The sequence below is a fragment of the Dendropsophus ebraccatus genome, chromosome 3, assembly GCF_027789765.1.
Source record: "Dendropsophus ebraccatus isolate aDenEbr1 chromosome 3, aDenEbr1.pat, whole genome shotgun sequence".
Lineage (NCBI taxonomy): Eukaryota > Metazoa > Chordata > Amphibia > Anura > Hylidae > Dendropsophus > Dendropsophus ebraccatus.
In genome coordinates, this window is record NC_091456.1 from 196,007,041 (window position 1) to 196,079,129 (window position 72,089).

The 72,089-nt window shown below is 44.1% G+C and overlaps 1 protein-coding gene and 1 long non-coding RNA gene across 2 annotated transcripts; both read right to left on the bottom strand.

Annotated features, from left to right (window-relative positions):
• Positions 1-545: 545 nt before the first annotated feature.
• On the bottom strand, positions 546-44,026 carry LOC138786661 (zinc finger protein 850-like). Its single transcript, XM_069963638.1, has 12 exons — positions 43,946-44,026; positions 37,741-37,861; positions 35,963-36,657; positions 23,114-23,234; positions 22,160-22,836; positions 14,715-15,108; positions 14,451-14,509; positions 13,637-14,318; positions 13,231-13,495; positions 10,724-10,841; positions 3,437-3,533; positions 546-1,312 (listed from the first exon to the last, which is right to left on the bottom strand). Exons 1-12 carry the CDS (start codon positions 44,024-44,026, stop codon positions 546-548), a joined length of 4,077 nt encoding a protein of 1,358 aa, XP_069819739.1.
• LOC138786886 (uncharacterized) lies at positions 16,251-17,853 on the bottom strand. Its single transcript, XR_011362240.1, has 3 exons — positions 17,807-17,853; positions 17,541-17,580; positions 16,251-16,524 (listed from the first exon to the last, which is right to left on the bottom strand). It is a non-coding gene; the product is annotated as an uncharacterized lncRNA (long non-coding RNA).
• Positions 44,027-72,089: the final 28,063 nt, after the last annotated feature.

The window sequence follows — 72,089 nt, forward strand, 5'->3', positions numbered from 1 at the left end:
AGCCTGTGTCCAATTTAGAATTGAACTCTTCTTATTGCTAATAGACCCATGGCAGTGCTCTGCATCGATTAAACATTTACACGAGCCACTTGGTGCTTTAGGACCATACGTTTTTAACAAATTGAGAATGTTTATTTCTTTAAATTCCTAATTCCAAGCAAGAAATAAAGTAACTTCTTAGGCCCTTAGAATTCAACCTGTGTCCTGATGAAAATTAAACACTTCTTTCAGAAAGCATTGAGCACTGACTGATCTAATTTAGTGTCATGCGAAAACATCCATTGCTGTATATTGTATTGTATATATAGTAATTTTTGTCTTTATACAGCACCACCATACTCTGCAGTGCTCTACACAGGTTGTCTGTGTCCCATGTGGAAAGAAACCATAACCAATAATTTATGAGACTAATTATCAAACCCAAGTTTTATTAACAACTGGTAACATGATCAGAGACTTTCTAGCCATCTTGTAATACATGGGTGCGTTACTTGGGTTTCATTTGCTCTTTGGATAACACACAGCTATTTTTTTTCAAACATCATTTAAAGTTCTAAGTCAGCGTCTCCTCCTGTGTGAACTTTTTGATGTGCGATAAGACTTGATTTCCGAGTAAAACCTTTCCCACATTTTTGGCATGAAAAAGACTTCTCCCCTGTATGAGTTCTTTGATGTAAGACGAGATTTGATTTTTGAATAAAACATTTCCCGCATTCTGAACATGAAAATGGTTTCTCGCCTGTGTGAATTCTCAGGTGTTTAACAAGACTCGATTTCTGGGTAAAAGAATTTCCACACTCTGGACATGAATGTGGCTTCTCCCCTGTGTGAGTTCTTTGATGTAAGACAAGGTGAGATTTGTGGGTGAAACACCTTCCACATTCTGAGCATTGTAATAGCTTTTCCCCTGTATGAATTCTCTGATGTTCAACAAGAATCGATTTGGTGGTAAAACATTTCCCACATTCTGAACATGGAAATGACTTCCCTCCTGTGTGAGTTCTTTGATGCTGAACAAGATAGGATTTCAGAGTAAAACATTTTCCACATTCTGAACATAAAAAAGGCTTCTCCCCTGTGTGAATCCTTTGATGTCCTCCATCCCTCGTGTGATTTTTACTTTGCTTTACAGCCTGTGAGGGATCATAAGATAGGACTTGTATAAAGGGATCAGATGGTAGATCTTTACTAAGAAGGGCTGAGGTTATATGTGAGATAATGGACCGTTCTTCATATGTATCTTGTGGGATCTGACCATCTGCTGTAATATCTGGAGATATCTGATGTCCCTCTGATCTCCGGGGACACTCATCTGCCAAGAAGAAAACAGATACAGATCTTAAATATATTTATACAGAGTCACTCACGAATATTTACTTGAATAATATACAGAGGAATCTCGTTAATACGGGCAAAATATTGTAGTTACAATAGTGGGACTATTACACAATAGCGATTTTTTTCAACAGCTGTTGCTGCGACAGTGTCAAAAATTGGAAAATGTCAATCATTCCGCCATGGACAGTAATGGACGTTGGTGGATCAGCAGCGTAACATCAGTTTTCTCACAGGACAGCAGTGGACATTGGTAAATGAGCAGCCAGTGAGGTATTAAGATGGACGCTGTGTTCACTGAGACTTCCTATACTGCACACCCAGCACCCAGTGACTTCCTATACTGCACACCCAGCACCCAGTGACTTCCTATACTGTACACCCAGCACCCAGTGACTTCCTATAATGCACACCCAGCACCCAACGACTTTCTATACTGCACACCCAGCACCCAGTGACTTCCTATACTGCACATCCAGCACCCAGTGACTTCCTATACTGCACACCCAGCGACTTTCTATACTGCACACACAGCAACCAGTGACTTCCTATACTGCACACCCAGTGACTTTCTATACTGCACACCCAGCACCCAGTGACTTCCTATACTGCACACCCAGTGACTTTCTATACTGCACACCCGGCACCCAGTGACTTCCTATACTGCACACACAGCACCCAGTGACTTCCTATACTGCACACCCGACACCCAGCGACTTTCTATACTGCACACCTGGCACCCAGTGACTTTCTATACTGCACACCCAGCGACTTTCTATACTGCACACCCGACACCCAGTGACTTCATATACTGCACACCCAGCGACTTTCTATACTGCACACCTGGCACCCAGTGACTTTCTATACTGCACACCCAGCGACTTTCTATACTGCACACCTGGCACCCAGTGACTTTCTATACTGCACACCCAGCGACTTTCTATACTGCACACCTGGCACCCAGTGACTTTCTATACTGCACACCCGACACCCAGTGACTTCATATATTGTACACCCAGCACCCAGTAACTTGGTATAATGTACACCCAGCACCCGGTGACTTCCCACACCGCACACACAGCACCCAATGACTTGGTATAATGAACAACAGTCTCTCAGTTACTTGGTATACTGGAAAATGTCTTCCCTCCTCCCACAGAAAACCACCCATAATCCACCCTCCTCTCCATCTCTTATGGATAATCCCTTGCTACTTGCAAAAAAAAAATACTATAAGCTAACATGTGCGGCCACCATGTTTAGCGAATTTGTTGAACGAATCGCTGTGAATTTGCTTCACTCATCTGTATCTTTAACCATCTCACCCTATTGTGCAAAACAAAAGTTGGCCCAAAAGTCACCAAACTGCCTCCTGTCACTCTATATTCTCCTCCTTTGCACTGCTGGGGATCAAGATTTCCTCCATCAATCTGCCCTCAATCCCCTATAATGATGTGAGAAATGAATGTCCCAGACCTTCGCTAACTTATCGAAGAGTAAAAACTATCATCTCCATGACCATCGGTATTCAGAGCGATGCCCCTTTGGCAGTAAGTCGGCCTCCAGTCTTCTTGGTTATAAGGCCACGAGGTTTAAAGTTGGATTTAGGGATGTTCTTCTCCCGCTCTGTCAGGATGGATGGGGGCCGTCCGTGGACCCCATTGTCAGGTTTCTCCAGAGATGTCCCAATGGGTCCAGGACATTCACAGAGTTGTCCCTAAGCCGCTCCTATGTGGTCCTGGCTGTGTGCATAGGGTCACTGTTTTGTTAGAAGGTGAAGCTTCATCCCAGTCTGAGGTCCAGAGCATTCTGGATCAGTTGATCAGTAAGAACATTCTGTGTACTAGCACAAACGTTTAAACAGTATCGGAGCTCCCGACATCATAATTAATCATGATGCAGGGAGGTCCGGGATCCAGTCTACGGACAGATTGCCAAGATCCTGTAAATGCCCCCTACGGGTCCTTTTACACGTACAGATAAATCGCTTGTTTAGCGAACGACAAGTGACGTCCAGGAATGATGGGAATTGTAGTTTTTAAACAGCTGGAGGGCCTGAGTTTGACACGTCTGGAGTAGAATCTGCCCAGTCACTACTCACCTGTAGTAATGTCCTTCTTACACTGCTCATCATCGCTGTCATCTGTCTCTTGTTTTACTATTATGTTTATAGAGTTAATATCGTTCCCATCTTCCCCCTGATTCATAAGATGTGAGAGAAATATTGTAAAAGTCATCAGACAGGAGGAGAAGTCAGGTGGGATGTACAGATCATAGGGAACATCTCCATCTACCTGATCCTGTGGGAGAAGAGGACGGGGACATCTCTCTGGTGCTGTTCTCTTACTGGATCTGACTGGAGGGAACACATACAGAGACTGAATTCATTCTTTCCATCCAGATAATACAGAGAGGAGGTGTGTATATAGTCCTGTCTATTACCTGCTGATGGGAGGGGCTGCTGATCCTCCAGCATCACATCCTTGTACTGATCCTTGTGTCCTTCTACATACTCCCACTCCTCCATGGAGAAATAGACCGCCACGTCCTGACACCTTATAGGAACCTGACACACACAATGATCACACAGTCATCCCCCCCACCCCTCCAGTGGTGTTACTGTATAATGTCCCAGCATTCCCAGCAGCCACAGTCTCACCTCTCCACTCAGCAGCTCCACCATCTTGTTGGTGACTTCTAGGATCTTCTCTTCCTCCATTTCCTCATGTATCAGGGGCCCCGGGATTGGGCTCAGGGTTCTTCCCCATCCTTCACACCCAGGGGCCCCACAGCGCCCACTAGAGGACTTCTTCACTACTGTGTAATCCTGTGTATGGAGAGACACATTACTATCACTCCATCCATTCCCAGAATCCCTCACCTCTCCAGTCCTATCCATCTGTTATTCCATAGATAAGAATGATGTCATGATGACATCACTCCCAGAATCCCTCACCTCTCCAGTCCTATCCATCTGTTATTCCATAGATAAGAATGATGTCATGATGACATCACTCCCAGAATCCCTCACCTCTCCGGTCCTATCCATCTGTTATTCCATAGATAAGAATGATGTCATGATGACATCACTCCCAGAATCCCTCACCTCTCCAGTCCTATCCATCTGTTATTCCATAGATAAGAATGATGTCATGATGACATCACTCCCAGAATCCCTCACCTCTCCAGTCCTATCCATCTGTTATTCCATAGATAAAATGATGTCATGATGACATCACTCCCAGAAACCCTCACCTCTCCAGTCCTATCCATCTGTTATTCCATAGATAAGAATGATGTCATGATGACATCACTCCCAGAATCCCTCACCTCTCCAGTCCTATCCATCTGTTATTCCATAGATAAAATGATGTCATGATGACATCACTCCCAGAATCCCTCACCTCCCCAGTAAGCAGGAAGAGTATGTGTAGGGTGAGGGTTATTATCCTGTCGGCCATCTTGTCTCTGTCTCTCTCCATGGTTGATGGGTCGGTCTCTTATATAGAAGATATCAGCAGAGGATCCTGGATAGTTGGGAGATGAATGGAGAGAAAATGGGACAATGTAATATTTCTGGTATCACTCGAAACCATAGGGAAAAAAAAACACTAAGACTTAATACCGTCCAGTCCTGAAAAGGTTAACGTTCCTGCTGTCCCCCAGCTCCTTCACTGCCGTGTGCTTCCCCTGTGCTTCCAGGACCTGCCATGATGTCACAGTCATGTGATAAGTCACATGATCAGGGGCTGCTGCTCAGTGTATGCAGGACTCTGCTGTGCTGGATGAGCTGAAGTGATGTGTATGCAGCAGAGCTGTGTGTGTGATGTGTGTGGAGCAGAGCTGTGTATGTCTGTTATGTATGCCTGCAGCAGAGCCCTGTGTGTAATGTACATGTAGCTGAGCTGTATATGTGTAATGTACATGTAGCTGAGCTGTATATGTGTGTAATGTACATGTAGCTGAGCTGTATATGTGTAATGTACATGTAGCTGAGCTGTATATGTGTGTAATGTACATGTAGCTGAGCTGTATATGTGTAATGTACATGTAGCTGAGCTGTATATGTGTAATGTACATGTAGCTGAGCTGTATGTGTGTAATGTACATGTAGCTGAGCTGTATATGTGTAATGTACATGTAGCTGAGCTGTATATGTGTGTAATGTACATGTAGCTGAGCTGTATGTGTGTAATGTACATGTAGCTGAGCTGTATGTGTGTAATGTACATGTAGCTGAGCTGTATGTGTGTAATGTACATGTAGCTGAGCTGTATATGTGTAATGTACATGTAGCTGAGCTGTATGTGTGTAATGTACATGTAGCTGAGCTGTATGTGTGTAATGTACATGTAGCTGAGCTGTATGTGTGTAATGTACATGTAGCTGAGCTGTATGTGTGTAATGTACATGTAGCTGAGCTGTATATGTGTGTAATGTACATGTAGCTGAGCTGTATGTGTGTAATGTACATGTAGCTGAGCTGTATATGTGTGTAATGTACATGTAGCTGAGCTGTATATGTGTGTAATGTACATGTAGCTGAGCTGTATGTGTGTAATGTACATGTAGCTGAGCTGTATATGTGTGTAATGTACATGTAGCTGAGCTGTATGTGTGTAATACACAGTCTATGTTTCTTGACCTTCACAATAATTTGCCTTGGACCCTATTCAGCTTAAATGGAAACTGTAATAGGATATAAGTAGTGATGAGTTGACCCGTAGAAATTTCTATTTGCCAGGTTCCGCTGAAATTGAAAAAACCCAGACCTGGATGTGAACACGAACCCCATTAAAGTCAATGTGTAACCCAAATTTTTGGGCCTAAAATAGGCTTTAAAATGTGTGTAGGAAGGGGTAGAGGGCTGAAATGGAAAGGAAAATTGAGGGAAAACTTTGCAATTGCCCTGTAATACATGAGGTAGGAAAAGTAACAGGAAAAAAATTAAGTCAAATAATAATTTGGAAAGAGGACGCGGAGGTCCAAGAAGAGGAGGAGGAGGTAGCAACACTGTAGATTCCAGCATACAAAGTAAAGGATTATTCAGTTCACCCGCCCGCTACACAGCAGTGCAAGCTTCACCAACAAACGATAGGATAAAAGCCGGCAATCCTGGGATACGTCCAAAATTTGGTCTTTATTAAAGATTTATACAAAAATATCAAACTTAGTAACAGAAGCAGAGTTTGTTATTTTTGCATGTAAAGATTTAATAAAGACCGAATTTTGGACGTATCCCATGATTGCCGGCTTTTATCCTAATGTAGATTCCAGGTTTGCATGTCATTATAATCATTATTTATTTATAAAGCACCTTTAATTCCAGAGCGCTTTACGCGGTAACAAGCAGGAACAATACAAGATCAAATTACATTACATGAAGGCAAATGGCAGACGGGTACATGGGGGAAAAGGTGCCTGCCCGCGAGGGCTTACACTCTATAGGGTAATGGGAGAGAGACAGGAGGTAAAGTGCAGCCGGTCAGTGTGATGCCGAATTACTATAGGTTGTAGCCTAGTTTGAAGAGATGGGTTTTCAGGTTACTTTTGAAGGATTTGATGGTGGATGAGAGCCGGATGTGTCGGGGTAGTGAGAGCCGGATGTGTCGGGGTAGTGAGAGACGGATGTGTCGGGGTAGTGAGTTCCACAGTATGGGGGGAAATAGGGTGAAGTCTTGGAGGCGGTTGTGCGAGGTACGAACAAGGGGGAGCGCAGACAGAGGTCACTGGAGGATGGAAGGTTGCGTGAGGGACAGTAGTGGGATATCAGGTCAGAGATGGACAGGTTGTCGACGGCCTTGTACGTCATGGTCAACAATTTAAAGTGAATACGTTTGTTGGAACCAACATGGACCACAGCCTAAATAAATCTGATACAGTTTTATGGCCTCAGGTGACAGAGGGAAAAAAGAAGATGAATGAATGGACTGAGGCTATTGTAAATGAAGGTCCTTCCAAAGACAATGAAATGGAGACTCAGAAATGCTGGACAATGCTAACTGGCCATCTGAGTGATAAGAGTGAAGGCAAACAGCAGGACAGCATTCCTGCAGTCTAAAGCCATAAACCAGACCCGTGGCCGTACTTTAAAGCCTATTTATAGGAGTCACCTGTGGATGGGCATAACACGCCCAATAAAGTCATCAACAGGACAAGGACCTTACCGTACCCAAAGGACGCCACCTACAGGAATGTGTTTACCTCTGCATTATTGTCTTTAACCCCTTCCCTCATGTCATGCTTTCCCTGCCTCCCCCCACTGTCCCTATCTGAGATCGGGAAGCAGGAGAAGGCTGTTTCACACAGCCTCCTCCCGCTGCCACTGCCCGGAGGGGAGCCGAGCTCCCCCCCCCCCCCCCCCCCCCCCGGGCATTTAACCCTATAAACGTCTATGGGAAGATTTGATGTGCCCTGGTGATCGGGCGGCAGGAGGAGGCTGCAGCACGTTGCCTCCTCCTGCCGCCACTACTGTAATGCTCCCCTCAGGCCCCCCTTAACATATATAACAAGTTAGTTTTCCCATAGGACAAACGGTGTAAGAACAAAGCCCTCCCAAAGAAAAAGAATTCCGTTTTTTTTTTAATTCACTGCACATATAATTTTTTTCTGGTTTCGCAGCAGATTTTATGCAAAAATTCAGCATATCTTTGCATAGTACAATTAGTGACGCAAACAATAAGGGCTTATGTGGGTCCGTAGGTGTAAAAACGCAACCTTTATGGCCTTATATACACAAGGAGGAAAAAAAGAAAATTAGCCCGGTCCTTAAGGGATTAAGGCCAAAACAGGCTGTGGAGGCAAGGGGTTAAAAACATAAAGGAACTGTAATGATTGGCTGAGACAGTATTTGGAGGTGTTCCAGGGATGGGCAATGTGTGGGCTATGTGTGTGTGTGACTGATACATATAGGATTGCACACAGATGAACAGTTAGGCACTTCCGATCTCTCACCATCCCTTCCTACCACCCTCTTCCTTCCCTTATATTCCTATCCCTTAGTTAGTCTCCCCTTTGTGTAGATATTTATGTTTCCTCTTTGTAATAAACCCCTGAAGATCCAGTTGTCCTTGATCAGTTAATACGGCACCCCAAAAACCTAAGCAGATTCTATACGTTGGGCAATGGGGAGCCAGTGGAGGGATTGGCAGATGCAAAGTGAGAGGAAAGGTGGATTAGTCGGGCAGCAGAGGATAAGGATAGACTGGAGGGGATCAAGGGAGTTAGATGGAGGCCAGAGAGGAGGATGTTACAGTAGTCCAAGCGGGATGTGATGAGGGCATGTGCCAGCAATTTTGTAAAGTCAGGGGTGAGAAAAGAGCGGATTCTGGAAATGTTTTTGAGGTGAAGACGGCAGGAGGTTGTCAGGGTCTGAATATGGGGTTTAAAAGATAGGGCAGAATTAAAGGTGACCCCAAGGCAGCAGAGTTGGGGGACAGGGACAGAGTGCAGCCATTGATTGACAGATTAGAAGGCGGGGTGGAGCGAGATGGGGAAAAGATGATTAGTTCTGTTTTGTCCATGTTGAGTTTTAGAAAGCGGGAGGAAAAGAAGGAACATTTGGCCGATAGACACTCTGGGATCCTGGATAGCAAAGAGGTGACATCCGGACCGGAGAGGTAGATCTGAGTGTCATATGTTGTCTCCTTAGGTACCGAAAAGTCGTGTGGGGCCAGCCTGGTTTATTTCTACCGTGTTTCCCTGAAAATAAGAGTGCCTTATATTAAGTTTTGTTCCCAAAGAGGCACTCTGTCTTTTTTTAGGGGGTGTATTATTTCGCACCACACAAGAATGTTGAGGGAGAGCAGCATGGGAGGGAGGAGGGGTGAGCGGCACAGGAGGGAGGAGGAGGGGTAAGCGGCACGGGAGGGAGAAGGACGGGAGAGCGGCACAGGAGGGAGAAGGAGGGGTAAGCGGCATGTGAGTGAGAAGGAGGGGAGAGCAGCACGTGAGTGAGAAGGAGGGGAGAGCGGCACGGGAGGGAGAAGGAGGGGTGAGCGGCACAGGGGGAAGGAGGGGTGAGCGGCACGTGAGTGAGAAGGAGGGGTGAGCGGCACAGGAGGAAGGAGGGGTGAGCGGCACAGGAGGAAGGAGGGGTGAGCGGCACAGGAGGAAGGAGGGGTGAGCGGCACAGGAGGAAGGAGGGGTGAGCGGCACAGGGGGAAGGAAGGGTGAGCGGCACAGGGGGAAGGAGGGGTGAGCGGCACAGGAGGAAGGAGGGGTGAGTGGCACAGGAGGGAGAAGGAGGGGTGAGCGGCACAGGGGGAAGGAGGGGTGGGCGGTACAGGAGGAAGGAGGGGTGAGCGGCACAGGAGGGGGGGAGGGGTGAGCTGCACAGGAGGGAGAAGGAGGTGTGAGCAGCACAGGAGAAAGGAGGGGTGGGCGGTACGGGAAGGAGACGGAGGGGAGAGCAGCACAGGAGGGAGAAGGAGGGGTGAGCAGCACGGGAGAGAAGGGTGAGCGGCACACGAGGGAGGAGGGGTGGGCGGTACGGGAGGGAGACGGAGGGGAGAGCGGCATGGGGCGGGAGGGGGTAGACAGCATTATTTTTGGGGGGTGCCTTATTTTCGGGATGGGGTGCCTTAGTTTGGGCTAGTTGGTAGATTAGTCGGAGGGTATTATTTTTGGGGGAACACGGTATAAACGTCAGCTTCTCTATGTTGGCTGCGGATAGGCACATCCTCTTGTCTGTGACAACACCCAACACAGTCTTAAAAATCATTCTGACAGCACACATGCAGCAGCCCAGCAACTCCAAAGCATAAAAGGCAAGCTCTGCCCATGTGTCCAATTTGGAAACCCAGAAACTTGGCACCAAGTAAATCATCCACCATGTACTTAGAATTCTGCTAATACAAGGTGTACTGATGATGGTGGATGTAGTGAGGTGCTGAGGAAGGTGTTCCATGTTGCAGCTCACCGCCCCTTCCAAGGTGGTTCTGGTCTCCCGGCTGCATTGGTCACTTCCTCCTCTTCAGCCTTCGGCTCCCACTGAGCCCTCTGTGTCAGATGGCAACAACTCTGACATTAGTGGCTCTTGTAGCTTCTGCTTGAATTCTTGCAACTTTCTCATACTCTCCTGACAGTATTAAGTGTTGTCCTTATAGCGGGGATCCAGCAGTAGTCCAGCACTAGTCAGCACAGGTGAGAATCCTGGCAACTCGATGGGTATTGTGCAGTTACTGCAGCTTGTGATTGCTTATGTGAGCCAGACTGCCCGGAGGCAGGAGAAGCTGTCCTCAGTGGAAGCTGTCTCCTCTGCATCCTCCCAGCCAAGCTCTGGTGAACTGCTCTGGGTGCCAACCTGCTGTAAGCACAGATCATCCTCCTCCAAAACTGCCCCCTAGCTGGACTGAAATGTAGACAAGTGGACCGACAACAGGGAGACTAGGCCTGTTTCCTCCTCCTCCGCTTCCTTCTGTGCCACCTTCACATCCTCCATTACATCCTGAAGGGCTTTTTCAAGCGGGCATAGGATGGTGGCACTGAACATGGCATCTCCAGCACTGACCACAGCACCACAACATAACACACGCATCCTGCATGGTTGCGCATCTGTTGGTGGTGAAATGCTGTTGGTCTGCGCTACGATTCACCTGTGCATTCATGGTCTGCATAGCGGGGTCTACAGCCCTGTACTCTGACCCAGGAAGTCTCCCTAACCTTCCAAAACATAGCAGATCTACTTCAGGCTGGGGCTTACATCAGGGGACAGGACTGTGGAGGTAATCTCTCCATAGCTGTAACCCCTCTCTCCCCGGACAGAAAGTGCTGCTATACTATGCCCACATCTGCCCAGCTCATTCCTTCATGCTCCCTGCAGTCTCTGTCCACCCTTGTGTTTCCCATCCTCTTTATTTCTGCTATAATGTGCCTGCACTTACACTCAGCTATACACACTGCTGCTATAATGTGCCTGCACTCAAACTCAGCTATACACACTGCTGCTATAATGTGCCTGCACTTACACTCAGCTATACACACTGCTGCTATAATGTGCTTGCACTTACACTCAGCTATACACACTTCTGCTATAATGTGCCTGCACTTAAACTAAGCTATACACACTGCTGCTATAATGTGCCTGCACTTAGACTCAGCTATACACACTGCTGCTTTAATGTGCCTGCACTCACACTCAGCTATACACACTGCTGCTATAATGTGCCTGCACTTAGACTCAGCTATACACACTGCTGCTTTAATGTGCCTGCACTCACACTCAGCCATTCAAACTGCTGTATATAAAGTTTGTTAAAGGGCAGTTTGTTAAATTTTCCGGCCTATCAGCGGCAGGATATGTGGCCACCACCATTATACAGCTGGGTCACATGTCCCGACTGTCCAATCACATACTCGAGGAGTGCCAAGGAAATGTATAGGGGTGCCAAGGGTGGCAATGGCCGCCTGCAGTGACACAGAAATGCTCCTGCAGAATGGGTGACGCTCCAACATCCGAATGATACAGGAAAGATGGAACCTAATATTTTTTCACATAATATGGTCGTGTCCTAGAATTGGACTTAATAACTTCTTTCTGAGAAGGTTTCCTATCCAGTAGCGGCGGCAACCTATGGAGATGCCTGTGGGGTCTTATTGATGACCTCACCTTATATCGCCACGGGACTCTTTTCAAAACACAAAGTTATAGCAATGGGATCGGAGACAAAGCTTTAATAGTAAATGTTTATTAACAATTGATTTCCTATACACATGGTTACTACACTGGTGTCTCAACTGGCGTCTTTATACACTCACCGGCCACTTTATTAGGTACACCTGTCCAACTGCACGTTATCACTTAATTTCTAATCAGCCAATCACATGGCGGCAACTCAGTGCATTTAGGCATGTAGACATGGTCAAGACAATTTCCTGCAGTTCAAACCGAGCCTGAGTATGGGGAAGAAAGGTGATTTGAGGGCCTTTGAACGTGGCATGGTTGTTGGTGCCAGAAGGGCTGGTCTGAGTATTTCAGAAACTGCTGATCTACTGGGATTTTCACGCACAACCATCTCTAGGGTTTACAGAGAATGGTCCGAAAAAGAAAAAACATCCAGTGAGCGGCAGTTCTGTGGGCGGAAATGCCTTGTTGATGCCAGAGGTCAGAGGAGAATGGGCAGACTGGTTCGAGCTGATAGAAAGGCAACAGTGACTCAAATAGCCAACCGTTACAACCAAGGTAGGCAGAATAGCATCTCTGAACGCACAGTACGGCCAACTTTGAGGCAGATGGGCTACAGCAGCAGAAGACCACACCGGGTGCCACTCCGCTCAGCTAAGAACAGGAAACTGAGGCTACAATTTGCACAAGCTCATCGAAATTGGACAGTAGAAGATTGGAAAAACGTTGCCTGGTCTGATGAGTCTCGATTTCTGCTTGAACATGACAATGAGTTCACTGTACTCCAATGGCCTCCACAGTCACCAGATCTCAATCCAATAGAGCATCTTTGGGATGTGGTGGAATGGGAGATTGGCATCATGGCTGTGCAGCCGACAAATCTGCGGTAACTGTGTGATGCCATCATGTCAATATGGACCAAAATCTCTGAGGAAGCTTCCAGCACCTTGTTGTATCTATGCCACGAAGAATTGAGGTAGTTCTGAAGACAAAAGGGGGTCCAACCCGTTACTAGCATGGTGTACCTAATAAAGTGGCCGGTGAGTGTACAGTATATTGGTCATTGCAGACATTTTGCAAACATAATTTATTGGTCTATTATGGCTTCTTTTTGTGAACTTTTTGATGTTGTGCAATGGCCGTGTGAACTTTTTAAAGTTGTGATTCCTTAATAAAACATTTCCCACATTCTGAACAGAAAAAGGCTTTTCCCGTGTAAATTCTTAGATGTCTACCAAGACAGGATTTCTATAATGTAAAACATTTTTTACATTCTGGAATCCCCTGTGTGAGTTGTTTGATGTTTAACAAAATGTGCTTTTTTAGCAAAACATTTCCCACATTCTATACATGAAAATGGCTTCTTCCCTGTATGTGTTATCTCATGCTGAACAAGATTTGATTTCTGAGTAAAACATTTCCCACATTCTGTACATGAAAATGGCTTCTCTCCTGTGTGAATTCTCAGATGGTTAGCAATACTATTTTTCTCAGTAAAACATTTCCCACACTCTGAACATGAAAATGGCTTTTCACCTGTGTGAATTTTTTGATGTTTAACAAGGTTTGATTTATAAGTAAAACATTTCCCACATTCTAGACATGAAAATGGCTTCTCTCCTGTGTGAATTCTCAGATGTTTAGCAATACTTGATTTCTAAGTAAAACATTTCCCACACTCTGAACATGAAAATGGCTTTTCCCCTGTGTGAATTTTTTGATGTTTAACGAGATTTGATTTATAAGTAAAACATTTCCCACATTCTGTACATGAAAACGTCTTCTCTCCTTTGTGAGTCTTTTGATGTTGAATAAGATTTGATTTATAAGTAAAACATTTCTCACATTCTGTACATGAAAATGTCTTCTCTCCTTTGTGAATCTTTTGATGTTCAATAAGATTTGATTTATAAGTAAAACATTTCCCACATTCTGTACATGAAAACGGCTTCTCTCTTTTGTGAGTCTTTTGATGTTTAATAAGATTTGATTTAGAACTAAAACATTTCCCACATTCTGTACATAAAAATGACCTCTCTCCTGTGTGAGTTCTCTGATGTTGAGTAAGATCCAACTTCCGAGTAAAACATTTAGAACATTCTTGGCATGAAAATGGCTTCTCCCCTGTGTGAGTTTTCTGGTGTAGATTAAGATCCTTTTTTTGAGTAAAACATGGCAGTTTGCAGTGAATGAGAGGATCGGGCTGCTTCATGCTGATCAGATGCCAGATCTTTGCTGTGAGGGGCTGGGGGTAGATCTGGGGGAATAGAATGTTCTTCATATGTATCTTGTGTGATCTGACCATCTGCTGTAATATCTGGAGATATCTGATGTCCCTCTGATCTCCGGGTACACTCAGCTGCCAAGAAGAATCACATCTTAGTGTTATTAATAATAATAACCTTATAAAGGTGTTGTATATTATAATTAGTCGTCTTTGGGTAAGATCCTGAAGTGAATAAGATGATATGGAACATTCCCACCTTCCTACCTCAGTGTCCCACTGTGTATATCTGCAGTACAGCATATCGGTTGTTGGACATTGCTTCCCTGTGATCTCAAGACTAAGATGATTTACTGTTTTATATCTTTATTGTAGCATGTGAGTAAGGAGCCCATACACCTGCATGTGACATATTCTAGAAGGTGGAAGACTGACAGGACACAGAGCTGATAATATTCCACACAGAATAGTTACAGCCGGTGACTGAGGAGAATGTGTGAGTGTTCTCTGCATTTACTGGTCACTACTCACCTGGGCGGTTACCTGTAGTGATGTCCTCCTTATACTGCTCATCACTGCTCACATCTGGCTCTTCTTCTGTTGTTGTGTCTGTATCATTATAAGAGTTAAGATTCTTCCCTGTTGTAATGTTTTCCATATACTGCTCATCACTGCTGTCATCTGTCTCTTCTTCATCCTCCTCTTCTTCTATTTTGTCTGTAGAATTATTTAAGTCACAATATTTTTCCGTAGTGATGTTCTCCTTATACTGCTCATCACCGCTCACATCTGTCTTTTCTTCTTTTACCCTCATGTCTGTTTCATTAATATACTTCAGATCCTTCCCTGTAGTGACATCCTGCTTATACTGCTCATCACTGCTGTCATCTGTCTCTGGAGCATTAATACTGTTCCCATCTTTTCCCTGATTCATAAGATGTGAGAGAAATATTGTAAGTGTCATCAGACAGGAGGAGAAGTCAGGTGGGATGTACAGATCATAGGGAACATCTCCATCTACCTGATCCTGATCCTGTGGGAGAAGAGGACGGGGACATCTCTCTGGTGCTGTTCTCTTACTGGATCTGACTGGAGGGAACACATACAGAGACTGAATTCATTCTTTCCATCCAGATAATACAGAGAGGAGGTGTGTATATAGTCCTGTCTATTACCTGCTGATGGGAGGGGCTGCTGAGCCTCCAGCATCACATCCTTGTACTGATCCTTGTGTCCTTCTACATACTCCCACTCCTCCATGGAGAAATAGACCGCCACGTCCTGACACCTTATAGGAACCTGACACACACAATGATCACACAGTCATCCCCCCCACCCCTCCAGTGGTGTTACTGTATAATGTCCCAGCATTCCCAGCAGCCAGTCTCACCTCTCCACTCAGCAGCTCCACCATCTTGTTGGTGACTTCTAGGATCTTCTCTTCCTCCATTTCCTCATGTATCAGGGGCCCCGGGATTGGGCTCAGGGTTCTTCCCCATCCTTCACACCCAGGGGCCCCACAGCGCCCACTAGAGGACTTCTTCACTACTGTGTAATCCTGTGTATGGAGAGACACATTACTATCACTCCATCCATTCCCAGAATCCCTCACCTCTCCAGTCCTATCCATCTGTTATTCCATAGATAAGAATGAGGTCATGATGACATCACTCCCAGAATCCCTCACCTCTCCAGTCCTATCCATCTGTTATTCCATAGATAAGAATGATGTCATGATGACATTACTCCCAGAATCCCTCACCTCTCCAGTCCTATCCATCTGTTATTCCATAGATAAGAATGATGTCATGATGACATCACTCCCAGAATCCCTCACCTCTCCAGTCCTATCCATCTGTTATTCCATAGATAAGAATGATGTCATGATGACATCACTCCCAGAATCCCTCACCTCTCCAGTCCTATCCATCTGTTATTCCATAGATAAGAATGATGTCATGATGACATCACTCCCAGAATCCCTCACCTCTCCAGTCCTATCCATCTGTTATTCCATAGATAAGAATGATGTCATGATGACATCACTCCCAGAATCCCTCACCTCCCCAGTCCTATCCATCTGTTATTCCATAGATAAGAATGATGTCATGATGACATCACTCCCAGAATCCCTCACCTCTCCAGTCCTATCCATCTGTTATTCCATAGATAAGAATGATGTCATGATGACATCACTCCCAGAATCCCTCACCTCCCCAGTAAGCAGGAAGAGTATGTGTAGGGTGAGGGTTATTATCCTGTCGGCCATCTTGTCTCTGTCTCTCTCCATGGTTGATCGGTCGGTCAGGAAAGTTAAACCATGGACCAATATTGTTGGACGCTGAATGGAAGGAAGAAGAAACAATGTAAAAATCCCACAGAATCCCATGAAAAACACAGCCTATAATTACAGGAAGTTATATAGCAGACATTCCAGGTAAAAAACCTGAAAATGGGAAAATCTATTATGCTCATGTCACTGCTTGAGATTTTGGCAATTGTGGGTAAAGGTCCACATACACCTTAGACCAGTGCTTCTCAAACTGTGAGGCGCCCCCTAGCTGTTGGTGAGGCCCAGCTGGGGAACCAGTTTTCACAAAGTAACTATGATCTGCAAAGTTCTTTAGCTGTTTGCAAAAATCTTCATTTTACCAACATTATTAATTTATTTCATACTTGCTTTATTAGTATATAGAGCTTGGGAGATGGATGTAAGCTAGCCCTAGCATTATTTCCAGCTTTTAAATGGACTTTCACCACAGACAGTGAGGCCCAGCATCCTCTTGGTCAGTCTGGTTAGGCCCAAGCATTGCCTTGATCTGTTGAGTGAGGCTCCGGTAGAAAAAGTTTGAGAAGCACTGCCTTAGACTGTAGTCGTCCGTAGCCACCAATTGCGATGGACCGGTGGTGTGCATGGGAATGGGGCCGTGGCATCAGCATCCCTGCTCTGACCTGATCTATTCATGTAAGAAACGTAAAGCGATCTACCTGATGTTACAATCCCTTTAAGAAGCTCATTTAAAAAAAAAAAAAAAAAAATCTTCCGATCAGGTTTCTATCGTGTGTACGGGAGGTCCTGCACTCACCTGTTTTTTTTGCCTACGGAGCATGAAGTTGCACAGTGGACAGGGCATCTCCCGGCATCATACTGACACATAATACACAGAGATACCGACGCCACTGCCCAGGTTCATGCTCCATAGGGTCTGTGGATTGCACAGCATAAGAATGACCCTGAAGAGTCTATAAAATATGGTGTAGATGATGTTTCTTTTCTTTTTCGCATGTATGGCAACGTGTGCTGATCCTCCATGATCCCTACTACTCCCCACCATCCGCTCCCTGAGCTGTACTCACCTGTATAATGTATATACTATATGGGCCTAGCTGTCAGCGGCTGAGAATAAAAAAACAAAACAATGTAGGATCAGCTGATCTTTCTTCCATTTATCCTGCAAAAAGTTATTTAACATTATTCATTGAGTTCAATAATCCCCAAAAATACATCACATCCCGCAATAACCTTATAGAGAGACATCAACTGAGATATACAGAAACCAAAGACTCTATATATATATATATATATATATATATATATATATATATATATATATATACTGTACCTCCAGCTGCAGGTGTGCTTACTCTGCTTCCAGGACCTGCCATGATGTCACAGTCATGTGATCAGTCACATGGAGGAGGAGGAGTCGTCGTCGTCACATGATCAGGAGCTGCTGCTCAGTGTATGCAGGACTCTGCTGTGCTGGATGAGCTGAAGTGATGTGTATGCAGCAGAGCTGTGTGTGTGTGTGTGTGTGTGTGTGTGTGTGATGTGTGTGGAGCAGAGCTGTGTATGTGTGTGTTATATATGCCTCCAGCGGAATGGTCAGGATTTCCTAAGTACACCCTCGCTGCGATATGGAGTTCATCGACCTTTTAGTAACTTTGCTTCACCCGGATCAGTTCCTAGCTCTTTGGCTTAATGGAAACTGTCCTGCACTGTGGGTTGAGGTTATCTGTAGGCTAGTCTTCTCCTGAAGGACTTAGCAGCGCATCATACGGCTTCTTTGGTGCTTCAAGAAAGAGGGTTGTGAGAGCTGACTGTTCTGCGTCCTACCCATGCGGGGCACTGACTAAGAACTGATTTGTAGAGGGGACCTGGCAGAACCACGGTGGAGAGTTATCTGAGCTGCGTCCTTTCTCCACCAAGGCTCAGCTAAGACTCCTCCTTCACCCAAGGGACTAACTTCCTAACCAGCGTGTAAGAGGCGCTGTGGTTGGGTGGAAAGCGTGCAATAAAGAAGGGAGAAAGAGAAGATAGGATAGAAGAAAGGAGTGATCCTACTGGACAACAGAATCTGGTACATACACAGAAATAACCCTTGAGATACTTCAGCTGTGCAGCTTCTAGACTTGTTACATACTATAGCGACATCTAGTGGTCACCTATAGTAATACTACAGTAACAGCTATAGTAAGACAACAGACAAGTACAGAATTTTACGAGGGGTGTAAAGAATAGCAACACCCACAGTTGGACACCACATATGTGTACACAGTAGAGCTGTATATGTGTAACGTAAATAAGGCTGAGCTGTATATGTGTAATGTACATGTAGCTGAGCTGTATGTGTGTAATGTACATGTAGCTGAGCTGTATATGTGTAATGTACATATAGCTGAGCTGTGTATGTGTAATGTACATGTAGCTGAGCTGTATATGTGTGTAATGTACATGTAGCTGAGCTGTATATGTGTGTAATGTACATGTAGCTGAGCTGTATATGTGTAATGTACATGTAGCTGAGCTGTATGTGTGTAATGTACATGTAGCTGAGCTGTATATATGTGTAATGTACATGTAGCTGAGCTGTATATGTGTAATGTACATGTAGCTGAGCTGTATATATGTGTGTAATGTACATGTAGCTGAGCTGTATATGTGTAATGTACATGTAGCTGAGCTGTATATGTGTAATGTACATGTAGCTGAGCTGTATATGTGTAATGTACATGTAGCTGAGCTGTATGTGTGTAATGTACATGTAGCTGAGCTGTATGTGTGTAATGTACATGTAGCTGAGCTGTATGTGTGTAATGTACATGTAGCTGAGCTGTATGTGTGTGTAATGTACATGTAGCTGAGCTGTATGTGTGTAATGTACATGTAGCTGAGCTGTATATGTGTGGAATGTACATGTAGCTGAGCTGTATGTGTAATGTACATGTAGCTGAGCTGTATATGTGTGTAATGTACATGTAGCTGAGCTGTATATATATGTGTAATGTACATGTAGCTTAGCTGTATATGTAATGTACATGTAGCTGAGCTGTATGTGTGTAATGTACATGTAGCTGAGCTGTATGTGTGTAATGTACATGTAGCTGAGCTGTATGTGTAATGTACATGTAGCTGAGCTGTATATATGTGTAATGTACATGTAGCTGAGCTGTATGTGTGTAATGTACATGTAGCTGAGCTGTATGTGTGTAATGTACATGTAGCTGAGCTGTATATGTGTGTAATGTACATGTAGCTGAGCTGTATATGTGTAATGTACATGTAGCTGAGCTGTATATGTGTGTAATGTACATGTAGCTGAGCTGTATATGTGTGTAATGTACATGTAGCTGAGCTGTATGTGTGTAATGTACATGTAGCTGAGCTGTATGTGTGTAATGTACATGTAGCTGTGCTGTATATATGTGTAATGTACATGTAGCTGTGCTGTATATGTGTGTAATGTACATGTAGCTGAGCTGTATGTGTGTAATGTACATGTAGCTGAGCTGTATATATGTGTGTAATGTACATGTAGCTGAGCTGTATATATGTGTAATGTACATGTAGCTGAGCTGTATATGTGTAATGTACATGTAGCTGAGCTGTATGTGTGTAATGTACATGTAGCTGAGCTGTATATGTGTAATGTACATGTAGCTGGGCTGTATATGTGTAATGTACATGTAGCTGAGCTGTATGTGTAGACAGTAGAGCTGTATATATGCCTGCAGCAGAGCGCTGTAAACCTCGTAAGTACCTAACAGCCAAACTCTTAGGAAATGGAGTCACAGAGAGCAGCGTGTGTATATATATATATATATATATATATATATATATATATATATATATCCTGTATACAATCTTGTGTTGAGTTTTTTTTAAACAAGTTTTTATTGGTACATAAGAAAAGTTAAGACTTCTTAGTTTATCTGATCTGTGCAGCATTACAGCGACAGGTGACAGGAGTTAGAGAAGACAATAGATAAAGCTCACAGCTCATCCTCCCTCTATCTGCAGAATGACCTCTTCAAAGATCACAGAGCATGCCCAGTAAGGTTTCTCATTTATGTCAAGGGGACAGCTCTTCTCCATGGTTGTCTAGGTGCATGGGGTTTGCTGTAAAGAATATCACTAAGTGCTGTTAAAAAAGCTCAGATATGCAAATAAAGGGGTCCGTGGATACGTGTGGGGTCTTCTTGATGAGGAGCAGTGACATCATAAACGTATATCACTGGGGTAGAAGTAGGGGTAGGAACTATAACAGGTTTTTGTCCATTTTCCATCAGGTTGGTGTTACGACAAATTTACTGAAGGTGTGCGACACACTTTTTCCAAAAAATTGCTAAGTGGGCGTGTCTTGGATGCATCCTTTAACCCCTAGACACACCAGGACGTTATTGTACGTCCTGGCGTTGCTAGAATTCAGAGGGGGGCCTCGTGGCGACCCCGCTCTGATCCGCTGCAATCCTGGTGCTATATGCAGCCTGGCACCACGCCTATTAGCGGGCACGGTCCAATTGCCGTGTCCACTAATTAGGCATTTAGCTGCAGCTGTCAAAGTTGATAGCTGCATCTAAATGCTTGCTGTCTCTCATCATTGGTGGTATAGTGGGGTAACACTGATCTCATGGATCTATGCAGTATATCTATACTAAATGAGAGATCAGAGTAGTGATACTAGAAGTTCCCCAGGGGGAAATAACCCTAACTCCAGGGGGACTTTTCTAGTATGTGTGTAAAAAAAAAAAGAAAAGTTTTTATTAATGTTATAAATGTCTTTATCAATACAAAACCCCCTCCCCTAATAAAAGTTTAAATCACCCCCCTTTTCCCATGTTATAAATAAAAATAAACAAATATATTTGTTATTGCTGCGCGTGTAATTGCCCGAACTATTAAATTATCACATTCCTGATCTCGCACGGTAAACAGCATGAGCAAAAAAAATTCCAAAGTGCAAAATTGCGCATTTTTTGGTCAAATCTAGAAAAATTGTGATAAGCGATCAAAAAGTCACCGATAGAAAGTACAGATCATGGCGCAAAAAATGACACCTGAAACCAAATAGACAGAAGGATAAAAGCGCTATAAGCATGGGAATAGGGCCATTTTAAGGAACATATATTTTTTTAAGGTTTTAATTTTTTAAAAGCCATCAAATAATATAAAAGTTATACAAGTTACATATCATCGTAATCGTGCTGTAGGGTCAGTTTTACCCTACAGTGTAAAAACCACATTTACAATTTTTTCTTGTTTCACAGCATATTTTAGGCAAAAACTATGTCTGCCATTGCAATGTACAATTAGTGGCGCAAAAAATAAGGGCTCATCTGGGTCTCTAGGTGGAAAAATGTAAGCGCTATGGCCTTAGGAGGAAAAAACCAAAGCGCAAAAATGAAAACTTGCTGTGTCCCCTAAGGGTTAAAACCCGACAGATTTACTTAGCAAACCGCCATTTTCGGACAGGTTTTTTAACCGTATATCACTACATGAGACTCTCTTCTTGACAGACAACCAGCAATGGGATAAGAGACTAAGTTTCAAGAAAAAACATTTATTAACAATAAATCACCAATGCACATGGTTACTACACAGGCGCCGTATACAGAACTTATTGGCTTTTCGGATACATTTGTTGGTCATCGCAAACATTTTTTGCTCTATATGGTTCTCTCTCCTTTAGGTGAACCTTTTGATGTCTGACAAGTTTTGATTTCCGAGTAAAACACTTCCCACATTCTGGACATGAAAATAGTTTCTCTCCTGTGTGAATTCTTAGATGTTCAACAAGATAGGACTTCCGAGAAAAACATTTCCCGCATTCTCGACATGGAAATGGCTTCTCCCCTGTGTGACTTCTTTGATGTTTATCGAGACTTGATTTTTCAGTAAAATATTTCCCACATTCTAGACATGAAAATGGCTTCTCCCCTGTGTGAGTTCTCAGATGTTTAACAAGATTTGATTTCTGAGTGAAACATTTCCCACATTCTGGACATAAATATGGCTTCTCCCCTGTGTGAGTTCTTTTATGTTCAATAAGATGTGATCTTTGAGTAAAACATTTTCCACATTCTGGACATGAATATGGCCTCTCGCCTGTGTGTGTTTTTTGATGGATAACTAAATATGATTTTTGGCCAAAACATTTTCCACATTCTGAACATGAATATGGCTTCTTATGACTTTGATTAATAGACTGTAGTAAATCAGAAGATAGAACTAGTATAATAGGATCAGATGAGAGCTCTTTGCTGTGAGTGGCTGGGGTAATAGAATGTTCTTCATATGTATCTTGTGTGATCTGACCATCTGCTGTAATATCTGGAGATATCTGATGTCCCTCTGATCTCCAGGTATAGTCATCTGCAAGGAATAAAACAGAGTTTGGTATTAAAAATAACCTTATAAAGGTGTCACATGGTATAATTAGTCTATTGAGTAAGATCCTGAAGTGAGTTAGATATCATGGAACATTCCCACCTTCCTACCGCAGTGTCCCACTGTGTATATCTGCAGTACAGCACATTGGTTGTTGCTTCCCTGTGATCTCAGGACACAGAACTTATAATATTCCACACAGAATAGTTACAGCCGGTGACTGAGGAGAATGTGTTCTCTGCATTTACTGGTCACTACTCACCTGGGCGGTTACCTGTAGTGATGTCCTCCTTATACTGCTCATCACTGCTGTCATCTGGCTCTTCTTTTACTATGACATTTATAGTATTGATATCGTTGACATTGTCACCCCAAGTAATAAGCTGTAAAAGAAATGATGAGAGTCATCAGAGAATATAATAATGTATGAGGGCCAAAAATTGCAGATGGAGTTATCTGAGCCCCATAGCGGCAGGTCTCTTATACAGTAATACCTCGGTTACTGAACACCTCAGTGTTCAAACAATTTGGTATTCAAACTAAATGTCCACCTGAAATTTTGCTTGAACATATTGAGGGGAGATAGATGTCAGCTGAATAATATTTCAAGGTGCTCAGGAACAGAAGCGGGGTTTACCGTCATAATGACAGGAATCCCTGTTTCACATTCCCAGCAACAGAAAGAGAGGCTGGAGCGCGCAGCTGTTTATACTTGCCGCCCTACTCCTTCTGTCAGCGCGGGAAACACCCTGTAAAGAAACAGAGATTACCCTCATTATGAGCGGAGAGAAGCAAGAACAAGGCGGCAAATTTACATAGCCACCCGCTCCTGCCTTTCTCTTTGTTGCGGGGAACATGGAGCGGGAATTCCCATTTTTTACATTAAGTGGTGGTGCAAGGTGCACGGCTTCTTACTGCTAGTTTTTACGTTCTGTGGGCCAGGTGCTCTGCTCCTGACCCATGGAGTGCAAAAACCAATTAATGAGATTTACATTGTTCCCTATAGGAACTTACAGCTCAGTTCTCGAACTGCTCGGATCTGGAACACCCTTCCAGAACCGAGGTTACACTATATACTGAATATAAATATTTAGTGACAGATATATGCAGTATCCCGGTACCCGGTGTAGTCACTACTATATAGGTTGTTGTGTGACTGCAGATTAGTCACAGTCTGTATAATCCAGTATTGGTGGCTGAGAGACATTTCTATCCTGTATCACATTGCTCTATATTACTATATCTATATTATCTCTGCAGCCTCATTACACAAGTATCATCCATATAATAGTGTAGGAGAAACCGGGACCGAGAGCCAGAGCCTCACATCTACACATCATAGGGAACATCTCCATCTACCTGATCCTGATCCTGTGGGAGAAGAGGACGGGGACATCTCTCTGGTGCTGTTCTCTTACTGGATCTGACTGGAGGGAACACATACAGAGACTGAATTCATTCTTTCCATCCAGATAATACAGAGAGGAGGTGTGTATATAGTCCTGTCTATTACCTGCTGATGGGAGGGGCTGCTGATCCTCCAGCATCACATCCTTGTACTGATCCTTGTGTCCTTCTACATACTCCCACTCCTCCATGGAGAAATAGACCGCCACGTCCTGACACCTTATAGGAACCTGACACACACAATGGTCACACAGTCATCCCCCCCACCCCTCCAGTGGTGTTACTGTATAATGTCCCAGCATTCCCAGCAGCCACAGTCTCACCTCTCCACTCAGCAGCTCCACCATCTTGTTGGTGACTTCTAGGATCTTCTCTTCCTCCATTTCCTCATGTATCAGGGGCCCCGGGATTGGGCTCAGGGTTCTTCCCCATCCTTCACACCCAGGGGCCCCACAGCGCCCACTAGAGGACTTCTTCACTACTGTGTAATCCTGTGTATGGAGAGACACATTACTATCACTCCATCCATTCCCAGAATCCCTCACCTCTCCAGTCCTATCCATCTGTTATTCCATAGATAAGAATGATGTCATGATGACATCACTCCCAGAATCCCTCACCTCTCCAGTCCTATCCATCTGTTATTCCATAGATAAGAATGATGTCATGATGACATCACTCCCAGAATCCCTCACCTCTCCAGTCCTATCCATCTGTTATTCCATAGATAAGAATGATGTCATGATGACATCACTCCCAGAATCCCTCACCTCTCCAGTCCTATCCATCTGTTATTCCATAGATAATGATGTCATGATGACATCACTCCCAGAATCCCTCACCTCCCCAGTCCTATCCATCTGTTATTCCATAGATAAGAATGATGTCATGATGACATCACTCCCAGAATCCCTCACCTCTCCAGTCCTATCCATCTGTTATTCCATAGATAAGAATGATGTCATGATGACATCACTCCCAGTATCCCTCACCTCCCCAGTAAGCAGGAAGAGTATGTGTAGGGTGAGGGTTATTATCCTGTCGGCCATCTTGTCTCTGTCTCTCTCCATGGTTGATGGGTCGGTCTCTTATATAGAAGATATCAGCAGAGGATCCTGGAGGGAAGAGGAGGAGACAATGTAATGCGGCTCTAGATTCCTGGAGATAGAAATATACATGGACAGGAGGGGATATGGGGGAACATGGGAGGAGACAGGAAAGTGCAGATGATGGAACTCTCCTCCATGAGGTGAAGCAGGAGACACTCAGGGACCACAATCATCCTGTAGCGTCCACTGCATCACTGCTGCCCCCAGTGGACGTCTCCACAATACAGTCCCATAGAGGACGGGATACACAGCATCACTGCTTACTGTACAGGAGGAAGGACGTCTATGGCCGCAGTCCCTGCTCCCTCACATAGTATCTATGGTGGACAGGAGCCGTGTGCTTCCAGGACCTGCCATGATGTCACAGTCATGTGATCAGTCACTTGGAGGAGGAGGAGGAGTAGGAGTCACATGATCAGGGGCTGCTGCTCAGTGTATGCAGGACTCTGCTGTGCTGGATGAGCTGAGGTGATGTGTATGCAGCAGAGCTGTGTGTGTGTGATGTGTGTGGAGCAGAGCTGTGTGTGTGTGTGTGTGTTATATATGCCTGCAGCAGAGCCCTATGTGTAATGTACATGTAGCTGAGCTGTATATATGTGTAATGTACATGTAGCTGAGCTGTATATGTGTGTAATGTACATGTAGCTGAGCTGTATGTGTGTAATGTACATGTAGCTGAGCTGTATATGTGTAATGTACATGTAGCTGAGCTGTATGTGTGTGTTATATATGCCTGCAGCAGAGCCCTGTGTGTAATGTACATGTAGCTGAGCTGTATGTGTGTAATGTACATGTAGCTGATTTGTATGTGTGTAATGTACATGTAGCTGAGCTGTATATATGTGTAATGTACATGTAGCTGAGCTGTATATGTGTGTAATGTACATGTAGCTGAGCTGTATGTGTGTAATGTACATGTAGCTGAGCTGTATATGTGTAATGTACATGTAGCTGAGCTGTATGTGTGTGTTATATATGCCTGCAGCAGAGCCCTGTGTGTAATGTACATGTAGCTGAGCTGTTTGTGTGTAATGTACATGTAGCTGAGCTGTATGTGTGTAATGTACATGTAGCTGAGCTGTATGTGTGTAATGTACATGTAGCTGAGCTGTATATGTGTGTAATGTACATGTAGCTGAGCTGTATATATGTGTAATGTACATGTAGCTGTGCTGTATATGTGTAATGTACATGTAGCTAAGCTTTATGTGTGTAATGTACATGTAGCTGAGCTGTATGTGTACACAGTAGAGCTGTATATGTGCAATGTACATGTAGCTGAGCTGTATGTTTGCAATTTACATGTAGCTGAGCTGTATGGGAGATGGAGTCACAGAGCAGTGTCTATATCCACTGTATACTATCCTGTGACAATTACTGATAGACCACAATTAGGGATAAGAGAATTAGTATGAGTAAAGCGTTTCGCTAAGCTCGGCCATCTGTTTGTGAGCCTGCTGCCTTTGAACTGTGTGCCGCACCTGGTGCCTGGAAAAGCTGGATACAGTCCTGGGAAACTTTTGAAGCTTCTTTATTTTTCCAGCGCCTGCAGTTAAAGGAGTTATCCAGTGCTACAAAAAACATGGCCACTTTCATTCAGAGACAACATGACACTTGTCATCAGTTCAGGTGTGGTTTGCGATTAAGCATCCGTTCACTTCAATGGAACTGAGCAGCAAAACCCCGCCCAAGCTGCAGACAAGAGTGGTGCTGTCCCTGGAAGAAAGTTTCTATGTTTTTGTAGCGCTGGATAACCCCTTTAACCACCTCTGCCCCCCACCTTCTCTGTACCCTATCTGCCCCTCCCCCTGCAGTTAACTCTATCTGCAACCCCCCCCTCCCTTTTCTACCTTCAATTAACCACCTTCTTATGTTGCATTTTCACAGAGAGATTTATCTGACAGATTTTTTAAGCCAAAGCCAGGAATGGATTTGAAAAGTGGAGAAATCTCAGTCTTTCCTTTATGACTTGTTTCCTGCTTATAGTTTGTTCCTGGCTTTGGCTTCAAAGATCTGCCAAGATCAGTTGCAGTTGTGCAAAGGTTTTACGTTTTTTTACTTACATATTTTTTGGGTAACCGGTGGACCACGGCACTCCTGGAAGGTTGGTGTGGCTCTCTAGTGTGCCATGTCACTTGGTTAGAAATCACTGATCTGTACAATGCATGTGTATATATGCACATAACTCCAAAACAACGGATGTGTATCAGGAGGGGTGTCGGATGTTGACAACCCAATGACCAGATAATGACATCAGTGCATCGATATCCCCTTCCCCGGTGACATGTAGGGTCATGTCACAGAGGGGAGATCAGTACACTGGGGGTGCTGGGCCCACCTCCACTCCACAGAACGTCCCGATTAGCATGTCAGAAACCAGCTCAGACGGCAAGAATCAGGCAGCAGTTAAAATAACGGAGTTCGCCACTGGAATGTACTCGCCAGAACCGACATAGTAAAATTAAAATTTGCTTTAAGAATCATACACTTCAATGGAATTGAGCTGCAAAACCCCACCCAAACTGAAGACAAGAGTTATGCTGTTTTTAGAAGATAGCAGCCATGTTTTTCTAACATTGCATAACAATCTGATCACTGGTGAGCAGTGGGGAAGGTCAGGCATAGTGGGGTCGCCCATATCGCCACCAGTGGGGTCCCCTTTGAGGGGCTGCACTCGTCTTATTGTAGTGTGAGGTCAGGTGACGCTATTCCACTTTAGATTCTGGTTTACGTGAAGTTATATCACTGTTTAGATTTACTCAATGACTTCAGTCACAACAGAGATCACATAGGGACTGATCATTGTGCCATGCTGCTGCGTCACAGCCAGTGAATGGGATTGTGTGTTGTCACCAGTAGCCCCCTATCTTGGATGGATTTCTGTAGACTGTTGGGTCCCATTTGTGGCCATATAACCCTATCCAATATAATTAGCTGCAATGAAGTTTGTTTCAGAAAAAATTGTATAGCGATAGGTGTTCGAACCCCCTTTATTGGCTTGAATTTGTCATTCTTGATGGGAATTATCTTTGGAATGCTCGTGATGAACGGTCTAGTTTAGTGGCTGCTCAGGCCATTCCCCCCACCTCCCCCCAACAATTCCACTTCTGACACAGTGTTTTACAATGTTTTCAAGGGTTCCACATATGAATAAGATTACACACAACTGTTATGTGCATATAATCAATTCAGTGAGCAAACTTACAAGATGACGTAGAAGACACCTGTTACCTGGATTTCTTATATTTACTCAATTAAAGGTAAGAATAATATTACTTTGTGTTATTAGCTTATATAGTAATATAGAGATACTCACCACTATACTAACGAGGAAGAAGCAGCTTATATAGACAGGTAGGGATACTCACCACTATATGGTAAGGTAGCAGACTCCTTTTAAATACCCGGATTTCTTATATTTACTCAATAAAAGGTAAGAATAATATTATTGTGTGTTATTAGCTTATATAGATAGATGGGGATACTCACCACTATACTAACGAGGAAGAAGCAGCTTATATAGACAGATGGGGATACTCACCACTATACTAACCAGGAAGAAGCAGCATATATAGACAGGCTGGGATACTTACCACTATACTAACGAGGAAGAAGCCGCTTATAAAGACAGGTGGGGATACTCACCACTATACTAAAGAGGAAGAAGCAGCTTATATAGACAGGTGAGAATACTCACCACTATACTAACGAGGAAGAAGGAGCATATATAGACAGGCCGGGATACTCCCCACTATACTAACGAGGAAGAAACAGTTTATATAGACAGATGGGGATACTCACCACTATACAAATGAGGAAGAAGCAGCTTATATAGACAGGCAGTGATACAATTATACTAATGAGGAAGAAGCCGCTTATATAGACAGGCTGGGATACTTACCACTATACTAATGAGGAAGAAGCCGCTTATAAAGACAGATGGGGATACTCACCACTATACTAACGAGGAAGAAGCAGCTTATATAGACAGATGGGGATACTAACAATACTAACGAGGAAGAAGCAGCATATATAGACAGGCTGGGATAGACACCACTATACTAACGAGGAAGAAGCCGCTTATATAGACAGGCTGGGATACTTACCACTATACTAACGAGGAAGAAACCGCTTATATAGACAGGATGGGATACTCACCACTATACTAACGAGGAAGAAGCCGCTTATAAAGACAGATGGGGATACTCACCACTATACTAAAGAGAAAGAAGCAGCTTATATAGACAGGTGAGAATACTCACCACTATACTAACGAGGAAGGAGGAGCATATATAGACAGGCGGGGATACTCCCCACTATACTAACGAGGAAGAAACAGCTTATATAGACAGATGGGGATACTCACCACTATACAAATGAGGAAGAAGCAGCTTATATAGACAGGCGGTGATACAATTATACTAATGAGGAAGAAGCCGCTTATATAGACAGGCTGGGATACTTACCACTATACTAATGAGGAAGAAGCCGCTTATAAAGACAGATGGGGGATACTCACCACTATACTAACAAGGAAGAAGCAGCTTATATAGACAGGCGGGGATACTCACCACTATATGGTAAGGTAGGAGACTCATTTTAAATACCTGGATTTCTTATATTTACTCAATAAAAGGTAAGAATAATATTACTATGTTATTAGCTTATATAGACAGATGGGGATACTCACCACTATACTAACGAGGAAGAAGCAGCTTATATAGACAGGTAGGGATACTCACCACTATATGGTAAGGTAGCAGACTCCTTTTAAATACCCGGATTTCTTATATTTACTCAATAAAAGGTAAGAATAATATTATTGTGTGTTATTAGCTTATATAGACAGATGGGGATACTCACCACTATACTAATGAGGAAGAAGCAGCTTATATAGACAGATGGGGATACTAACAATACTAACGAGGAAGAAGCAGCATATATAGACAGGCTGGGATAGACACCACTATACTAACGAGGAAGAAGCCGCTTATATAGACAGGCTGGGATACTTACCACTATACTAACGAGGAAGAAACCGCTTATATAGACAGGATGGGATACTCACCACTATACTAACGAGGAAGAAGCCGCTTATAAAGACAGATGGGGATACTCACCACTATACTAAAGAGAAAGAAGCAGCTTATATAGACAGGTGAGAATACTCACCACTATACTAACGAGGAAGGAGGAGCATATATAGACAGGCGGGGATACTCCCCACTATACTAACGAGGAAGAAACAGCTTATATAGACAGATGGGGATACTCACCACTATACAAATGAGGAAGAAGCAGCTTATATAGACAGGCGGTGATACAATTATACTAATGAGGAAGAAGCCGCTTATATAGACAGGCTGGGATACTTACCACTATACTAATGAGGAAGAAGCCGCTTATAAAGACAGATGGGGGATACTCACCACTATACTAACAAGGAAGAAGCAGCTTATATAGACAGGCGGGGATACTCACCACTATATGGTAAGGTAGGAGACTCATTTTAAATACCTGGATTTCTTATATTTACTCAATAAAAGGTAAGAATAATATTACTATGTGTTATTAGCTTATATAGACAGATGGGGATACTCACCTCTATACTAACAAGGAAGAAGCAGGTTATATAGACAGGTGGGGATACTCACCACTATACTAATTTGGTGTTTTGGTGTGGTAAGAACTCAACCTGATAATGCAGATGGAATTGTGGGTATATTAGGAGTGCACTACTTGGTTAGCACCTGTATACCAGATAAATTCGTGTGAACTGGTAGGCTCTCTAGTAATCACCCTTTGTGTAAAAGAACTAAATTAGGTATAATTAATTAGACATTTATATCCTTTACTTGTTGTAGAAAAAAATAATAAAACAAAGCTAAAAATAGATTATTTGCACATTGACAAGGCGTATATAGCAATAAACAGTATTATAAATTGTTAAAAACATGAAAAATAAAATATATTAACATAGAAAGTCTTGTGGTGAATACTGTAAATATAAATATAATTATTGTCCGTTGGCGGCTTTGCAGGGCCCTTGCAAGCCGCCAATTGTTTAGACACTGTGCTGGCAGCAGGGATTTTAGCATCTACTGCGTATTAGATAAGATGTTGGATAGTTAAACGTTCATTGAAAATTCATTAAATAATTCTCCGTTATTTGTGCTGCTTGTAATACATGAAGTAGAGAAAAAGTATGTTGGTGGAAGTCCACCTCTCACCAGTCCTATATTGTTCTTGAAGTCTACGGCCGTAGATGCAGAGGATACGTGAGATAGGCTGTAGCTTCCCCGCTCGTGTCTGAATACTGATGGATGCTTTTTCCTGCAGCTTGCACGGTAAAGCTTGAGCAGTGGAAGCTCACTGCAGCAAGGTAATTCAACCTTTGTTGGGCGTTCCTCCCATAGATGAGATGTTGGGAGTGTTGGTAAATGCTCCAAAAGCCAGGGATTGAGGCTAGGATATATGCTGAGAGTTTAGCGTAAAATAGTAGCACAGTAATGTATTCACCACTAGTTGCAATTGTAATATACTATTATATGTAACTATTACAGTTGCAACTAGTGGTGAATATATTATTGTGCTACTATACTACGCTAAACTCTCAGCATATATCATAGTCTTCCCTGGCTTTTGGAGCATTTACCAACACTCCCAACATCTCATCTATCGGAGGAACGCCCAACAGAGGTTAAATTACCTGGCTGCAGTGAGCCTCCACTGCTCAAGCTTTACCGTGCAAGCTGCAGGAAAAAGCATCCATCAGTATTCAGACACAAGCGGGGAAGCTACAGCCTATCTCACGTATCCTCTGCATCTACGGCCGTAGACTTCAAGAACAATATAGGACTGGTGAGAGGCGGGGATACTTGCCACTATACTAATGAGGAAGAAGCAGCAGCTTATATAGAGAGGCGGGAATACTCACCACTATACTAACCAGGAAGAAGCAGCTTATATAGACAGGCGGGGATACTCGCCACTATACTTACAAGTAAGAAGCAGCTTATATAGACAGGCAGGGATACTCACCTCTATACTAACGAGGAAGAAGCAACTTATATTGACAGGCGGGGATACTCACCACTATACTAATGAGGAAGCAGCTTATTTAGACAGGCGGGAATATTCACCAATATACTAACGAGGAAGCAGCAGCTTATATAGACAGGCGGGGATACTCACCACTATACTAACCAGGAAGAAGCAGATTATATAGACAGGCGGGGATACTCTCTACTATACTAACAAGTAAGAAGCAGCCTATATAGACAGGCGTGGATACTCACCACAATACTAACCAGGAAGAAGCAGCTTATATAGACAGGCGGGGATACTCACCACTATACTAACCAGGAAGAAGCAGCTTATATAGACAGGCGGGGATACTCACCACTATACTAACCAGGAAGAAGCAGAGTATATAGAGAGGCGGGGATACTCTCTACTATACTAACAAGTAAGAAGCAGCCTATATAGACAGGCGGGGATACTCACCACTATACTAACAAGTAAGCAGCTTAAGGCCCTATTCCACGGAACGATTATCGGCCGCTACGGACCATAATCGTCCCGTGGAATAGAGTGCAACGATCAGCCGACATCGTTCATGTCGGCTGATCGTTGCAATCGCTTGTTTTTCAACATGTTGAAAAACAAGCGACTGATATAGCAGCGATCTGCTGCCGGCGCTCTGTTGAATAGGAGCGTCGGCAGCAGACGCTGTTATATCCTATGGGCTGCCCGGACGATCAGCGATCCCCCGGGCAGCTCCCCGCCGCCCCTTCCGCACTCACCCGCTTGCTGCAGCCGCTTTGAATAGCGGCAGCAGTGAGCGGGGAACGAGGAGCAAACGAGTGTTGAGAGCGCTCGTTTGCTACTCTTAACGACCAGTGGAATAGTGGCTTTATATAGACAGGCGGGGAAATCTACCACTATACTAACTAGGAAGAAGCAGCTTATATAGAGAGGCGGGGATACTCACCACTATACTAACAAGGAAGAAGCAGCTTATATAGACAGGTGGGGATACTCGCCACTATACTAAGAAGTAAGCAGCTTATATAGACAGGCGCGGATACTCACCACTATACTAATGAGGAAGAAGCAGGTTATATAGACAGGCAGGGATACTCACCACTATACTAGCTAGGAAGAAGCAGCTTATATAAAATGTTTTGGCTATAATAAGAACTGATTACTAAGTATTGCTGAAATTCATGGGATTTCAATGATCTTGTACAACTACACAGAAAGGAAGAGACGACATTTAGAAAAGAAAGATATAAACATATTTTCTTAATTCTGGGTCAGCCAACTTCTTCTGTGCTTCTATTTCCCAAGGCTGCTGTGCTATCACATGCAATAATGCCATGAACATGCAATGTGAATGCATCATGTAATTGATCATTTCATTGCATTGCCGTTCAGCCGTCCTTCATTGCACTAACACAACAGGCTATGTTTACACACAGCATTTAATGCACAATTAATTAGCGATATTATGCCCCAAAATTGCACAATTTGCAATAAAATATTTTATCTGCAATTCCTTTCCGAATTTTGCCGTAAAATTGTGAATTTGTGGCAAAATAGAACAAATTAACGCTAATTAAACGCACATTAAATGCTATGTGTGTAATAGCACAGACAGCGAGCAAGGAGGAAGTGAGCACTGATCTGACAGGTCAGCGCTCCTGCTGTTTTGGAACCCACCTGGATTACACCCTGTATAAATCTGATACACCTTGGTGGACTCATATGTAACAAAGGGCAAACAAACGTAAATTAACAGACTGAGCCTATGTAAATGAAGCAGCTTTCAGGGACAATGGAATGGGTGGTCATAAATATTAGACAATGACATCAAGCTTTGGATCTGAGGGATATCAAGCTGCTTTCCTCCTATTGTAAAGCCACAAACTCATCCCCAATGGACTCGTCAGGACTCAACAAGACCTTGTTCTACCAAAAGGATGCCACCTACAGGAAAGTGTGTACCTCTACATTATTGTCTTTAGGATAAAAAGGAACAGCGCTAATTGGCTAGGACAGTATTTTGGAGGTGTTCCAGGGACAGGCAAGGTGAGTATGTGTGTGTGACTGGTATATAAGATGGCACTTCCAATCTCCCACTATGCTCTCCTACAACCCTCTCCCTTTCCTTCCTCATTGTAGATATTTATGTTTTCCTCTTTGTAATAAACCTCAATAACCTTGCCACTCCAAAAACCAAGCAGAATCTACACGCTCACCTGTATAACTTTTCAGAACGGGTGATGCTCCAGTATCAGAATGACGCAGGACATGATGTATCATGGTCACATCCTTGAGGTCTAAAATAACTTTTTGAGAAGGTTCCACATAGCAAGAGGGGGATCCCATGGAGATGGCTGTGGGGTCTTCTTGATGAGCAGTAACATATCACGTATATCACTCAAGGTACAAGAAGGTGGCTCGGCACTATAACCGTACAGTCAGGTGTAATGCCCGGGGCAGGAGATGCTGGTGGGGAGAAATGTAAGCAATGTTCCCTCTAAGCTTCAGCCCCTGCTGAGCAGACCGGCAAGAGAGGTGGGCAACATTCAAGCAAAACTGGCAAACCAAAAACTGGAGCACCCCCTGACACCCCCATATCATAGTTTTATTGGCTAAAGAATAAAATAATTTGTGTAAGCAAAAAGGAGTGTATACACTATTAGAATTTTAAACGGTCAGTGCCATATTGTAATGGATTCACAAGATATCCTCAACAACCCCCCCCCCCTTTAAAGCCATTTTCGAAAGCAGCTGACGGCAGCTTAGACAGGTAAGCCTCCCCTGTAGTTAAGTAGCAGAAAGCCCCCCAGAGTATGGAGTATCCTCCAATGTAGTATGTAATCCCCCCCTTTACTACCCCCCCCTTAAATAGCAACCCCAAGATTAGGCATATCTCTTGTTAGTTATCATCTCCTGTGTTTGGGATATCTGGTTATTTAGCATCCCCATGTTAGGCATAACCCCCACCCCCAGAGTTGCACACCCTGTGTGAAGAAAAAAAAAACACAACACACTCGCCTGAATTGCACCTCTGTCCTCTTATTCCTCTCCCTGCTCTGCAAAAGCATCAGTGGCGTCACTTGTGCACCGCCAGAGAGGGGGGGGGGGGGGAGGGAGCAACCTCCCTTGAATGGAGTAAGAATGCTGCCTGTGGCAGCAAGAGGGATTGACATAGCAGGGAGCAAATAGCTCCTCACCCTGTCAATTTTTGCCAACAGCAGCGGCACTACATACAGGGAGGTCGGCGTCCAGCAGATACTGAAGGGGCGGAAACAGCCGGATAATCAACAACCCCAGAGTTGTGAGTGCCGCATCTCTCTTTCAGCTCTTCTCATGTGCTTGTATTATATCTGTATATCACTACATGAGACTCTCTTCCTGACAGGCAACCAGCAATGGGATAGGAGACTAAGTTTTAAGAATGAACATTTATTACCAATAACTCTCCAATGCACAGGGTTACTACATTGTCGCCGTATACAGAGTCTGTTTGCTTTTTGTATATATTTGTTGGTCATTGCAAACATTTATTGGTTTCTCTCCTTTACGTGAACTTTTTGATGTCTGACAAGTTTTGATTTCCGAGTAAAACATTTCCCGCATTCTGAACATGACAATAGTTTCTCTCCTGTGTGAATTCTTAGATGTTCAACAAGATAGGCCTTCTGAGAAAAACATTTTTTACATTCTCGACATGAAAACGGCTTCTCCCCTGTGTGAACTCTTTGGTGTTTATCGAGATTTGATTTCTCAGTAAAATATTTCCCACAATCTAAACATAGAAACGGCTTCTCCCCTGTGTGAGTTCTCTGATGTTTCATAAGATTTGATTTCTGAGTAAAACGTTTTCCACATTCTGGACATGAATATGGCTTCTCTCCTGTGTGAGTTCTTTGATGTTCGATAAGATGTGATTTTTGAGTGAAACATTTCCCGCATTCTGGACATGAAAATGGTTTCTCTCCTGTGTGAATTTTTTGATGGATAACTAAATACGATTTCTGGTTAAAACATTTCCCACATTCTGAACATGGATATGACTTCTTATGACTCAAATTAACAGACTGCAGTAAATCAGAAGATAAAACTAGTATAACAGGATCAGATGAGAGATCTGTGCTGTGAGAGGCTGAAGGGATATCTTGGAAAATTGAACGTTCTTCATATGTATCTTGTGTCATATCATAATCTGCCTTAAAATCTAAAGATATCTGATGTCCCTCTGATCTCCAGGTGTTGTCATCTAACAGGAATAAAACAAAGTTTGTTATTAATAATAACCTTATAAAGGTGTCATATGTTATAGTAAGTTTCTTTTGTGTAAAATCCTGAAGTGAATACGAACATAAGATGGAACATTCCTACCTCCCTACCGCAGTGTCTCACTGTGTATATCTGCAGTACAGCACATTGGTTGTCGGACATTGCTTCCCTGTGATCTCAGGACTAAAATGCTTTTCTGTTTTATACCTTTATTGTAGGCAGTGGTGTAGCTACCATAGAGGCAGGAAAGGCAGTTGCTATGGGGCCCCTGGGGGGAGGGGGCCTGGGGATGCACAGGGAAGATAAGAGCCTCCTGTGTCCTTTTGCTTAACCCCTTATGTACTGCAGTGTGTAAGTGACCCAATGTTCTCTTACATGCTGCAACACAGAAAAGGGTTAATAAGCTCAAGACAATTAGCTCTCTGCTTCACTGCTCTGATAACCTCTGACCTCTGTTCTCTGAGCTCCTGCAGAGGTCAGGGGTTATCAGTGCAGGAGTAGTGAATCAGAGAGCTAATTGTCTTCTGTATAAACCTTTTTTTGTGTTGCAGCATGTAAGAAAACACTGGGTCACTTGCACACTGCAGTAAATAGGGGGTTAAGCAGAAGGTAGTCTGCTCCTGCACCTATGTATATAACCATGAGGCTCCAAATACGCTATTATAGTTAAATACAGTGGATGGACAGAACAAGAAGACATTGGCTTTCTCCTCTGCCAGTCACTGTTGTGGCTGCACCCAGGATTCTGCCTCTGGCCACATCATCGAGTATATAGATATATATATATATATATATATATATATATATATATATATATATATATATATTATAGTGTTTAGGGGAGGGGGGCCCCATACAGTTTTTTGCTATGGGGCCCCATGAATCCTAGCCACACCCCTGATTGTAGGATGTGAGTAAGGAGCCCATACACCTGCATGTCACATATTCTAGAAGGTGGAAGACTGACAGGACACAGAGCTGATAATATTCCACACAGAATAGTTACAGCCGGTGACTGAGGAGAATGTGTGAGTGTTCTCTGCATTTACTGGTCACTACTCACCTGGGCGGTTACCTGTAGTGATGTCCTCCTTATACTGCTCATCACTGCCGTCATCTGGCTCTTCTTTTACAATTACATTTATATCGTTTATATAGTTTAGATTGTCACCCCGAGTTATAAGCTGTAAAAGTCATCAGAAAAGATAATAAACAAATGTGATTATCAAAAATGACAGGAGGAGTTATCAGAGCCCCATAGCTGCAGGTCTTTTATATACTGAATATAAATATTTAATAAAGATATATGCAGTATCCCGGTACCCGGTGTGGTCACTACTATAGTAAATAGGTTGTTGTCTGACTGTAGATTGGTCACAGTCTGTATAATCCAGTATTGGTGGCTGAGAGACATTTCTATCCTGTATCACATTGCTCTATATTACTATATCTATATTATCTCTGCAGCCTCATTACACAAGTATCATCCATATAATAGTGTCGGAGAAACCGGGACCGAGAGCCAAAGCCAGATCTACACATCATAGGGAACATCTCCATCTACCTGATCCTGATCCTGTGGGAGAAGAGGACGGGGACATCTCTCTGGTGCTGTTCTCTTACTGGATCTGACTGGAGGGAACACATACAGAGACTGAATTCATTCTTTCCATCCAGATAATACAGAGAGGAGGTGTGTATATAGTCCTGTCTATTACCTGCTGATGGGAGGGGCTGCTGATCCTCCAGCATCACATCCTTGTACTGATCCTTGTGTCCTTCTACATACTCCCACTCCTCCATGGAGAAATAGACCGCCACGTCCTGACACCTTATAGGAACCTGACACACACAATGGTCACACAGTCATCCCCCCCACCCCTCCAGTGGTGTTACTGTATAATGTCCCAGCATTCCCAGCAGCCACAGTCTCACCTCTCCACTCAGCAGCTCCACCATCTTGTTGGTGACTTCTAGGATCTTCTCTTCCTCCATTTCCTCATGTATCAGGGGCCCCGGGATTGGGCTCAGGGTTCTTCCCCATCCTTCACACCCAGGGGCCCCACAGCGCCCACTAGAGGACTTCTTCACTACTGTGTAATCCTGTGTATGGAGAGACACATTACTATCACTCCATCCATTCCCAGAATCCCTCACCTCTCCAGTCCTATCCATCTGTTATTCCATAGATAAGAATGATGTCATGATGACATCACTCCCAGAATCCCTCACCTCTCCAGTCCTATCCATCTGTTATTCCATAGATAAGAATGATGTCATGATGACATCACTCCCAGAATCCCTCACCTCCCCAGCCCTATCCACCTGTTATTCCATAGATAAGAATGATGTCATGATGACATCACTCCCAGAATCCCTCACCTCTCCAGTCCTATCCATCTGTTATTCCATAGATAAGAATGATGTCATGATGACATCACTCCCAGAATCCCTCACCTCTCCAGTCCTATCCATCTGTTATTCCATAGATAAGAATGATGTCATGATGACATCACTCCCAGAATCCCTCACCTCCCCAGTAAGCAGGAAGAGTATGTGTAGGGTGAGGGTTATTATCCTGTCGGCCATCTTGTCTCTGTCTCTCTCCATGGTTGATGGGTCGGTCTCTTATATAGAAGATATCAGCAGAGGATCCTGGAGGGAAGAGGAGGAGACAATGTAATATATCGGGGGTCTCCAGTATAATATAACTTTATTGATCAGGCACAGTGAACAGTCACATGATGTCCCAGGAAAGAGAAGAAAATGTGAGGAAAGATTCTCATCTCCCCCAACATGATATCATCCAGATGAGAGGAGAGAAGAGGAAACAGCACAGATCGGCCTCCTGGGATCAGCAATGACACAAGGAACAACAACACCTCATACCTAATACCGCCCAGTGCTGAAGGGGTTAATGATCCCCAGCTCTCCTTCCCTGCAGTGTGCTTCCAGGACCTGCCATGATGTCACAGTCATGTGATCAGTCACATGGAGGAGGAGGAGTCACATGATCAGGGGCTGCTGCTCAGAGTATGCAGGACTCTGCTGTGCTGGATGAGCTGAAGTGATGTGTATGCAGCAGAGCTGTGTGTGTGATGTGTGTGGAGCAGAGCTGTGTATGTGTGTGTTATATATGCCTGCAGCAGAGCCCTGTGTGTAATGTACATGTAGCTGAGCTGTATATGTGTGTAATGTACATGTAGCTGAGCTGTATATGTGTGTAATGTACATGTAGCTGAGCTGTATATATGTGTAATGTACATGTAGCTGAGCTGTATGTGTGTAATGTACATGTAGCTGAGCAGTATGTGTGTAATGTACATGTAGCTGAGCTGTATGTGTGTAATGTACATGTAGCTGAGCTGTATATGTGTAATGTACATGTAGCTGAGCTGTATATGTGTGTAATGTACATGTAGCTGAGCAGTATGTGTGTAATGTACATGTAGCTGAGCTGTATATGTGTGTAATGTACATGTAGCTGAGCTGTATATGTGTGTAATGTACATGTAGCTGAGCTGTATATGTGTGTAATGTACATGTAGCTGAGCTGTATATGTGTGTAATGTACATGTAGCTGAGCTGTATGTGTGTAATGTACATGTAGCTGAGTTGTGTGTGTAATGTACATGTAGCTGAGCTGTATATGTGTAATGTACATGTAGCTGAGCTGTATGTGTGTAATGTACATGTAGCTGAGCTGTATGTGTGTAATGTACATGTAGCTGAGCTGTATATGTGTAATGTACATGTAGCTGAGCTGTATATGTGTGTAATGTACATGTAGCTGAGCAGTATGTGTGTAATGTACATGTAGCTGGGCTGTATATGTGTGTAATGTACATGTAGCTGAGCTGTATGTGTGTAATGTACATGTAGCTGAGCTGTATGTGTGTAATGTACATGTAGCTGAGCTGTATATGTGTGTAATGTACATGTAGCTGAGCTGTATATGTGTAATGTACATGTAGCTGAGCTGTGTGTGTAATGTACATGTAGCTGAGCTGTATATGTGTGTAATGTACATGTAGCTGAGCTGTATATGTGTGTAATGTACATGTAGCTGAGCTGTATATGTGTGTAATGTACATGTAGCTGAGCTGTATGTGTGTAATGTACATGTAGCTGAGCTGTGTGTGTAATGTACATGTAGCTGAGCTGTATATGTGTAATGTACATGTAGCTGAGCTGTATGTGTGTAATGTACATGTAGCTGAGCTGTATATGTGTAATGTACATGTAGCTGAGCTGTATGTGTGTAATGTACATGTAGCTGAGCTGTATGTGTGTAATGTACATGTAGCTGAGCTGTATGTGTGTAATGTACATGTAGCTGAGCTGTATGTGTGTAATGTACATGTAGCTGAGCTGTATATATGTAATGTACATGTAGCTGAGCTGTATATATGTGTAATGTACATGTAGCTGAGCTGTATGTGTGTAATGTACATGTAGCTGAGCTGTATGTGTGTAATGTACATGTAGCTGAGCTGTATATGTGTGTAATGTACATGTAGGTGAGCTGTTTGTGTGTAATGTACATGTAGCTGAGCTGTATATGTGTAATGTACATGTAGCTGAGCTGTATGTGTGTAATGTACATGTAGATGAGCTGTATGTGTGTAATGTACATTGATGGGGTTTGAAGATATTGTTAAATCTTGCAGTAAGGGAGCAAGGTTGGCGTTACGCCGCTTGACCGAGTCGGCAGTCAGGAACTGGTAAATGGTGGCGTGCACGTCTGGGGGACTGCACTTTGCCGGGCAGCAGATCCCTCAGACGTGCAATGTAAGTACATGCCTGCTACATGTTGCATGTAAGCAGATGATGTTTATTCTTATATCTATATTCTCTCTCTAGGCGAGTCTATAGGGATGACGCCTATGGTAATATTATACATTTGCTTCATTGCACATGTCGAACCCTCCCACTAAACGGAAGTCAAGGCATACCATATGCAGGTCATGTCAGCAATAGTCATGAGCGAGTAATAAAATGCTCAGGTGCTGGTTACTGAAGACGAATATCTCCCGATACTCGGGTGCTCGTTTCGAGTAACGAACCCCATTGAAGTCAATGGGAGACTCGAGCATTTTTGCAGGGGACCCAAGTTCGGTAGGGGGAAGGTCGTGTGAAAACCTGTCAACCTCAGAAAATGATGGAAACACCACAGAAATGGACAGGAAACAGCTGGGGCAGCATGTATGCATGCCTCTGAGGCTGCCTAATCGCACCATTATGCCTAATTCTGTGCAACAGCCTGGTTAAAACAGAGGTAGGCATAGGGATCACCCAAAAACTCAGCCTGACACAGCATGGCAGTGAGAACACAGGGAACCATTAAAACAGAGGTAACATATCATGAACCAGCCAAAAATACAGCCTGACAAAGCATGGCAGTGAGGACAGACTGAACAAGGTAGAAGCGGTAGCCAGTCAGCCTTCCAAAAATTATACCAGACCTAGCATGTCAGTGAGCACACAGAGAACCATTAAAAGTGAGGGAGGAAGCAAGTGAGCCTCCCCAAAATTAGGCCAGACACTGCATGGCATTAAGCACACAGAGAACTCCGGGAGCAGCAGTAGCCAACATGGAGGCCAGGCAGGAGCAACAGTAACCAACATGGAGGCCAGGCAGGAGCAACAGTAACCAACATGGAGGCCAGGCAGGAGCAACAGTAGTCAACATGGAGGCCAGGCAGGATCAGCAGTAGCCAACATGGAGGCAAGGGCAGGCACAGCAGTAGTCAACATGGATGTCAGTTAAGGCCCATCAGTAGCCAACATGGAGGCAAGGGCAGGCACACCAGTAGTGAACATGGATGCCAGTAAAGGCCCAGCAGTAGTCAACATGGATGCCAGTTAAGGCCCAGCAATAGGCAATATGGAGGCAAGGGCAGGCACATCAGTAGTCAACATGGATGCCAGTAATGGCCCAGCAGTAGTCAACATGGCCAGTTAAGGCCCTGCAGTAGCCAACATGGAGGCAAGGGCAGGCACAGCAGTAGTCAACATGGATGCCAGTTAAGGCCCAGCAGTAGCCAACATGGAGGCTAGGGCAGCAAACATACAGATAGATAGGTGAAGCAGTGTGGAATCTGTGCGCTATACAAATGAAAAAAAAGAAACCAAGGGCAGGCACAGCAGTAGTCAACATGGATGTCAGTAAAGGCCCAGCAGTAGTCAACATGGATGCCAGTGAAGGCCCAGCAGTAGTCAACATGGACGCAAGGGCAGGCACACCAGTAGTCAACATGGATGTCCATTACTGCTCTGGTCAATCCTGCCTTAAAAACAGCTACAACATTTGAAAAAGGTAGAAGGTACTGGTGAAAGAATGGCATAGGACACCCGTAAGATAAGATGACATCCACAGATAATATGGTTTGAAATGGACAAGACAAGGAAGTTAAGGGTAGGCACAGCAGTAGCCAACATGGATGCCAGTAAAGGCCTAGCAGTAGCCAACATGGAGGCAAGGGCAGGCACAGCAGTAGTCAACATGGATGCCAGTAAAGGCCCAGCAGTAGTCAACATGGATGTCAGTTAAGGCTCAGCAGTAGTCAATATGGATGCCAGTTAAGGCCCAGCAGTAGTCAACATGGATGTCAGTTAAGGCCCAGCAGTAGTCAACATGGATGCCAGTTAAGGCCCAGCAGTAGTCAACATGGATGCCAGTTAAGGCCCAGCAGTAGCCAACAAGTAGTCTTCTACCCCCAGCACCCTTTCGATTTTCAATTTGACTGTAGCAGTTGGGTTAACATTCTATTGAAGTTCTATGCAGGTGTACTACAAATCCCAGCAATACAGTGTAGTACACACTAGTTTAGGGGGGGCTGTACGGTACAATCTGGTAGTGGCTGGACCTATACACATACTCTGTGATACCCCCTTACAATGAGCAGTTAAGTTTTATGCAGGTGTACTACAAATCCCAGCAATACAGTGTAGTTCCCACTAGTTTAAGGGGAGCTGTACGGTATAATCTGGTAGTGGCTGGACCTAGACACACTCTCTGACACCCCCGTCCAATGAGCAGTGAAGTTCTATGCAGGTGTACTACAAATCCCTGCAATCCAATGTAGTACAGCAGCACCACCAGCCCCAAAATAAAAAAAAGAGTACACTGAGCACTTCTTAGGGGTCTTTATGCAACACCTAATGTCCCCTTTCTGCCAGCAGCCGTACCATCGAGTACCCTAATACTCAATCGAGTACCAAGCTCGGACGAGCATGCTCGCTCATCACTAGTCAGCAACCATTACCAGAATCATGTCAGCAGGATGTCTGTGCAGCTTGTGTGTCTCATGAACAACCTCAGTCAGAAACCAAGCAGTTTCTATCATGGTTTAAGGGCTAATTAATGAAAACATTTACTGAGGTCAGAACGTCCATCCAACAGGCCCATCACTCTCAAACTCAGCCTGCTCAGTCATCCCCATACTCATCTGCAGAAGAATTATCCTTCTCACATTCTGAAGAGGAAGAAATTGTGATTGATAGAGATGATGATGTATACCTCTTTAACAAGGATAAAGTACCTACTGTCAGGGCCCCCGGGAACAAAGAGACACACAGGACAAGTGGTCCCTATAGCTAAGACCCCCCCCACTCTCCCTACCTACTTGCAGTGCAGGTCCTAAACAACCAGTCCGCAACTGGGCGACGATCCCTGCACTCAAATAAGCGTGAACACAGACAAGACACAGTACAGACGAACAAGGTACAATGACAGCAGACAAGGCAAAGTCACAAAGACACACAGAAGGACAGGACCAAGAAAGCAGCAAGGAACAGAGGACCAAACGAACGGAGGACGAAAGCCAGAGATGCAACAAGGTAACGGTGAAGCCAAAGCCAGAACAGTGAAGCCAAAGCCAAAGATAAAGCAAGAAGAACTGAGCACTAAACAAGGTAAGAAAGAAGAAATGGATTCCTCCAGCTCATATAAAATTCCACTTTATTATATCAAACGTCTAAAATGATATGAGAAGCTTGATGATTATTGGGAGCTGACCACACTTACTGTCTTTTACTAAACAAGGTAAACTGAGGACTAAGGAGAACACTGAACCAAAAGACAAAGAAGCTAATAAACAAGCAGGGGATCAGGAAACCAGGAATACAGACAATATCACAAAGGCAGGATCTAGCAGAACAGACAAGCTTCAAAACTATCAAGAGCCCTGAGTGAAGGGAGGGAGAAGCTTATAAGGGAACAGAAGTCCCGGACTGCAAGCGGATAGGTGGAGCAGGAGAAACACGCAAGAAATCCAGAGGTGAAGAGACCTGTCAATCACACCACAGCAGACACAATTAGTGAACAGACCACAACAAGGAAAGTGCATGGAAAACTGAGAAAACATGGACTGGATAACAAAAGACAAGCAGAGAACATAACAAAACCAGGCACGGACTCAATGCCAAAAGTGCAATCTTTGGCGCAGCGGTCGGATCTTCACCGCAGAGGGTGGCACTGATGCCTTTTCAGGCATGATCATGACACCTACGTTTTGCTGTGTTTACACGAAGCGATAATTTGCCCAATCGATCTTTTAACGATTTTGAAGCAAAGATCTGGTTTTTATAACGATTAGCGTTTAGACCAATAAATCGTTAGAAAATTCGTAAGAAAAATCGTCATTGCGCTCGTTTTTAAGATCGCTTAAGCCCATCTTTCACACAGGGTGAATCTTTGAAAGACTTTTCACACAAAGCGATCTGCGACAAACAACAATTTGAGAACATGTTGAAAGATCAAAATAAACGCTCGTCGCTTGATCGTTTGCTGTGTTTACACGGAACGATTATTGCTCAAATGCGATCGTTATTGTAAAATTCGAACAATAATCGTTCCGTGTAAAGACAGCATAAATCTCTGCAGTTAAACACACATTGGAGAAAGATGCGGATGTCTCAAGTCATTCTAAAAGACAACAACTGTTCAGTTTTCCACCTAGTACAAGTAAAACATTTCCCTCTCATCCTACCATCAAGGATTGGTTGCAGAAGGACTGGGGAAAAAAACAGAGAGGAGATTTGAGCAGGGCTCTGAATATAAATCTATTTATTTGCTGGAACCTGACTTCTATAAGGACTGGGATCAAGCTCCCAAAATTGATTTGTCAGTAGCACGTTTATCTGAAAAATCTATCTATCCTGCAGATGATTCATTACTTCTTCCTGACCTCATGGAACGTAAGGCAGATACAATGTTAAAGCGTACATTCACCTCTGCAGCATCTGGGGCCATGGTCACTTCAGCCTCAATACCGGTGGCCAGAGCTCTTCGGATGTGGCTGAGACAACTGACGGAGGACATCCAGTCCAAAGTAAGTAGAGATGATTTTCTTAAAAATGTATCCTTAATGAAAGCAGCTACAGACTTTGTGTAATGGCAATATAGACAGCCTAAAGTTTGCCTCTAGAGTTATGGCCTCATCAACTGTAGCAAGAAGAGCTATCTGGTTGAAGCAATGGAGTGGAGATGCCGTCTCTAAACATAACTTCTGTGTCTTGCCCTTTAATCCAACATCCCTATTCGGCCCGGAATTAAAGGATATCCTCAAAATCACTGAATGAGGATGAAGGGATTAATTTTCTGCAAGCTAGTAAGGAGAAACCTAATAGGCCGCACAAGAGTAGAGGTAGAAGCTCGCCCCGCAGACAGTGTAATTTTTGTCCCTATAATAGACAGAATCAATATAAGGTCAAGAAGGAGCAGAACACCACCAGAAAGAAGCCTTTCAATGACAAGGGCTCCGATCTCTGACGCCAGAACCTCTCCTCCTCCAGTTGGGGCAAGACTTCAAAATTTTGCAGATTTCTGGTCCATAACATCAACCGATGCCTGGGTGACTTCGACAGTGACCAGGGGGTTACTCCCTAGAGTTCCAGAATATGCCTCCAAACCGTTTCATGGTCAACAGAAACAGAAACGTAAATCCTGTACTTCTGGACTTACTAGATCAGTTCATACTCAAACAGGCTCTGAAAGAAATTCCATCACTCCAGAGAGGCAGGGGGGTTTATTCCCCAATTTTTGCAGTTCCAAGTAGGAGAAGACTGGCATCTAGTAATAGACTTGACTTTTCCAAATCGTTACCTGATGAAGAAACACTTCAAAATGGAATCCATTCTGTCTGCCACAATGTCTATCCAGCAGGGAGATGTTCTGGCAAAGACAGACCTTCGCAATGCTTGTCTACATATCCCAATCCTCCAAACACACAGGAAATTTCTGCGCATAGCAGTCCAGACCAGACAAGGAATAAGGCATCTTCAATTCACCTGTCTGCTGTTCGGCATCAGTTCAGCCCTGTGAGTATTCACCAAAGTGGCGCTGGTCCTATAAGCTCTGAGGTTGAAAGGAATCTTTGTAACACCTTATCTAGACAACTGGCTCCTCAAAGCTCCTTCATCAGAGATTCTGTCTCAACACCTAGAGGTTACCTTACAATGTCTGACTGCTCACGGATTTCTTATCAACCACAAAAAGTCGTCTCTAGTGCCGTCATCAAGAATACCAGTTCCTAGGATATATCATAGATACTCAGAATATGACTCCAAAACTTTTAGAGGAGAGAATTTCAAAGAGCTTGGGGGCAATGCCATTTCTGGAAAAGAACAGAACATGCAAAGTGAGAGTAGCGATGAAGATACTAGATCTACCAACGCCGACTATAGAGGCGGTCCCTGGGGCACTAGCTCACTTCAGAGTGTTACAGAAACCCATCCTACACTTCTGGAACAAATCTACTCTGGGGTTGGATCACCAAATGCCAATACTTCCATGCCAAGAACAGCCTTCTTTGGTGGCGTACAACTTCTTACTTACAACTGGGCAGAACTCTTCTTCACCATCTTCTGGTAGTAGTCACTACAGATGCATCGGATGGGGGCTGGGGTGCCCATGTAGAGACAAACTGGGTCCATTGCAGATGGTCATCGGAAAAGAATCGCCTAATTTGAAGGAGCTAAGAGCAGTAAGATTGGCTTTGATCCCTTTTAATTATCTCCTAAAACATCAGCACGTCCAGATACAGTCAGACAACATATCATCAGTTTATTATATAAACAAGCAGTGGGGAACGAGGAGCCCTATGTTAGAAAAGGAGTGTGCCCTAATTGCTTGGGCGGAAGACAATGTCAGGGCGATCTCAGCTATCCATATCAAAGGATATGTGAACATCCAAGCAGATTGGTTGAGCAGGCATCTGATGAATGGGAATTAAACACCAGAGTATTCAATCTCATCACCAAACGGTGGGGTACCCCAAAGATAGATGCGATGGCAACTTACAGGAAGCTCACCCGATTCTGTTCACTCTTCAGAGAGGGCAACCCTGTAGCTATAGACGGCCTCTCAATCAGCTGGAGAGAAGAGTTCATCTACGCCATTCCCCCTCTTCACATGATATCGATAGTTCTGGGGAAGATTCAGCAAGAGAGGCTGTACGCCATTCTTATTTTGCCCCACTAGCCCAGACGAGCTTGGTTTCCACTCGCATTGAGGTTATCGAGAGGAGAATTTTGTAAAATGCCTCGATCCAACAATCTCCTACTCCAAGCAGGCATGACATACCCTCAGGTGAGCAATCTTCATTTAACAGCATGAGAGGACTTCCTTAGAAGGACTTAGAAGAAGAAGGGGGCTGTCGGAAGAAGTAGTGAACACAATGTTGGCATCAAGAAATCCCAGCACTATGAGAGTATATTCTAGAATCTGGTCTCTATATTCCTCATGGTGTACCGAATCCTCAAGGTCCACAAATGAAGTGAGTTCTCTTATTCAGTTTTTACAAAACACATTTGAAAAGGGCCTCAAATGCAATACGATGAAGGTACACTTAACAGCGATAAATGCTCATCTAGAAGGCCGTTTTACAGGAGTGCCACTAGTCTCTCGATTCTTCAGGGCAATTGTGAAAATTGAGACTGAATTTTCATAGCCCAGTTCCATCATGGGATCTGTGCTAAAGGTTCTATGTTTACCACCGTTTGAATAATTAGAATAATCTGATGTCAAGTTTTTATCTTAGAAAACTTTATTCTTAATAGCAATCACTTCAGCCAGATGCATAAGTGAACTTCAAGCCTTGTCATGTAGGGAGCCTTATTTACGTTTACTGGAAGATGCTGTTATCTTACTTACCATGCCAGGTTTCCTTCCCAAGATGTCATCAACCTCTAACTTGAACCATTAGATCGTCTTGCCAGTCCTCAAAGACGACTCCGATCTTCATTTGTTGGATGTCAAACGGGCCATTTCTACCTACCTTGAAAAGACGACTGCTTGCAGGAAAACGGAAGCATTGTTTGTCCAATTTGCTGCTGCTAACCAGGGTGCCAAAGCAAGTAAACCTACCCTGTCTAGATGGATTAAAGAGGTAATCAAATTCTCTTATTTATCGGAAGGTCTGGAATGTCCACTTTTTATAAGAGCACACTCAACAAGGTCAACAGCTACGTCATGGGCAAAACGGGCCAACTTTCCATTGGAAGATACATGTAAGGCTGCTACTTGGTCTTCGGCAACTACATTTATCAAGCATTATAGACTCGACACATTTGCCTCTGAGGGATCAGCCTGTCAGGTAGGGTACTAGAAAGACATGTGGACAAGTGCAGCCCTAGAACTCACACCCGCCCAGCTGTCTCTACCTACTTTCTTCAGACAGTATTAATATTACTGCGGACAACTGGTCGACAAAGCCTTACACTATAATAAGTGTAACACAGAACAATACAAGACAAAAAAACACAATAGAGAATGGTCAGAATGTCAAATCAGAAACAGACGGGCAGCAAGGTAAAAAATCAGAATCCAGGAAGCGAAGTCAGGGTCTGAGATCCAAAAAGTCAGAATAACAACAGCAAACAAGTCAGGAGATTGCTAGGTCAAGGCACAAGGCTCTATCACAGGCATTGGAGTAAAGGCAGGGGCCTGAATTTATAGTGTACAGGAGCCTAGGTGCTGGCAGCTAACTGGCTAGGTCAGCTGTCAATCAGAACACAGCAAAGACAATTAGTGAGTGAGCCACAGCAAAGAAAGTGCTGAGAGAACTAAGAAAACATGGACTGGATCACTGAAGACATAAACAAAGAACATAATAAAACCAGGAGACTTAAGGTGAAAAGGGCAGCGGTCTGATCTGCACCACAGAGGGTGGCACTGATGTCTTTTCAGACACGATCATGACAAAGCCTTTGGCAAAGCAGTGATCCAGGGAGCAACATCAGTCTAATCCCACCTCTACATCTTTGCTTTGCATTCCCATGGTGTGCTGCCGGAGGACAATCATGAACCTGTAATTTTAATTTCCTTGAGTTTGGAGGCAGCACAATAATCCCTCCCATGGTGTCACTGCTACAAACTGTATGTACTTCTGGGTTCCTAGCTAGGCCTTATAGGGCAGATTGGATAACTAATTATTAGAGATGAGCGAACCAGGTTCGGGTTCGACTCCATCCGAACCCAAACGATCGGCATTTGATAAGCGGGGGCTGCTGAACTTGGATAAAGCTCTAAGGTTGTCTGGAAAACACAGATACAGCCAATGACTATATCCATGATTTCCGCATAGCCTTAGGGCTTTATCCAACTTCAGCAGCCACCACTAATCAAATACCGAAAGTTCGGGTTCGGATCGACTCGAGCATGCTCGATGACCCCATTTTGGAAACTACACATCCTAAGGAATTAATCTAGGGGTATAATGAGCATTTTAACCCTACAGGGGCTGGAGGAAAGTACTCACAATTAGGCCGGAAAAAAATGGAAAATAGACATTTTCAAATAATATGTTCGTTGAGATTAAAGTATCTCATTTTCACAAGCAACAGGAGAGAAAAGGCACCTCAAAATCTGTAACGCAGATTCTTCCGAGTAGAAAGGTACCCCATATGTGGGCATAAACCACTGTATGGGCACACAGCAGGGCTCAGAAGGAAGGGAGCGCCAATTAGCATTTTCAGAGCAGATTTTGCTGTAGAAGTTTCCGAGCGCCAGGTGCGTTTGCAGAGCCCCTGTAGTGTCAGCAGAGTGAAACCCCCCCATAAGTCACCCCATTTTGGAAAGTGCACCCCTCAAAGAATACGTCTTGGTGTGCGGTGAGCATTTTGACCCCACAGGTATTAGAGGAAAGTATTCAAAGTTAAACAGTAAAAATGAAACACTAGAATTTTTCCAATAATATGTTTGTTTAGTTTTAAATTTCTCAACTTCACAAGGAAAGAGAGAGAAAGCGCACCCCAAAATCTGTAACGCAGGTTCTCCTGAGTACAACGGTACCCCATATGTGGGCATAAACCACTGTATGAGCACACAGCCGGGCTCGGAAGGGAAGGAGCACCTATTAGCATTTGCAGTGCAGATTTTTCTGAAGAAGTTTTGGCTGTCTCGGCATGATGGGAATTGTAGTTTTATAACAGCTGGAGGGCCTGAGTTTGACACCAGTGATCTAAGACATATGTCCATGGCTAGGCAACTTAGACTACCTAGCATAGGCTCAAAATGTTGCCCATCGTAGAGGTACAATTTTGAATCCTGGAACTCTGATGCCTTTGAACTTTGCAACTTCAAAAGGGGGAAAGGGAGGAGACAACACTTTGTGAACACGATTGCATTGCTGTAACGTCACCAGAAACTGCTGGTTTTTGCCATGTTATGGATGTACCGGCCTACGTCTGGTCAGTACTGGTGGGGGACTATGTCTGGTCAGTACTGGTGCGGGCCTACGTCTGGTCAGTACCAGGGGAATATCTTTGCACAATTTTTTTGTGAATATTCTGAGAACATTCTATTCGAAAATTTATGAAGACTCAATTGTAAATCTCCCTATAAGTTTTAAGAAGAAACGTTTATTACCAATAACTTTCCAATGCACATGGTTACTACACAGCTGCCGTATACAGAGTCTATTTGCTTTTCGGATACATTTGTTGGTCATCTCAAACATTTATTGTTCTATGTTTGTTTCTCTCCTTTATGTGAATTTTTTGATGTCTTATAAGTTTTGATTTCCGAGTAAAATATTTGCCACATTCCGGACATAACAATAGTTTCTCTCCTGTGTGAATTCTTAAATGTTCAACAAGACATGACTTCTGAGAAAAACATTTTTCACATTCTCGACATGAAAATGGCTTCTCCCCTGTGTGAACTCTTTGATGCTTATCTAGATTTGATTTCTCAGTAAAACTTTTCCCACATTCTAGACATAAAAACGGCCTCTCTCCTGTGTGAGTTCTTTGATGTTTAACAAGATTTGATTTCTGAGTAAAACATTTCCCACATTCTGGACATGAATATGGCTTCTCTCCTGTGTGAGTTCTTTGATGTTCAACAAGATGTGATCTTTGAGTGAAACATTTTCCGCATTCTGGACATGAATATGGCCTCTCTCCTGTATGTGTTTTTTGATGGATAACTAAATATGATTTCTGGGTAAAATATTTCCCACATTCTAAACATGAATATGGCTTCTTATGATTAACAGTCTGCAGTAAATCAGAAGATAGGACTGGTATAATAGGTGTAGATGACAGATCTTTGCTTTGAGAAGATGAGGGTATATCTTGGTAAATGGAATGTTTTTCATATGTATCTTTTGTAATATCATTATATGCCTTAAAATCTAAAAATATCTGATGTCCCTCCGATCTCCAGGTACAGTCACCTGCCAGGAATGAAACAGAGTTTGTTAATAATAACCTTATAAAGGTGTTATAGATTATTAATTAGTTGTCTTTGTGTAAGATCCTGAAGTGAAGATATCATGGAACATTCCCACCTTCCTACCTCAGTGTCCCACTGTGTATATCTGCAGTACAGCATATTGGTTCTTAGACATTGCTTCCCTGTGATCTCAGGACTAAGACGATTTACTGTTTTATACCTTTATTGTAGGATGTGAGTAAGGAGCCCATACACCTGCATGTGACATTCTAGAAGGTGGAAGACTGACAGGACACAGAGCTGATAAAATTCCACACAGAATAGTTACAGCCGGTGACTGAGGAGAATGTGTGACTGTTCTCTGCATTTACTGGTCACTACTCACCTGGGCGGTTACCTGTAGTGATGTCCTCCTTATACTGCTCATCACTGCTATCATCTGGCTCTTCCTTTACTATTACATTTATATCATTTATATATTTTAGATTGTCAACCCGAGTAATAAGCTGTAAAAGAAACAAAAAATAATAAATATAAGGACCAAAAATGATAGGAATTGTTATCAGAGCCCCATAGCTGCAGGTCTCCTATATACTGAATAGAAATCTTTAATGAAGGATATATGCAGTATCCCGGTACCCGGTATAGTCACTACTATAGTAAATAGGTTGTTGTGTGGCTGCAGATTGGTCACAGTCTGTATAATCCAGTATCGGTGGCTGAGAGACATTTCTATCCTGTATCACATTGCTCTATATTACATCATCTCTGCATACGTCATTTACTAGACGTGCAAGGGTTTATATTCTCTGTGCTAGCAAAACAAGCGCTAAGTTCCTTCCCCGTCGTGTACCTTATCGGCCTACACCCTGCTGTAAGGAATTGTGGCACATGAATTATGAATAATGAAAGTCTTCTAAACCGTCTACTACCATGGACTGTAACTATAACCTGTGAAGATGCCTATTGAGCAGAAGGAAAATAAACATACATAGGCCCAGATTTATCAGTCTGAGAAAAAATGTGTCCAAATTTTGTCTACCGTAGATCTAAGTCATAGACTGTATTGTTAGTATATAGGGAACATCTCCATCTACCTGATCCTGATCCTGTGGGAGAAGAGGACGGGGACATCTCTCTGGTGCTGTTCTCTTACTGGATCTGACTGGAGGGAACACATACAGAGACTGTATTCATTCTTTCCATCCAGATAATACAGAGAGGAGGTGTGTATATAGTCCTGTCTATTACCTGCTGATGGGAGGGGCTGCTGATCCTCCAGCATCACATCCTTGTACTGATCCTTGTGTCCTTCTACATACTCCCACTCCTCCATGGAGAAATAGACCGCCACGTCCTGACACCTTATAGGAACCTGACACACACAATGATCACACAGTCATCCCCCCCACCCCTCCAGTGGTCTTACTGTATAATGTCCCAGCATTCCCAGCAGCCACAGTCTCACCTCTCCACTCAGCAGCTCCACCATCTTGTTGGTGACTTCTAGGATCTTCTCTTCCTCCATTTCCTCATGTATCAGGGGCCCCGGGATTGGGCTCAGGGTTCTTCCCCATCCTTCACACCCAGGGGCCCCACAGCGCCCACTAGAGGACTTCTTCACTACTGTGTAATCCTGTGTATGGAGAGACACATTACTATCACTCCATCCATTCCCAGAATCCCTCACCTGTCCAGTCCTATCCATCTGTTATTCCATAGATAAGAATGATGTCATGATGACATCACTCCCAGAATCCCTCACCTCTCCAGTCCTATCCGTCTGTTATTCCATAGATAAGAATGATGTCATGATGACATCACTCCCAGAATCCCTCACCTCTCCAGTCCTATCCATCTGTTATTCCATAGATAATGATGTCATGATGACATCACTCCCAGAATCCCTCACCTCCCCAGTCCTATCCATCTGTTATTCCATAGATAAGAATGATGTCATGATGACATCACTCCCAGAATCCCTCACCTCCCCAGTAAGCAGGAAGAGTATGTGTAGGGTGAGGGTTATTATCCTCTCGGCCATCTTGTCTCTGTCTCTCTCCATGGTTGATGGGTCGGTCTCTTATATAGAAGATATCAGCAGAGGATCCTGGAGGGAAGAGGAGGAGACAATGTAATGCGGCTCTAGATTCCTGTAGATAGAAATATACATGGACAGGAGGGGATATGGGGGAACATGGGAGGAGACAGGAAAGTGCAGATGATGAAACTCTCCTCCATGAGGTGAAGCAGGAGACACTCAGGGGCCACAATCATCCTGTAGCGTCCACTGCATCACTGCTGCCCCCAGTGGACGTCTCCACAATACAGTCCCATAGAGGACGGGATACACAGCATCACTGCTTACTGTACAGGAGGAAGGACGTCTATGGCCGCAGTCCCTGCTCCCTTACATAGTATCTATGGTGGACAGGAGCCGTGTGCTTCCCCTGTGCTTCCAGGACCTGCCATGATGTCACAGTCATGTGATCAGTCACATGGAGGAGGAGGAGTCACATGATCAGGGGCTGCTGCTCAGTGTATGCAGGACTCTGCTGTGCTGGATGAGCTGGGGGCCACTTCCGCAGTGCAGATGTTGTGAGGGTGCAGGAACTGGGGCAGCTGTAGGATGTAGTGTGGTCACGGTGTAGGCACGAGGGTGATACAGCTGGAAACCAGGCTCCTGACCATGCGGGAATACTGGGCGTGTGATTCTTCGTTGTTCTTAGTCAGGGCACCAATTATCACACCAATGCCAAGGTTCAGAAACAACGATAGTTGTATATTTATTGTAACGGTGGTAACTAGTAGTAACAGTCTCTCCGGATGCAACCGGGAATAAGGCAATCTTGGATAAAGCAGAGTAATGGGTGATGCTGCAATAGGCTGTGAGAGTAGCGTGCTGAATGATGGGAGTAGTAGTGCAACTGAAGCTGAGATGCTGGGTGGAATGAGACTTGAATAAAATACTTGCTGTTGATGATTTGAGGAGATGATGATGAGAGGAATTGAAGAATGACTGAAGAATTGACACCCAGATGAGAATCTTGAGACTCGAGACAGGAACACAGCCAGCGGACTGGAGCAGCAGAGCACACAGAGGCCTCTCTCCTTAGCAGGGAGAGAGAGGACAAAAGCACAACTTGTCTCCTGATGGTGGAGGACAAGACTAGACTCACGACCTACCCCCTCTGTGGCAGGGAATAGACTAAGGTAGCACAGGAAGTCACATGGTACCCCAGCCAAAAGCTCTATGACCATTAGTGTTACCATGGAAGCAGGGCACAGTCACGTGACATCCAGCCATTGCATCATCACACCATTAGGCATATACAGAGGAATATACATGAGGAGTACCATCCTTGAACACTAGGAGGCGACATAATACCTTTTGACACTGATACCTGAATACACATGCAATAAATGAATGAAATAGCAGACCTGAATACTGAGAAGGGTGAAACAATACACGCAGTTTGCAGTGGACCATAGCTTTCCAGAACAGAACTAGTTATAATAAAAACATGAGCATAAGAATGGCTGTTCTGGGACACTGCATATGCAGCAGAGCTGTGTGTGTGATGTGTGTGGAGCAGAGCTGTGTATGTGTGTGTTATATATATGTTATCCACACACCACTCTTATGATATGGCAGCGTGTGGTGTTATGAGTTCTTTGGGATTCTGAGGGAATTGAATGGGGTGCTGTGTCAGGTCTCCTTAGTGTATGTTTTCTATAGACTCCATTGTAGTGAGGTCAAACAGGTTTTATTCTGGTACACTCTCCATACAGTAAAACTCCATCAGCAATAAATATCACTGAGAGCAATGTTGAAATGCTTCCTCACATAGGGAGGGTATGTTTCAGGTACCTGGGTTTATCAGTCCTTTCCTGTAAAACCCTCTGCTGCTTCCCAATGGGCTGGAGTCTCTCGCCCTGTGGTCAATCCTGATCTCTCTGCCTGTGGTAAACAGGGCTGTGGAGTCGGTAAGCCGCAGCTCCAACTCTAACTCCGACTCCTGAATTTTATCAGGACCTACTCCGACTCCTGATTCCGACTCCTGCTCCTTCATAAATGGACGGTCATATACCAGGGGAGTTATTTATCACACTGGCTCAGCAGCTTCTCCCTAATGTCCTACATGATTTCTGCGGGAATAAGGAAACATATAAAGCAGCTTCTCCTGTGTGTGCAGTGGATGCAGCCAGTCTCCAGCTTCCATGTCCTGAACAACTCACAACTAGACTAGATGGAGCAGGGGATCTTTTCCTGCTGACAATCTTCTATGTTTCTGAATAATTATTTACCATACACAAAGAAACACTGCTAACAATGCCAGATCCCTGTGATATAGAGGTGAGCCATAGTGATATAGAGAGGGGTCACACATAGTGATATAGAGGTCACACAGTGATATAGAAGGTCACTGTGGGGGCACGCAATAGCACGCACACAGACACAGCCTGTTGCAGTCATAGCATACATACACACAGCCTGCTGCAGCCATAGCACTAGTGATGGGTAGTTTGTGAGTGATTAGTTCAAAATGAACTAATCTTCAGAGTGAACTAGTTCATCTAGTTCACCATCCTGACAGAGATTAGTTCATTATGAACTAAACAGAAAGTGTGAGGAGCCAGTGATCCCTCATAGTGGGAGGAGCCAGTGATCCCTCATCCAGCTCCAGGAAACAAGCTCCCTGCTCTCACACTTGCTCTATAGCTCCTGATGCTGTAAAATAAGGTAGAAAAACACTATACCGCACACATCACATACAAATGTAATAATATTAATAACATTGAAATTGCACAATAGACAGACACAGCCCATATGTGTGTATGAGAGAGAGAGAGAGAGAGAGAGAGAGAGAGAGAGTTTCCATGTGTGGTTCATGTCCCTCACCTGTCTGTGATTAGATCAGCCTCCTGTAGCCTAGAAGATCAGTCTTGCTAAAATCTTTACCCCCTGGCTCCTGTTCTGTACTCACAATGGTGGCTGCTGATCTGCTTCTCAGCTCCCTCATACACATTCATTATGAGTCAGTACTCTACACTACCACAGGGGGCAGTGCTGGGCTCAGTGATATGCATCACATTCAACTAGACCTGATTCCTGATTCACTCTCAAACCATTTGGTTCAGCAGTTCATCTAGTTCACAGGTCACATGATGCCTCTCTCTATCAGCTCCTCATAGGATATGGCTGGAGAATCAGCAGGCTGTTTTAGAGGAAGATTTTCTTTGCCCCCATAGCAACCAATCACAGCTCAGCTTTCTGATATTGCTCCGGCAAGTGAGAGAACTGGAGAATGATGAAAGTTAAACATTTAAAAAAAGCTAAAATTATTATGTTAATTTGTTTTCCCTGAGACCCATTGGCATCACAACATATGGGGTAAATTCGCCCCTGCGAGCCCCTGGGACGAAGGAATATTTAATGAAAAAATAACAATTAAATTTTAATCCCCTCCTCCATGAGGTATAAATAGGCTCCACCCCCCCCTAGACCTCAGTCTAATTATAAAGAAACATAAAACACAGGGAGGGAGTCTTGTGATGCCAATGGGTCTCAGGGAAAACAAATTTAACATAATAATTTTAGCTTCCCTTACGTCCCATTGGCATCACAACATATGGGGAATTAGCAAGCATTATCCCCAATGGGAGGGTTATTTATTACGTCCGCATTAAGAACAGATCTTGCAAAGGTTGTTCTTGACAAGAAAGAAGTATCCAGCCTGAAATATCTAACAAAGGTAGTCAAAGACGACCAGGTAGCTGCCTAGCATATGTCCTCAAGTGGCACAGCGGCATGCTCTACCCAAGTGGAGGCCACAGCTCTAGTAGAGTGAGCCCTGGTAAATTCTGGTGGATCCAGATCTGCAGAGGAGTAACATAAGGCAATGGAGTCACAGATCCATCTGGATATTGAAGGTTTTGAAGCCTTTCTCCCCTTGTTCTTTCCTGCGAAAGGGATAAAAAAAATTCTCGTCTTTACAAAAATCACCTACTCTATGTAGATAGATCTTGATAGCTCTGGATAAGTCCAATAAAGAAAGATCCAAGTCTTCTTTAGATGATCCAGTAGGAGAAAATACAGGCAATACTATAGGCTGGTTGATGTTGGCAAATGAAGCCACCATAGGCAGGAATCCTGGAAGGAACCTAAGGATAACCTTGTCTTGGGAAAAAAAATCAAGTATGGAGGTGCAGACCCAAGGGCTTGAAGTTCTCCAACTCTCTTAGCAGAGGTAATGGCTAGTAAAAGAGAAACTTTCAATGTTAACTTGAAGTCTACTTCCTCCCAAGGCTTAAAGGGAGCAAGACACAGGCGTCTCAACACAAAGGATAAGTCCCATGGGTCTACCTGCTTTACCAGGTTAGGCCTAGTCTAGCCTTAACAAAATTCTTTACCTCCAAGATCTGAAAAAAAGGTGAGTTTAGGTGTGCAGAGAGGGCTGCTATCTGCACCTTGATGGAACTAGGTTTTAATCCTTTATAGAAGCCTTCATGTAAAAACTCCAATGACTGTGGAGTAGAAGGTTTAAGTCCATCAATACTCTTGCTTGCACACCAATCTTGAAAAATCTTCCAAATACGTGCATAAGATTTATTTGTAGTGCTACTACGAGCGTGAGAAAGGGTATACTATACCTTCTCAGAAAAACTGGAGTCTAATATGGTCCTCTCAGTCTCCAAGCTGTCAAGCAGAGGCTGGAAAGATTCCTGCACAGATGTTGACCCTGGAATATTAGATCCGGATGCAGAGGTAACCTCCAAAATTCCCCTCTGCTCATATTCATGGGCAGGGTGAACCATGCCCTCTTCGGCCAGAAGGAAGTTATTATTATCACTGACAACTGATCTTCATCAAACTCTGGGAATCATGGCTATGGGAGGAAAGATATACGCCAGCTGGTATGTCCATGGTATTGTCATTGAGTCCAATACCGTGGGATTGTCTGCCCTGTAAAGGGAGCAGAAATTCCTCAGTTTGGCATTGCTTGCTGATGCCATGAGGTCTCTCTGAGGAAGCCCCCACCTCTGGGTTAACTGAATGAACACTCTCCTTGAGAGAGACCATTCCCCCGGTAATGTCAGGCCTCAACTCAGTCGATCCGCCAATGTATTGTCGACACCCCTGATATGAATGGCAGAGAGTCTGGTTATTCTGGTTTCTGCCCACCAGAATATCTTCTCTACTTCCCTGAGGAGAGAAGGGGATCTGGTACCTCCCTGTTTAGGTACGCCACGCAGGCCATATCGTTCATCCGGATTCTGACTGCTCTCTGTAAAATAAGAGGAGAAAAATGAAGAAGAGCTAGGTAAATCGCTCTGAGCTCCCTCACGTTGGAGGGCACAGCGGATTCCTATTGACTCCAAGATCCTGCAGTCGTGATGACTGTCAGATGAGCTCCCCAACCTGTTCCTGAAGCATCTGTCGTGATGGTTATCCAGTGTGGTTCTGAAATTAAAACTCCATGTCTTACTTTTCTCCACCACATTAGAGAAGGTCTTGTTTGAGTCGATAGAACATGCATCGCATCCAAGTCCTTCAGGCCTCGGTTCCATACTGTTAGTGCTTCTCTCTGAAGAAATCTCATGTACCATAACGCCCATGGCACCGCGTCCGCAGCTCAGGCAAGGAGCCCTAGAAAGCGCATTAATGTTCTTATGGATACCTGACGAGGAGGAATTAGGAATTAAGTCTGATTTCTCTATGTTGATAAACCAACCTAATTGTTGAAGTATGTCCTGGACATAGTTCAACTGAACTCTCAGAAGATCCTGAGTCTGAGTCATAATCAACCAATCGTCCAGGTAAGGGATAACTTTATCCACTGTAGACGGAAGCGAACCATCATGGTGACACTACCTTTTTGAAAACAAAGGGTGCAGAGGTATTCCGGATGGAAGGACTTTGAATTGTAAGTGTCTTACCTTCCCCTGGATTTGGAAGGCGAAGGCTCTCCTGTGAGCCTTCAGAATCGGTACATGAAGATATGCATCCTGTAGATCTATGGTGACCATAAAATCTCCCTCCTGGAGGATAGATTTTACCGATCTTATGTTCTCCATACGTCTTCTGGAACGTCTTCTTTGCGATGCACCTGTTGAGATATCGCAAATCTATAATAAGCCTCCACTTTCCGGATGGCTTCAGCACTAGAAACACTGGGGAGTAAACTCCCTGACCGATCTCGGATAGAGGAACATCCTCTAGAGCCTCAATGGAAAGGAGGTGAAGAATTTCTGTCTCTAGGACTAAGTGTCTTTCTGGCTTAAGATTTCTTGATAGAAGAAATCTTGGAGGAGGAAGAGATGATAAATGAAGGACATAACCATTTTGAATAATATTTAACATCCAGTGATCTTTTCTTAATTCTTCCCAGGCAGGGAGAAACAAACTCAGACGTCCCCCCACTGGACTGCTTCTGGCATCAGAAGTCTGGTTTCTTGTTGGTGTCCTTATTCTGCTGCTTCCCGGAACATCTTCTGGAATAGTTTCTTCCTCGACCTCTGTACTGGTATCTCCCTTTGCCTCGCTGAGGAGATTTTGCTCTGCGAAAGGAATCACGGCTTTTATAGGGCAATGGTAGGGACTTCCCCTCCTTGTCAGACAATTCCTCCATTAATTTATCTAGCTCAGAGCCAAACAGCCTACCTGGCTGGAACTCAATATTACGGGGCTGAATTTTGGAGTTAGCATCTCCAACCCAGGGTTTTAACCATAGCACCCTAGTTTTTTTTTACGCTAACCTGGTTCCCTGAGATGCAGCATCGCAGAGGAAGTCAATGGCCATAATGACCATATTTAAGGAGCGAAGGACCTTGTCCCTGCTAGCTCTACCGTCCAAATTTTCCTGGACCTTGGCCAGCCATCTTCTTAGGCTTCTAGAAACCTCAAAAGAAGAAATGGAGACTGCCCCTTGGGCTGCCGCTGCCATATATGATCTCTTGAGGGCTACCTCCACCCTTCTATCCATCAGATCCTTAAGATTGGATCCGTCCTCCGCAGGCAGCACAGTACGTTTCGACAGTTTGGCTATGGCCGGGTCCACCTTTGGAGGCTCAATCCAGTCCTTACAATGTTCTTCCTTGAGAACATATAAGGTCTTAAACCTCTTGCTCAAACCCGGAGCCTTTTCCAGTTCTTTCCATTGCGCCTGTAACATAGACAATGAAGTCTTACCCACAGAAAAAGCCCTAGGATTTTTTGAGGAGGACGAGTCCTTATCCTCTTCTATTTCCTCAGGGTGTATTTCAGCTTGCACAGCTTTGCAGAGCTTGTGAATTCTATCAGCTGTGAAATACCCCCTGAATAATTCTTTCTCATCTTCAGAAGTAGAAGAGGTTTCAGAAGAAGATGATGACTTAACTTCATCAATCACAGTAAAACTGAAAATGACCATAATCCTACAGCCATAAAGTAATATACTCAAAGGCTGGGAGTAGAGAGAGAAATACTCAGTTTGGTCTTTATCTTAGGACACGGGCGGCGATTCTCATTAGCCGCTAAAGTCTTTTGCACATAGTCCTTGACGCATACAACTACATCCTGAACATCAGGCTCCTCATAGGTTTAGGTCTGCATGAAGGACAGCGTACTGAAACACATAGGCATTCATAAATATTTTTATGAAAGAAAGGATGAATCTTATCTGGAAAAAATGATCCTCCTACGGTATCCATAGCCGTCAGGTAGAGGAGTCTCACACTCGGCACATGAAGTGCTTCCTTAGAAGGTCTTTTGCCAGCAGCAGGACTGGTCTCCATTTCAGACATCTGCAAATAATCAATGGATTACAATACATATAAACCACTAGCATGGCTAGAGTGATACCGGAAAGAGACACTAGGTGGCAGCAACACTTACTTTTAAGTATATAGAAGAGAGATCACAGCACTTTGCACTCAGATGTTTTCTATTAGATCCAAATGAGCCACAGAAAATCCTTCCAGAGGAAGACAGCCAGACCTAGAGGTAGCAACAGCTTACCTTCTGCCTTGAACACACAGCTAATCCAGCGTGCAGAGAGCGCGCGCCGCTGCCGGCCCCCGGAATTGACATCACGCCGACGCCGCAGTGCTGAGACGCACACAGCGCCGATGCGCTCCACAGTCGAATGCGACTGGAAGAAAAGCCAGCGGCTCGGGTGACACGCAGAGTGCGTTCCAAGACGCACTAGGTAAGAAAAACTTAAAAGCTAAGACCTGCAGAAGCAAATATCAGGATACTACCTGGACACCGGCTCCAGCGGCATCCCAGCAATCATTACCTGGAGAGAAAACCTGAATGCAACAGGTAAACAAAGCATAAAAACGGAGGAGGGACAAAGTCCCCTAGGGCTAACAGCAACGAAGTAAAAAAAGACTGAGGTCTAGGGGGAGGTGGAGCCTATTTATACCTCATGGAGGAGGGGATTAAAATTTAATTGTTATTTTTTCATTAAATATTCCTTCGTCCCAGGGGCTCGCAGGGGCGAATTTACCCCATATGTTGTGATGCCAATGGGACGTAAGGGAAAAAGTAAGCTTTCCAGTACTTATCAGCTGCTGTATGCCCCACATGAAGTCATGTAATCTTCCCAGTCTGACACAGAGCTCTTTGCAACATGACATTCTGTGGGACATACAGCAGCTGATAAGTACTGGGACGCTTGAATATTTAAAAAAGAAAAAAAAAGGAAATTACTAACTTGAATAAATAACTTTTGAATTTATTTTCTCCAGAGTACCCCTTTAACAAAAGTTTGTTATATAATGATCAGATGTATTAACTATATCTGATCATTTTAACAAGACTATAACTCATCCTAGGAGCCGGAGCTTCTGTGTAATGAACTAGAACTGTTCAATATCTTCTCAGCAGATTCCAGAGAAATACTGAACTGAATGAACTAATCTTTTCAGTGAACTAGTTCATAGTAAACTAATCACCAAAACGAACTAGATTTCCCATCACTACATAGCGTACACACACACACACACACACACAGCTTGCTGCAGTCATAGCGCACACTACACACACACACACACACACTCAGCCTGCTGCGGCCAAAGCACACACACACAGCCTGCTGCAGCCATAGCGCACACACAGCCTACTGCAGCCATAGCACGCACACACATACACACAGCCTACTGCAGCCACTGAACACTAAAGAAAAACACACAATATTCTCCCAGAGAGAAAACACCACAATGAGGACAGAGGTTACTGCTACACTACTTATGTCTTCTCCTCCTCTATATTACACAGGATATCATCATATTACACTGCTGCTCATATACAGTCATCCAGCATCCAGGAAGAGAACAGCACAGATCTCCCCCCACACAATGGACTCTTCCAGCTCAGAAACAAACTGACAACTATTCCCCGACCACCCTTATGTAATAGGGCCTGTGTCCTATTACTGGTATATTCCCCGACCACCCTTATGTAATAGGGCCAGTAACCTATTAGAATGTTGCTCATAATATATATTCATGAGCAAAACTTGTAAAATTCAATTCTACATCTTTTAAAAAATTTTTTTTAAAGCTGGTGTCGAGTCGGTACATTTTTTTCCGACTCCAGCCAAAGCTAGCTCCGACTCCACAGCCCTGGTGGTAAATCCTAGTCTCTCTCTCTCTCCCTGTGGTAAATCCTGGTCTCTCTCCCTGTGGTAAATCCTAGTCTCTCTCTCTCTCTGAGGTAAATCCCGGTCTCTCTCTCTGTGGTAAATCCTGGTCTCTATCGCCCTGTGGTAAATCCTAGTCTCTCTCCCTGTGGTAAATCCCGGTCTCTCTCTCTCTCTCCCTGTGGTAAATCCTAGTCTCTCTCTCTGTGGTAAATCCTGGTCTCTCTCTCTCTGTGGTAAATCCTGGTCTCTCTCTCTCTCTGTGGTAAATCCTGGTCTCTCTCTCTCTGTGGTAAATCCTGGTCTCTCTCTCCCTGTGGTAAATCCTGGTCTCTCTCTCTCTCTGTGGTAAATCCTGGTCTCTCTCTCTGTCTGTGGTAAATCCTGGTCTCTCTCACCCTGTGGTAAATCTTGGTCTCTCTCTCTGTGGTAAATCCTGGTCTCTCTCTCTCTGTGGTAAATCCTGGTCTCTCTCTCTCTCTCTGTGGTAAATCCTGGTCTCTCTCTCTCTCTGTGGTAAATCCTGGTCTCTCTCTCTCTCTGTGGTAAATCCTGGTCTCTCTCTCTCTCTGTGGTAAATCCTGGTCTCTCTCTCTCTCTCTGTGGTAAATCCTGGTCTCTCTCTCTCTCTGGTAAATCCTGGTCTCTCTCTCTCTCTCTGGTAAATCCTGGTCTCTCTCTCTCTGTGGTGAATCCTGGTCTGTAATGTTATTTTGGCTTTTCATATAAATCTGACTTACTCTGTGTTTTTACCTCACAGTATAACAGGATCTCTTTTTCACACAACAGAAACCTGCTTCTTGTTACCTCATAGCACACACACTGACTGAATCTCCACACAAGATCCTTCTATGCTCCTTCCCTCTTTCCCAGCATGCACAGCACACATCTGCCTGGTAACTGCTTCACTGCTGGACAACTACCAATGTTGTGCGCTGTCACCACTGGCACACTAACTGCCAGACAGAGGTCATTAATTAACCCTTCACAGTAATAGTCAAATTTACCCTGGGCCACATATATGCCTGCAGCAGAGCCCTGTGTGTGATCTATATGCAGGACTCTGCTATGCTCCTATATCACTGTCCTTACCCACCAACCCTTCTCCTATATCACTATCCTACCTACCAAACCTTCTCCTATGTCACTATGCTTACCCACCAACCCTTCTCCTATGTCACTATCCTTACCCACCAACCCTTCTCCTATGTCACTATCCTTACCTACCAACCCTTCTCCTATTTCACTATTCTTACCTACAAACCCTTCTCCTATGTCACTATCCTTACCTACCAACCCTTCTCCTATTTCACTATCCTTACCTACCAACCCTTCTCCTATGTCACTATCCTTACCTACCAACCCTTCTCCTATTTCACTATCCTTACCTACCAAACCTTCTCCTATGTCACTATCCTTACCCACCAACCCTTCTCCTATGTCACTATCCTTACCCACCAACCCTTCTCCTATGTCACTATCCTTACCCACCAACCCTTCTCCTATGTCACTATCCTTACCTACCAACCCTTCTCACTTGTCACTATCCTTACCTACCAAACCTTCTCCTATGTCACTATCCTTACCTACCAAACCTTCTCCTATGTCACTATCCTTACCTACCAACCCTTCTCCTATATCACTATCCTTACCTACCAAACCTTCTCCTATGTCACTGTCCTTACCCACCAACCCTTCTCCTATATCACTATCCTACCTACCAAACCTTCTCCTATGTCACTATGCTTACCCACCAACCCTTCTCCTATGTCACTATCCTTACCCACCAACCCTTCTCCTATGTCACTATCCTTACCTACCAACCCTTCTCCTATTTCACTATCCTTACCTACAAACCCTTCTCCTATGTCACTATCCTTACCTACCAACCCTTCTCCTATTTCACTATCCTTACCTACCAACCCTTCTCCTATGTCACTATCCTTACCTACCAACCCTTCTCCTATTTCACTATCCTTACCTACCAAACCTTCTCCTATGTCACTATCCTTACCCACCAACCCTTCTCCTATGTCACTAACCTTAACCACCAATCCTCCTGTCACTATCCTTACCTACCAACCCTTCTCCTATGTCACTTTCCTTACCTACCAACCCTTCTCCTATGTCACTATCCTTACCCACCAACCCTTCTCCTATGTCACTATCCTTACCCACCAACCCTTCTCCTATGTCACTATCCTTACCCACCAACCCTTCTCCTATGTCACTATCCTTACCTACCAACCCTTCTCACTTGTCACTATCCTTACCTACCAAACCTTCTCCTATGTCACTATCCTTACCTACCAAACCTTCTCCTATGTCACTATCCTTACCTACCAACCCTTCTCCTATATCACTATCCTTACCTACCAAACCTTCTCCTATGTCACTATCCTTACCTACCAACCCTTCTCCTATGTCACTATCCTTACCTACCAAACCTTCTCCTATGTCACTTACAAACATTAAAAAGAATAGGATTCAGAACAGACCCTTGTGGCCGCCATGTGTAACTAGCCTCTGCTGGAAATATACACCATTACCATCAGCCCTCTGATATCCATCCTTCTTCAACCACAAATATACTGAACTATACAGGGATTAAAGGGGGTATACAGCGTTACAAAAACATGGCCACTTTTCCCCCTCTCTTGTCTCCAGATTGGGTGGGGTTTGGAACTTAGTTCCATTGAAGTAAATGGAGCTGGATACCTCATTTAAGTCCAATATTCACTAAATTCTCTATCAGGGACCTGTATAAAGGTTTGGCTGAAGTCCAGATAGGTGATATCCCCGGCACCTTCATCCAGCTGTAAAGTGGTTATCTATGGGAGGCCCTTGTCATGATCGCAATACTCGCACCTTGAGTTAGACATTGACAAAAAGGGGCCACCCTGGTGTTTCCCTATTTATGTTCCAATACTCGCAACCGAGTGGGACTTAAGGGGCTATTTATCAGGGTGGTGTGGTGCTCTCCCTATCATGGAGGCACCCCGTGGCAACAGGCTAGAGATATCTGGCTATCCCGTGTTTTGAGACTCACAACTGAGGCTCCACGGACTCCTGTTTTGCATATTTAAATTTTTGGGGGCATCAGTGGAGACTCTTGATTGAGTACTTCATTGGAATTTTTTTCACTGTTCTCCTTGAGTTCAGTGATAACTGTGTTTTGTTGGTCGATTTGCTATTGCCCCAACTAGCCAGAATCCTACTCAACACTGATGAGGGGCAAAAACCCCGAAACAGCTGTCTGTGGATGGAAGCCTGCCTTGGCAAGCCCTTGTCATGATCGCAATACTCGCACCTTGAGTTAGACATTGACAAAAAGGGGCCACCCTGGTGTTTCCCTATTTATGTTCCAATACTCGCAACCGAGTAGGACTTAAGGGGCTACAGGCTAGAGATATCTGGCTATCCCGTGTTTTGAGACTCACAACTGAGGCTCCACGGACTCCTGTTTTGCATATCTATGGGAGTGGTATCCTCAAAGAGAACGGTCTCTATGTATAATGTATGAGGCCGCCATGATGACCTCTTCAAGAACTGTATGAACATCTCAGGCTCCGTTGTGTTCCAGCACCTCCTTACTTCTACACAGGCGTCCCACGCATAGTGCTCCAAACCATAGTAGGATCAAGTAAGTAATGGGGGAATGCCTTTATTGACGGAGAGAAGGCGGCCACTGACCATGTGAATAGAGACTTCTGCTCAGTGTCATCAGAAGGTCATAATCACAGTATAGCTGCACACAGCATTGCCTCCAGGTGTAAGGGTTAAGCTCCAGTGTTCTTAGAGCCCTTGTTTCAGAGGGACTTGCCTGCTTAATGCTGAATAAGGCGAGGGGTCCAGATGGTGTCCACCTCAGAGATCTCCAAAAACTCCAATCTGTGACTGCTGTGACAGGAGATGTTACTGATGATTGGAAAATGGCCAATGTTAAAATGATTCACAAGAAAAGTAGTAGAAAAGAGGCCAGTGATTACAGACCAGTTACCTGACAGCTGTAGTGGAGAAGAGGCCGGTGACTACACATCAGTTACCTGACATCTGTAGTAGAGAAGAGGCCGGTAACTACACACCAGTTACCTGACATCTGTAGTAGAGAAAAGGCCGGTGACTACAGACCAGTTACCTGTAATTTGTAGTAGAGAAGAGGCCGGTGACTACAGACCAGTTACCTGACATCTGTAATAGAGAAGAGGACGGTGACTACACACCAGTTACCTGACATCTGTAGTAGAGAAGAGGCTGGTGACTACACACCAGTTACCTGACATCTGTAGTAGAGAGGAGGCTGGTGACTACACACCAGTTACCTGACATCTATAGTAGTAAAATTGATGGAAACACTTCTAAGGCTGTGTTCACACTATGTATATTTCAGTCAGTATTGTGGTCCTCATATTGCAACCCAAACCAGGAGTGGATTGAAAACACAGAAAGGATCTGTTCACACAATGGTGTAATTGAGTGGATGGCCGCCATTTAATGGCAAATATTTGCTGTTATTTTAAACGGCTGTTATATTGAAATAATGGCAGTTATTTACTGTTATATAGCGGCCATCCACTCAATTTCAACATTGTGTGAACAGAGTCTTTCTGTGTTTTTAATCCACTCCTGGTTTTGGTTGCAATATGAGGACCCCAATACTAACTGAAATATACGTAGTGTGAACCCAGCCTAAAAATGTATCCATAGAAAGAACGAAGACGGCACTCACGGATAACAGGTAATTGTGATGCTTTATTTCAGGGTATAAGGGACAGAACAGCAAGTACTTTCCACAGAGCAATGACTGTCACGCCTCCTCTCTTTTTCCGTCTCTTACAAAATTATGTCACGTGGTGGGAACTGCCTTAAAGCGTCAGTGGTGTCGCTTAAAAATCAACAACTTGATCAATTTAGACCAGTATAGTTTTATTGAGGGCCGATAATATCACCAACTCAACAAAATTGCTGTTACAGTACATGCTCTTATTATATTTGGGTTGGACCACTAAGAATCCTCTTCTCTGGCTTTCCCTCCAACACCCTCAGTCCTCCTCAACTCTGCTGCCCGACTAATCCGTCTCTCTCTGCCAATCTGTTCACTGGGTCTCATTGCGCCAACAAATTAATTTAAATTTGTTCACCATGACATACAAGGCCGTCCACAACCTGTCCCCTCTGTATATCTCTAACCTGATATTCCGCTACCGTCCCTCACACAACCTCAGATCCTTCAGTGACCTCCTTTTGTGCTCCCCCTGGTTCGTACCTCACACAACCGCCTCAAAGATTTTACCCGAGGGGCGTGGTCTAGGAATGGCGCCGAGCGGTCGCATGGTGTAAGTGCTCCGCTCCCTCTGCCCGGCACCAGGCTCATCAGTGCTACCAAAACCGCACCACATGTCCCAGCCTACTACCTCAAGCACCAGCAAGCCACGCAGGACTAAGCGGACAACTGCAATCCCGGCTGCAGGGGCCATCCCGCGATATCTGAGAAGCACAGGGTGAGTCCCGCGGTCTCCCTGCCACCATTACACAGCAGCAGCTTCTCCCCAGCCATCACAGCCGCGTTGTCCGCTGCCATACCTACAAGAGAGGACATGAAAAGGTATATACAGCGCCTGGAATCCACTTACAAATCAGAAATAAATGCACTTTCAGCTAATCTTTCTCAACTAACTGACCGGGTGCAAAGGGTAGAGGAGGACGTTGTCACCATATCAGCCACCCAGTCTGCCCAGCAGCTTGTGCAATCAGATCAACAGGATACATTGGCCCGACATACTCAGCAAATTCACTCCCTTTTTAATTTGGTGGATGATCAAGAGAATCTGAATCGCCACAACAATATACGGCTTAGAGGCATTCCTGAAACTGTTGACACCCCAGCACTGCTCCCTAAATTGCAGTTGTTCTGTAATGCTATACTGGAGCGTCCGGATGATAATGTGATAGAAATAGACCGAGCACATAGTGCTCTTGGGCCACGTAATCCTGATGCTGATAAACCACGCGACGCGATCTGTCGCATTCACTTCTATCAAATAAAGGAAGAGATCATGCGCAGAGCCCGGGATAAAGAGACTTTGGTCATAGATGGTCATCGCATACAACTGCTGGCAGATCTCTCCCACTTCACTCTAGCAAAGAGACGTGCCCTTAAACCACTCCTGGATTCACTACGCACCAATAACATAGTATATTCGTGGGGGCATCAGTTTCAACTTCACGTGCGCAAACATGGCCGTCTTCACACTCTACAAACACCGGCTGATGCCAACTCCTTTTGCAAATCCCTGGATCTTCCCTCCATTCAGGTCACTGATTGGCCATACACCACCCCTCCTCTCCCACAGTGCCAACTCCGTCGCAGAGATCGGAGGAATCATGTTCCACCGGGAGGAAGGGATCACCTGCAGGAGGCAGCTGTTGACTGAATAGCCCAACAGACCTGAGGCGATAAGTACATTTTCACGACAGCAGTGTCTCTTAATTCCTGTTTTGCCCAAGTTTGGCGTTCTGAGACATCTGTCCTTACATCACTAGTTTACTGCCCCTGCAGTAAGAAAGTTGTTGGAATAACAGGGGTCATAATGTTTGTACGTTCTACATGATACTCATCTTACAGGCTTGTATGGGCAGGTTATGAAGGTTTGATGCCCCTTGGCCACAAACAATAAGACACAGTTGTTGAGGCTATTGTCCCTAGGCTTAGATGGGTTACTGCCACTAATATCTTACATTATGTTCAGGGTCAGTTACAGATGGCCCTTATCCTTAGACGAGTCATGATTAGTAACAATTTTATATTCCTATTATGGTCTTTGGTTCAACCATTTATTGCATAAGTCTACCTGGTGCCGGGTGAGATGGTATGTTAGCCCTAACTAGGCAACTCCCCCACCTTAAGTCTGACCGCTCCATTGTGGTCTTTACTGATATTCTTCTTTACCTCCCAGTTTAGTTGCCGAGAGGTCCGCCAAAAGGCACATCTTTCTCTTCTTTCCTTTCTTTATCTTATTCCCCTCTCTCTCCCTCATCTTTGCTTTTTCTTTGGCCTCTTGTCTGTTCCCCTACCTCACTCCCCCTCCCTATCCTTCCCCTCCCTATCTAGGATGGCGGCTTCTATTAAACTTTGTTCCCTAAACGTTAGGAAATTCAACACCCCTGAAAAAAGCTCGCAAATCTGCTACAACATGCATAAAGAAAGGGTCCATTTCCTCTTCCTACAGGAGACCCATTTTAAAACACATCACATACCACAATTCTCCAATAGGTATTATCCCACATGGCACCACAGCTCCAACCCAGAATCCAAATCTAGGGGAGCTAGTATAGGTATCCACAAATCACTACGCCATAAGGTCTTCGGCGCTCGGGTTGACACAGAGGGAAGATATGTGTTTTTAAAATTATCTGTCCAGTCTAAACTTTTTACGCTTGCCTGTCTTTATCTTCCTAATCAGGACCAAGTATAAACATGTCAGCGATACCTACATCTACTGGAGAGCTTTGCGGAGGGCCTTCTGATTGTTGGCGGAGATTTTAACTTCGTCTTTGATCCAACGCTAGACTCTTCATCTCGTGGCGGGCAGCAACCGGTATCTCACATGCACCGGCTGACAGCTACTCTACACTCCCTTCAGCTGGTAGACATATGGAGAATCCTACACCCCACTGATAGCGATTACACTCTCTACTCATCACTACATGCCTCATACAGTCACATAGACTTCTTTCTTGTAAGTCATCATCTGTTCACATGGCACCCATGCTCACAGATTGGCTCTGTGGTCTGGTCAGACCACGCACCTGTGTTCTGCACGCTGGAGATACCCGACTTGGCCCCCACTTTCCAGTCATGGAGGCTGAATGAGAACCTCATTAGAGATCAGCTATGCCTCTCCGACGTGCAGAATACTATAACAGACTTCATTACCAACCATACACATGACGACACTGCCCTCCCTTATCAGTGGGAAGCCCTAAAGTGTGTGATCCGTGGCACGCTAATTAAGCACGGCACCCAGCTAAAAAAAAAACACGTGGCAATATCTCGCCTTCTGACACAGATACATGACCTAGAGGTAGCCCACAATTCCACTC

Coding starts and splice junctions, on each gene's coding strand:
- LOC138786661 (XM_069963638.1), bottom strand. CDS start 44,026: ATGATAGAAACTGCTTGGTTTCTGACTGAGGTTGTTCATGAGACACAC. Junction 13,496..13,636: donor GCCATTTTCATGTTCAGAGT/GTGGGAAATGTT, acceptor AAATTCACACAG/GTGAAAAGCCATTTTCATGT. Junction 10,842..13,230: donor CACACAGGGGATTCCAGAAT/GTAAAAAATGTT, acceptor TGCTGTGGTCAG/TGCTGGAGATGCCATGTTCA.